At 33.2% G+C, this 72089-nt stretch overlaps 6 protein-coding genes and 1 pseudogene across 9 annotated transcripts; 3 read left to right on the top strand and 4 right to left on the bottom strand.

The window, feature by feature from the left end:
- Nucleotides 1–11643: 11643 nt before the first annotated feature.
- LOC133314062 (probable glutathione S-transferase) lies at nt 11644–13167 on the top strand. Of its 2 annotated transcripts, XM_061515499.1 has the most exons (3): nt 11644–11895; nt 11977–12034; nt 12506–13167. In XM_061515499.1, exons 1-3 carry the CDS (start codon nt 11720–11722, stop codon nt 12848–12850), a joined length of 579 nt encoding a protein of 192 aa, XP_061371483.1. In that variant the 5' UTR covers nt 11644–11719; the 3' UTR covers nt 12851–13167. The 2 variants fall into 2 exon arrangements, with proteins under 2 accessions (XP_061371483.1, XP_061371482.1); XM_061515498.1 differs by having other exon boundaries at nt 11649–12034; nt 12506–13102.
- Nucleotides 13168–25350: 12183 nt separating this feature from the next.
- On the top strand, nt 25351–26909 carry LOC133314082 (probable glutathione S-transferase). Of its 3 annotated transcripts, XM_061515525.1 has the most exons (3): nt 25351–25622; nt 25704–25761; nt 26332–26909. In XM_061515525.1, exons 1-3 carry the CDS (start codon nt 25447–25449, stop codon nt 26674–26676), a joined length of 579 nt encoding a protein of 192 aa, XP_061371509.1. In that variant the 5' UTR covers nt 25351–25446; the 3' UTR covers nt 26677–26909. The 3 variants fall into 3 exon arrangements, with proteins under 3 accessions (XP_061371509.1, XP_061371508.1, XP_061371506.1); XM_061515524.1 differs by having other exon boundaries at nt 25353–25796; nt 26349–26909; XM_061515522.1 differs by having other exon boundaries at nt 25359–25761.
- Nucleotides 26910–48647: 21738 nt separating this feature from the next.
- Nucleotides 48648–50043, bottom strand: LOC133314081 (probable glutathione S-transferase). Its single transcript, XM_061515521.1, has 2 exons — nt 49614–50043; nt 48648–49315 (listed from the first exon to the last, which is right to left on the bottom strand). Exons 1-2 carry the CDS (start codon nt 49932–49934, stop codon nt 48974–48976), a joined length of 663 nt encoding a protein of 220 aa, XP_061371505.1. The 5' UTR covers nt 49935–50043; the 3' UTR covers nt 48648–48973.
- Nucleotides 50044–50892: 849 nt separating this feature from the next.
- On the bottom strand, nt 50893–59185 carry LOC133314078 (FT-interacting protein 3-like). Its single transcript, XM_061515517.1, has 2 exons — nt 59162–59185; nt 50893–53193 (listed from the first exon to the last, which is right to left on the bottom strand). The coding sequence occupies exons 1-2, from the start codon at nt 59183–59185 to the stop codon at nt 50893–50895; spliced, it is 2325 nt and encodes a 774-aa protein (XP_061371501.1).
- LOC133314073 (probable rRNA-processing protein EBP2 homolog) lies at nt 54935–56027 on the top strand. The gene is made up of 2 exons (XM_061515513.1): nt 54935–55386; nt 55616–56027. The coding sequence occupies exons 1-2, from the start codon at nt 54935–54937 to the stop codon at nt 56025–56027; spliced, it is 864 nt and encodes a 287-aa protein (XP_061371497.1).
- A 376-nt stretch (nt 59186–59561) lies between the features above and the next one.
- Nucleotides 59562–61357, bottom strand: LOC133314094 (putative inactive cysteine synthase 2; annotated as a pseudogene).
- Nucleotides 61358–61984: 627 nt separating this feature from the next.
- Nucleotides 61985–63974, bottom strand: LOC133314061 (glutathione S-transferase 3-like). Its single transcript, XM_061515497.1, has 2 exons — nt 63545–63974; nt 61985–62568 (listed from the first exon to the last, which is right to left on the bottom strand). Exons 1-2 carry the CDS (start codon nt 63860–63862, stop codon nt 62224–62226), a joined length of 663 nt encoding a protein of 220 aa, XP_061371481.1. The 5' UTR covers nt 63863–63974; the 3' UTR covers nt 61985–62223.
- Nucleotides 63975–72089: the final 8115 nt, after the last annotated feature.

The following is a 72089-nucleotide window of genomic DNA, read 5'->3' as shown; positions in this document are numbered from 1 at the left end:
TTGATATTTTTATGGGTAAACAACTTCTCCTTTCAATGGAGAAGTTTTTTTTGTTGCAGCACTCACATCCTAAAGCATTGAAATTGTAAAGAATCTTGGGATACACTACTCCAAAAACTAACTCAAAGGGTGAGAGTGCCCAAGACCTTATAAATTCCATATTAGTTGCACATACAACTAATGTGGGACTATATATCTCAACACGCCCCCTCACACGAGAGCTTATTGGGCTTGAAGAGTGGACAATGCAACAGACACAGCCTACCTGTGCTAAGAAACGTCACAAGAGAAAGTGGGGGCGGCGAAGCTTTGATACCATGTAAAGAACCTTGGAATACACCACCCCAAAAACTAGCTCAAAGATTTAGAGTGCTCAAGACCTTATAAACTCCACATTAGTTGCACATACAACCAATGTGGGACTATATATCTCAACAGATATGTATGATATAAGTTTTGTTTTGTTTTTTTTTTTCAAAACAATCAATGGGCCCCACCAAAAAATTCTGTCAGCTGCAAAAAAGAACTTCTTCTGTCAAATGAGAAGTTGTTTCCCCTATTTTTATTATACACTAAATAAATGATATAAATCAGTGAGTTTTATAAACCGAGTTCAAGTTTCAATTTTTGAAATTTTGTGTAAACTATTTGAAGACCTATATTGTGGGAATCTTAACCATTAAGCCAGAAGTATATGTATGTCATAATACTTTTCTTATTATGTTTATTATATATTTTTATATAAATGTAACGAAAACAATTCAACCAGTGATTTATTGACCAAATACCTTGATCAAAATGATCATTGGTGTAAATTTAATAATACTGCCTGCATGTACTAGAATCTTATGTAATAAGCAATATAATAATTAAATAGTCAAAGTTGCCAATAAAAATTAAACCATCAAACATAAGTCATTGTCACAGCAAGAAGCTAATTATGAGGCCACGAGTATTGAAGCCCTTAGTCAAATACAAATCTCTACAGCCAACAATCCAAAAAGGAGTGCTTCCCATAGGGAAAAATAATAATAGAAGAAACAAAATACCTCTGCTGACTTAAGCCGTGACACATGGTGGTGACTATGATGATATCCGTTGGTTTTCGACTTGGTAGGTCTTATAACTTCTTAATTGGGAATGCTTGTCCAAAAGTTAAAAAAAAAAAAAAAAAATCACAAGAACAAGTTGCATAATTAAATGTAGAAAAAGTTTAAAAAAATGTACAAAAAATATGCTTATCCATTAATGTTAAAAAAGTTTCATGTAGAGATTAAACACAAAAAATTTCGCTTCCGGTTAACAAAATAATGTTTTGTATTTATTAATTAGAAGCTAGAACCAATAATGTCTTGTACTTATTAATTATCAAAATAAGTTTTTATACATTAGAAATTATAAACTTATTTATTTTACTGATTTAAATTCTTATAAAAATAGTATAATTAATTATTTATCTAATTAAATCAAGGAATTAATATTTCTCATATTATAAGAGATAAAATTATTTCTTACACACACATAAAAGTGTGAGGGGTTCATGTGGGCCCATGTGAGAAGAAAAAAGAGAAAAAAATAAATTTCACACACTTTTATATGTGTATAAAAGATAAAAGTATCTCCTACAATATGAAAAGTATTAATCCCTTAAATTAACAATATTTTATATATCAAAACTTATTGAAAGTTCTTAATAAATAAATTAATATTTTCTTTTTCTTTTTTATAAGATGAGCATGCAGTTCATTAGCTTTTATCTTTGCATAAATAATCCCGGCAAACTTTAAATTATTTCTAAATCAATTCTTGAAATATAAATACTACCTTATTAAATCGGGACAACAACTCATTTGTCACACATTTTCATTTTAATTATCAAAATATCACGCTTCAGAATGTCATATTTCAGGACTCGTTAGCAAAAGTGGATCATTTTTTGTCATATGTCCAATCATCGGCGAACATTCACTTGCGCAAGTGTCCACAAGTGCAGACACAAATTTTTTAGAAAAAAAAAATTTCACAGGTCACTCGTGTACCATGGTGTGAAAGTTTAAGGAAGTTATTGTGATGGGTGAGTCTAAAGACAAGGTGGAAAAACTGAATAATTAGATAGTGAAATGTATTATCTTCGCATACAATTATCCAGATATTGTGTTATGCGGATTTTTTTGAATGAGCGAATGTTTATTAGGTATAATTAATTATACTTTAGATCAAAATAATAATAAAAAATAGGGCAAGATTATTTTGATCGCTATAAGAATAAAAATCTTAATAAATAATCATTGCCAGAAATTGCAAAATAATTATTATTCTTAACTATAGGTCTCAAAATTCTGAGTATTGAGAATGGAAAAAATAACAAAAGAAGAATCACCTTTATATAAGTCTGATAGTATTTTTTTATAAACTACATGTATCCTTCATAGGAGGCAATCATGTTCGAGGGTGAGATTTTTCTCTCTCTCTCTCCCTCCCTCTCTCCCCCTCTTTCTATTTATTTAGTTTTGATTTGTAAAATTAGGGCTTTCGAACCTCTTAATTAGTTGACTCTTGATTACTATTTTTTTATGTTAAGTTGAAGTTTTATTTTCTTTTCTTATTTATATTCTTTTGTTTTTTCAATGCATTTACAACTTTCTTTAAAAAATGAGTTCTTTTGAGGTGATTCATATATAATAATTCTTAGGGGATAAGTTATTATATCTCTCCTTATTTTGCCTACCATTTTCAATACCGATAGATCTTCCACGTTGGTTTCATAGATCTTCCACGTTGTGCTTCCACACCTACAAAAATTATGGTAGTATTGTAAAAAGGAAAAAGCAAAATAAGGATTTTAATTTTTTTTGCTAAATAATTTGTAAGCAATTTACCCATTTAACACAATGGGATTTGGTGGGCTTATTAACAAAGATCGGTATCGTTAACAACAATAGACTATTGGGTTAGGTTGGGTTGAATATCTTAACTCGTTAACCCAATACAACCTGTTTAAGGGGGGTTAAAATGGATTAACTCGTGGATTAATTTTTTATATTTTTAAAAATATAAGGTAGAAAATATGTTTCATTTATCATGTCATGCTTTTGTAATATCCAAGATTTTTGTCTCAATCCTCCTCTTTAAGCGATAGAAAAGAAAACACTTAATTTAAGAAGAATATTATCTCGGTGTAAAGGAAAAATAAATATTTTCTATTTTGTTCTTTGCAAAGAGAAAAAAAGACATACTAATTTTCATTGATTGCACTTCCAAGAGATTGAGTATTAACACACATTTGCTTATAGAGATTGGAAAGTGGATTAACCCAATTAAAGAGGCGGGTTAATCCGTTTAAATAATTAAAATATAAACCTTATTTTATGTGTTCTATAATGTTATTTAATTCCAAATCACACTTTCGCTATTTTTTTCCAATCTCTATAAGCAAATGTATGCTAATACTCAATTTCTGGAAGAGCAATCAATGGACATTAGTATGTCTTTTTTCTCTTTGCAAGAACAAAATAGAAAAAAAGAGCGAAAGTGTGATTTGGAATTAAATAACATTATAAACTCATAAATAAGATTTATTTTTTGATTATTTAAAGAGATTAACCTGCCAACCCGTCCTGAAACATGACGGGTTAATATTTTCAATGCACTTCTAAGAGGCAGGCCAATTTTCCTCGCCCTATTTTTTATGGGTTGACAATTAGTCGAGGCAAGTTGACCTTTTTTGTCCCCCTTACCAATAACAAGTTTAATAGGATTATGTTATCTGACCAAATTATTTGGTTGCACATTTCAAATTTAATTATTTCTTCAATCTTTGTAGACTCATTTCACATCATTAATAATTAACGTCATGAATATTAATTACTATATAATAATTAAAATCTTAAATAATTAAGCAAGTATTATTTTAGAAAGTGGTATTAAATTTGTTTAATTAAATACTGTAAATAATTTGTATATATTTATCACGATTGTTATAATCCTTATGAATTCCAAAACAAGCCTTATCATAGTCCAAGAGTTTATCCATTCAATGCATAAAATAAGGGGCAAAAGAGCTTTCATGGCAGTGAAAGTAGATTTAAAGAAAACTATGATAGGGTTGTTAGGAATGTGACTTTCATACTCAAGAAGAGGCGAATTGAGTATTACATTTTATTTTATTTTATTTTTGCAAATGCTCCTTTTTGGTTTCCAAATTACCTTTCCATGTACACTTCAATATTTGAAAAGATTTTCATCATATTCAACCAAACCAAGATACACAATCTACCACAATAACAAAACATATACGAGTATACGCAAGATATCAAAGAAGCAATAAAGTGTTAGAAAAAAAAGAGTTTATAGTTTAGAGAATTGCAAACATAATATCTCAGTTCGGTCACTGCCATTTGTGACCTACATCTATACTAAAGTCGATTAATCAATTCTTTCACTATTCAACCTCCAAGTTTATGGGTGCTTCAAAATCTTTCAATAACCTTCAAACTTCACGGCTGTTTGGAAAGTTTATGGTCGCACTACCTTTAATCAATAAATTCAGTTAACAAAGATAAATAAGGAAACATGGCAAGGTGTTTGGATGAAACATGGCAAGGTGACTAAGAATTCCTTCGCCAATATAGTTGAAAGGGTTAAGGAAAAACTATTAGATTGGAAATCCATGAGTCTAGCTCTAGTAACTCAAATTTCTCTCTCACAGCTACCATCTTATTCTTCGAGATACAGAGTCAGAAGATATCGTCATCAATTTGCTCAGAGTTGGAAAAACTCCATAAAGGTTTCATCTATGGAGACAATTCATAATAGCAGCATCTTCAACTCATAAATTGTGAGACTTTAACTAATAAAGAAATTATCAGTTTTGAATGAAACCTTTCTTGCTAAACTAGCCTGGTAGATCTATACAAATCTAGATGGTATGTGGGTGAAAGTTCTAAGTGGAAAATATTTCTTGCAAAAGAGGGGCAGTGGTTTGTTCCAATACAAAAGCGGGGACTCCAAACTCTAGAAGCATATCTACATAACCTAGAGAAATCAGAAAATCATTTGATTCAAAAGAAATAGGTGATGGCACCTGAATTATCTTTTAGAACGTTAAATGAATCGACCAGACACACGGGCTACTAACCATATTGTATCCCCTATCTCCTAGGAGGAAGTTGGAAAGAAAGTAGGTGACTACTTGAATCCACAAAAGTGTGGGACATTGCAAATATCTCCGGCTAGTTGCCCCAATAAACCATCCAAATTGGGCGTAGCTTTTTGTCCCTCACGCAAATGATTGGGTGGATTCCAAGTGATGCCACAACCCTGGCTTTCCAAAAATCTCAGTTGAAGGACTTTATAGCATCTTGGCAAGGCATGATTCATACTCACTAAACGCTACCAATCCATGGAACAAAAGGTAGAAATGAAAAGGTCGTCAAAGTCTAAAGCTATTTTTTGGAAAGTGTTTCATTATTAAATTCCAATAAGAGGGTATTTAGCTCACCATATCACGAGGGAACCAACATATCCCTTATTCCACCAGAATGACGAGACAATCATCCATATTCAAAGAGACTTCCCTCTAGCACGTTGGACTTGGACTTATCTAACTTTAGACACCAGTATTCCAACATTCTTCACATATGAACTCATTGATTGGTTGAAGCGTGATTTGTCGATTGCAACACAAGCTACATATGCCATACTTTGGAGCACAATCTTCATAATTACCTATATGCATATTTGGCTATTGCGAAACAACTATATCTATAGGAACGTAAACACTCTATGTGACTACTCTATGCATGAAATCAAGATATGTGCATAGGAGATCCACTCTGCATATGCAAATGCTCATCAAAGTAACACTAGCCAATCCTATACAATAGTTGTTATTGTTGGGTTTTTCTCTTTCACTAAAGCCCAATAGGGTCTAAAGTGTAAGAAGAGCTCAAGAAACCTAAAGCCCATTCTGCTTAGGGTTAGGGTTTCTTGGAACCCATATATATTCTACGCTTATAGTCATCAGCCTCTCTAGTCTTTACTTGATGGTTGCAGAGGCTGACGTAAGGTCATCTCCCTGAAAGTGAGAGAGTGCCCACACACTTCATGTTTCCCCTAGAGACATAGTCTGGAAGATCTGTCACAATCTAGCTTCAAGGAGGTTGTTCGTGCTATGGCGCTGAGGTGAGCTGTTCGTGAAAAGGAATCATACAAGGAAAGACTCTACACGAGACCTGCGCACCAAGAGGTAATTGTGAAACGAGGATGATTCGGTAAGCATTCCAATGTACTAGGTCCTTAATCGCTTCCGCATAAACCTAATAGTTCCTACAGTTATCAGGCACATCTCTCCTCAAGAAATCCAGATAAAATTCAATACATATGGTGCTTAGAGAGGAACTCCAAGTGCAATTGCTTGTGGGGGCATATTCATATATTCGACAGGCAAATGGTTTATGGGTTTTTCCTATTGTATAGGGACATTTTGAAATGTTTAAAGGTGGCCTAAATGAAGGTTGGAAGAAGATTATTATATAAAGTGATTTAAGCAATATAATCACCAAGGCTGGTGAAGCAGCCTGTGACTAGAATACATGCATTGACCTCTCAGGACTGCCAAGTAAAATTTACTCACAAGTACAAAAGAACAAATTCTTACGTCGGTTGGTTGACAAATTTTTATTTGTTCCATGAACCTTTTTTTGGGCCTGTTTGAATTCCTTTTCTAAAAATAGTTTTTGGGTTTTCAGAAATAAAAAAAAAAAACAATTTTTTTTTATAAAATCTGTTTTATAAAAATAGTTATAAAAATTATAACTGTTTTTTTGTTTTTAGAATCAAATTTAGAAATCTTTTCTTATTATCCAAAAAAAAAGAATCAAATTTAGAGAACATATCGAAGTTGTTTTTGTTTTGTATTTTAAGTTTTAACTTAAAAAAAAAAAACACAAAAACATTTGTTTACAAAATAGTTTTAAGAATTAAAAAAAAAAAAACAAAACATAATCAAACAAGCTCGAGGTGATTATGCTTCCTTGTGTAATACTTAACAGGTTCTTTTGAATTATTTTCTTCGTGGGACTTAAGCCCTACACTCTTTTTTTTTTTTAAAAAAAAAAAACTTATTCTTTGTGTGATGTGATTTTTCAGAATCTTTGTAAAATAAAAAGTATCAAATTTATTTATTATTAATAATAATTTTTTAATATTTTTTCTTTTCCTTTTGGTAAGGAAATTTCAAATATTTGATATGATTTATATTCAATAAATGATATCGTGCACATAACTGCTAGATGTTAAAATTATTTATGAAATATTATGATTATTATGAAAAGAATTCGAATTATCACTAAATAGTATTAAATTTTGAATTCTTCCGATGAAATAGAAAAATATTAATTGCCAAATTATGATTTTTATAATAAATTTAATATTTTTATATTTGTATGTGTTTCAAAAATCTTGTCGGACAAATTAAAATTGATAAAATTATGTGTCCTTTTAAAGGAAGTCGTTTTAATTGAAATTACTATTTTTATTTAATATTTAAATTAAAAAAACCTTTGACTTTTATGCTCTATGATTTGTGCTTCTTTTGCTATAAAATATGATAGTTTTCACTAAAATAATACAATTTTAGGCAATGTTATCAAACCCGGCTGATTATCAAATCGGTTGAGGTATTGAGTTACTGGTTCAATTGCATGACCCGGTAAATATATATAAATCTATAATTTATATTAAAAAAATATAAATATACTTAAATACCTGTAAAAAATATACCAATTTCAAATGTTTTAATATGAAAAATAATAAATTACAATCATTGTCCAATAAAAGAGTAATCAAACATATAATATTTGTTATATTGATATTTTAGGTTCAGTAAACGATATCTCTAACTATAAATCAAATCAACATTCTCTGCATATTGCATAACCAAGATAATATCAGTATTGTAGGTACATAATCTATATAAGTTAATAAGCTACGAATCACTCAAATATTTCAAAAGAAAATAAATTATTTGTATTTGAGAGTTAAAAAAAGGAAGATATCAATTGATGAGAATAAATTAGTCTTTTTTTGTTTTACAATGGTTGAATCGACCAGGTCATTGATTTTTTACGAAAATTGACTGGGTCGCATCGAATCACACCGGTTCTATAACATTGTCGGTGCAATATGAAAATCGATCCAATTGTATGAACGGCTCATTGATTTTCGATCGACCCGGTCAGATCGATCCAATTTTTATAACATTGATTTTATGTCTTTTAAAAAAATAAATAGTAATACCATCAAAATTATTTGTGCTGTTAAATATAGCTATTTTTTTTTGTAAACGTATAGTTATTTAAAATTGATGTTTTAACCTACCAGTATAATTTAATTTTTAAAATGTTTTCCAAAATAAAAAAGGATTAAAAGAAGAAATTAGTATTTTTCATATTATAATTTTATCTCTTATATACATATAAAAATATGTAAGACTCATTTTTTCCAGTGTTTTAAAACCCCACCCCGTCCCCTGGGTTGACTCGGGTCAACCCTGACTCCTCCCCTTTGAGGGTTGGGATCACAAGTTGGACCCTATATGCATATCAACCCCTCCGACCCCCAAAACCCGGCCGGGTTTCGGTGACTCCCGGGTCAAAGGGGTCACTGCATATTTTTTTTATAAAAAAAAATCCATGAAACAAAATCATTTTATTAAAAAAAAATTAAAATGCTTGCAAACCTAAATCTAATTGCTCTCTTCTCTCCCAGCGACCTAGACGTCTTCAATCTTCACTTCGCTGCCTTGAATCTTCTAGAAAAGGTAAGATTTTTACTCATTAAAATGAAATCCTTACGGTCATCGATGGAAAACAAAAACTCAGTCTTAATTCATTTAAATTTTCCTTTGTCAGGAACGTTCTCAAAAGAGGTAGAACCGGATTAGCGTAGTGACCCCATTAGAATGAGTTTTGTACTTTGGTATCTTGATATTTTAATTAGGTTGTGTAATATTGACTTGTGGTTGTAATTGGTGAATTATGTTAAGTATATTTTGAATCTTTGATGATTGATGATTTATTTTTTAATATTTTCATATAGGATATATATATATTTATATTTTTTTAATATATAAAACCAGGTCAGCATAATGACCCCTTGATCCCCCGGTTAAACCCGTGACCCCTGACCTTGACCGAGTCGGGGCCGGGTTTTTAAACACTGATTTTTTCTTTGTTTTCTTTTTATATGACTTTACATGAACTATATATATCTTTATATATAAACAAGAGATAATTTTATCATTAGAAATTAGGGAGGAGTTATATTTACAACCCGAATAGTTTACAAACTCTTACAACCATATCTTAACCGTTGATTTCCACAAATCAACGGTTGTCATTTATTGTGAATTAATAATTAATTAATAAATTTGATTTGGGAAAATCTTAACTTTTGATTGAAGAAAATTAACGATTAAGATATGGTTATAAGAAGTTGTATGCAAAAATAGATTGTAAGTATAACCTTCCCTTAGAAATTATTAATTTCTTAAAAAAATTTAAATTTTAAATTTGGGAAGATGAGATTAACAACGCCACGTGGAATACGCCGGAGCAGCCGTCGACGACGGAGGCGTCAAGGATGTCAACGTAGAAGACAATGACGCGAGTTTTGGCATCAGGGTGGAGTGTGAAGAGGTGGGAGTGGTTGGAACCGGGGAAGACGGTGGCGTTGATGGTGGTGTGGCGTGGGTTTTCCAAGAGGGTTCAAACCAGCCACGACCCTATGAAACTGTTGGCTCCGGTGACGCACACAACCTCCTTTGTGTTTTTGTTAGCCATGGTTTTGAGTAGGGTTGGCAAAACGGGTCAACCCGGCTCGATCCGGCCTAACCCGCATGCAACCCAAAAAAAATGAGCTAGGTTAGGGTTGGCTCGAAAAAAAATGACCCGAGTCGGGTTAGGGTTGGCTCGCAGGTTGGCTCAAAAATATAGCTTGTGAGTTGGTTCAAAAATTGGCTCGCGAGTTGGCTCGCGGGTTGGCTCATTTTCAGCCTATTTAAATGAACCTGTAGTATTAATGCACCAGCTATGTGGCTTCCATCAACTTAAACGAAGGATTACAAAATGAGAAATAAAAGCAAAATATTCTAGTCTTTATTTTTTTTTCACAACAAATTTACCCCAACATATAGAAACAATCAGAACCACTTGCTACCAAGTGGGTAAGATATTTGAACCAAACAGGACCAGCACGGCCTAATAATATAAGAATGGCAGGGATGTGAGAAGATTAGAGACTTAGGTTTAGAGAAGGAAGAAAGATGATGACAGCATGTGTGAGTTTTGTCCATTTTTGTATATTATATTTTGTATTTTTTATATAAAAAAAACTCAACCTGCGAACTGGCTTATTTGACCAGCAGGTTAGCTCGTTTTTTCCGAACTGACTCGGGTTGAATTGGCTTGAATTGACAATTCATTTTTACCGACTCAACTCGACTCATTTGGCTCGATTTCCCCTAGTTTTGAGGTTAGTTCATGTTTCTCTCACAATCTTCTTGTGTTGTTTGGTGCAGTGAAAGTGAAAATAATTGGCTGATTTTTTATTTTTATTTTTTGATATCATAAATGGTTCGGTGATTTCGTATCTTTGTTAGGTACGATTAAGAACATGATGTAATCCATTACATCACATTTTTACGCTGAATTGAATAATAGATTGAAATCCAGAAGTGAGTGTTTCCCTTGGGGAAAAAGAAAAAGCAGAAAAAAAAAAATACTTGACCGACTTAAGCCACACACGGTGTGAACTAATATCCAGCGGCGGAGCTACTGTTGCTTGGGGTGAACTCGGTCTGGTTAAATTTTAATAAATTGTATTTATTATGTATAATTATATAATTAATTATAACTTGGTCTGGTTTAAAATTATAATTTAGCCTGGGTTAAAATTTAGAATTTGACCCTATCAAAAATAAAATATATTTGGTGAAAGATTTGGATAAGATGTATTAAATTATGTGTTCCATTTTTACTTATATAAAAAAATTAAATATATTTAACAAAATTATAACTCTTCTTGATATTGTTTACTTTTTGTATTTAATATAATTTAAATATATTATGATATGAACTAACTAAAATTAAAAAAAAAAATGCACATATAATTTTTTTTTTTGACCCGGGTTCCAAGTGAATTCTGACTCCAGCACTGTTGTATCTATTAGTCGAAAATATTTTTAGTACTATAACACATTAAATATAGAAAAATAACATATTTACGTTCCTTTTACAGTTTTTTTTATATCCATATTTATTTATTACCGAAAATATGCTCCTGTTAAACATTAGTTTCAACTCTGAAGGTCCTAGAACTTAGCCACGAGCATTCTTGTCCAGAAAGAAAAAAAGAAAAAGTAATTCAACTAAAAAAAGAAAAGAAGGAATTCTGAGAATATGCCACGACATTCCAGTCAACGTATATGTAGAATGGATTAATCTAGATCTATACTAGAAAATTGTGCCGGAGCAGCTGCTGAAAAGTTGCATTTATTTTGCATTGACTCGGTTACATTATTATATTTCAAAGTCAATAAAACTATTCACTCCAAAGCCACTATAAATAAACAAGCCTATACCTTTTCTTCTCATTACAATTCACTTCTTTGAGTTCTTGTCATTTCTTCATCTTTCTGTACTATATCTTAACTATAAGAATGGCGGATGAGGTGGTTCTACTAGATTTCTGGGCAAGTCCTTTTGGGATGAGGGTTAGGATTGCACTTGCTGAAAAGGGTATCAAGTATGATTACAAAGAAGAGGACTTGAGGAACAAGAGTCCTCTTCTCCTACAAATGAACCCGGTTCACAAGAAAATCCCGGTTCTCATTCACAATGGCAAGCCCATTTGTGAGTCTCTCATTGCTGTTCAGTACATTGATGAGGTCTGGAATGATAGATCTCCTTTGTTGCCTTCTGATCCTTACCAGAGAGCACATGCTAGATTCTGGGCTGATTTTGTCGACAAGAAGGTACCCTTTTGTGTTAATTTTTGAGATTGTTGCTTGTAATTTTTTGCCTTTCCTTTTATTGATATACTTTTAGTATATATTGACATACTTTGGAAAATGGACCCCATGAGGAAATATGAATAGCTACTTTTATTATACCCTTTTTTCTTTCAAGATTCTCCACCACCAATCTTTGGTCATTACTATTAGTTGAACTACTTTTCCTGTTTGAAAGTTTTGTTCTTTTGTTTTTTTAATATTCCTCTGCCTCCTTTATATATATGTAGCAAAAGATCCTGTTTATTAGAGAGTCATTAGACAGTAAGTGCCTCTTATGTCAAACAACAAAAAGCATCTGGATTATCTTTAACAACTCTTCTAGTATAGCTGTGATGGATATTAGTTAAGTATTGGTCGTTAGTGGTCCTTCCCCTTTCTCATTGTTGCATTTTATGGTCTAATTGAGTGTGTTTATTCTCAATTGTCAAATAGATATATGAAATTGGAAGGAAGCTTTGGACAACAAAAGGAGAAGAACAAGAAGCTGCCAAGAAGGACTTCATGGATGCCATTAAATTGTTGGAGGAACAGCTTGGAGACAAGGCTTATTTTGGAGGAGACAAGTTTGGTTTTGTAGATATAGCCGTTATTCCATTCTACACTTGGTTCAAAGGCTATGAAATCTTTGGCAACATTAACACAGAGAAGGAGTGCCCCAAGTTTGTTGCTTGGGCCAAGAGGTGCATGCAGAAAGAGAGTGTTTCCAAGTCTCTCCCTGAACAGGAAAAAGTCTATGATTTCATTGTGCAGATAAGAAAGAGGACAGGCATTGAGTAGATTGGAGGCATAATATTAGAGTACTTGTCTTTTGTTGTTTGTGTGCTTCTCCTTTCAAATAAAGTATTTAGTAACCGAGGTCACTTAAATGTGCCAAAACTTTAGGCTTTGTTACTTGAATATGTATGTAGGTTGTGAAATACTTAAGATGTATCTTTGATGTGTGTGTATGGGTGTGTGTTGGTCTTGTAATCGAGTCTTTTCTGCATTATTATGTAGTTTTATTATCAGTTGGTCTAATCACCAAAACTACACCTGTTGTTATGCTTGACATCATGTAACGAAAAAAATTCATACACCTTCCTTTGGCAGTTGTATTTGACAAATTCTACTCTAGATGGTTTCTCATGCTTTCTCTTTCTGTGTCTTGAGCATGCTGGCTCATAATATTATTATTGAACAAGTTAATCTCAATTTCAAGGCATAAAATAAAATTGGAAATAATGCTTAAGATATTTGTCTTATACTATAGAATTTTGTATCAATTTTTTTTTTAAATTATAAATTTCACATATTTGTGTCACTTCATGTAACATGAGATTTAATAAATCTCAATAAAAATATGGGAAAACATTTTGCATGAGAAATGAGAATTCAATTCTCAAATTCTCATTTCTCAATGTTACGACCTTTCAATTTGCGTGTAGTTTTTTTTTTTTTTTTAATAAATGTGGAACTCACCATTACTTGAGTCACAACATAAGAATTGAATTCTTATGTAACATGAAAAAATCAAACCCCTAAAAATATACTATTTTCTAAACCTCTTTTCCATATATCCTACGGAGGATTTTTTTTTTTTTTTTTTTTTTTTTTTTTTTGTCAATTTGCTCTTTTAAGGGTTGGGCGGTTATGCCCGATGGCTAAATTCCAATCCGTCTTAAATTTGATTCTTCCTCCGTCTCTACTTTTTTATTCAACATAAATTTTATTAAACTGGTGTTATTATTTTTTTTATTAGATTGAAAAATTACAGAATTAACTGTTAAATTATCATCATTATTAATAATAAATATAATATTTTGAATATATACAGATTTAAAAAAAATCAGATGTTGATAACTATTATTTGATTCAATTAATTTAAAAGCCAGTTTTCCATTTAAGGCAAAAATAATAATGCTAATTTAAAGAGGAGAAGATTACAAAAGTTTCCATAAATACAAAAAAAATTAAATTTGGAAATTTAATATATTTTAACTTTTGTGCGCATTATATAAATATTTTTTTTTCATGATAGTATTTTATCAGGGGAAGATTTTGACGAATTGCTTATTATTATTATTACTAGGGATTTGTGTTTATCATAGGGGAGATTATACTTACAACTTATTTTTGTTTACATCTTCTTACAATCATATCTTAACCGTTGATTTTCGTAAATCAACGGTTAAGATTTTTGAAAATCAAATTTATTAATTAATTATTAATTCACAAGGAAATCAACGGTTATGATATGGTTGTAAGAGTTTGTAAACTATTTGATTTGTAAATATAACCTCTCCCTTTATCATATTGTTAGAGATAATTTTATTTCAACTATAAATACAGAAGTATATTGGGCTTATATTTTTCTTTTTCTTTTTCTTCTCTTTATATGACTTCACATGAATCTCATACATTTTTATGTATGTATATGAGATAAAATTATTTTTTTATATATAACGAACATTAATCCCTTATTCATTTTATTAACATGCTCATGGGCCGGCATGAGTCTGGTTTGGCCTGCATAATTACAACTTTTGATTATGAAATGTTCGTGAAATTTGATGTGGTGATTGGCCTCAAATGTTATTAGTAAATCTAAATGAACCCGATTCACAAGAAAATGCTGGTTCTCATCCACAATGGCAAGCCCATTTGTGAATCTATCTTTGCTGTTTAGTGCATTAATGAGTTGTGGAACGACATTTGACCCTTACCAAAGAGCCCAAGTTACATTCTGGGATGTCTACGGTGAACATGACAACCTTTCTGAAATTAATTTTTTTTTTAATTTTTATTTTCGGGAACAGAAATGAATAAAAAATTTGTTTGGTAAAATCGGTTTATTTTTTGTTTCCGAAATGAACCGGTATAATTTTTGTGCTGAGGAACAGAAAAAAGAACTAAAAAATTTCTGTTTTTTTGTTTCAGGGCACAAAATGAGAAATACTTATTTCTCTCAATTACTTTCCACCACTATCATCATTGTCATCATCACCATCATCCCGACACGACCACCGCCACCATCCGCCACTGTCGTTGTACCATCAATGTCGTTGTCACGATCACCACCACCACAACGCCACTGCTACCATCACAACTACCACCACCATGATATCATCGCCGCCATCACCACCACCTCTACCCATCACCACCACCACCATAGCCATCACCACGTCATTGCTACCACCACGACGTCACCTTCACTAACCACCACTACCATCACCGCAGCCACAGCCACCACCACTGTCACCGCCATCGTAACCACCACCGTCATTGCCACCACCACTTCCAAAATCGTCACTAACCACCACTGCCATTACCACCTAGGTAGCACGGACACGCAAATATTTTGAAATTTTGCGTGTCGGACCCGTGTTCGAAGAGGACACGTTCCGACACGCTAGGACACGCGTCCGACACGCGGTCAACATTTGGGGACACGCAGTCAACTCTCCGACACATTTTTTCGACACACAGTCAACTTTTTTCGACACGCGGTCAACGCTCGGACATGCTTGGACACGCTCGGACACGTTTTTTTTTTTAAAATCTTAATTTTATTTTGTTAACTAAATATAAAAGAAATAATTTATAAATTGATTTTTTTCTATTATGAAATTTGACATGAAAAATTAACAAAGTATGAAAAATTATTTATATTTATGTTATGAAATTTAAATATTTGATTGGTTATATGACTTATTATGGCTCTTATATGTATTAAATATAAATTATATTATATATATTAAAAATTTTATTTAATATCAAAACGTGTCACAACGTGTCCAAATATGACATTTTTTAGAATTAACGTGTCGGCGTGTCGTGTCGTGTCCCATGTCTGTGTCTGTGCATCATTGATTGCCACCACTACCACCACCACCACCACCACCACTACCATAGCAGCCACTATATCACCACCGCCACTTCCACCACCGTCACTAACTACCACTACCATAGCTGCAGCCACTGCCATTATCACCACCACCACTACCATAACAACCACTACTATTACCACCACCACCACCGTCACCAACCACCACTATCACCAACCACCACCACCACCACTGCAACCAATGTCATCACCACCATCACTATCGTCACAACAGCCACCACCACTACCACCACCACTATGTCATCACCATTATCACTACCATCACCGTATCCACCGCCGTTATTAGGAATTATAAACTCATTTATTTTACTGATTTAAGTTCTTATAAAATAGTATAATTTATTATTTATCTAACTAAATTAAGGAATTAATATTTTTCATATTGTAAGAGATAAAATTATCTTCTACACATATAAAATTATGGATGTGGGTCCATGTGAGAAGAAGAAAGAGAAAAAATATAGGTCACTCACAACTTTTATATGTGTGTAGGAGATAAAATTATCTCCTACAACATGAAAAATATTAATCCCTTAAATTAATCATATTTTATATATCAAAACATATTGAAAGTCCTTAATAAAAAAATGAGTATGCAATTTTCTTTTTCTTTTTTAAAAGATGAGCATGCAGTTCATTAGCTTTTATCTTTGTATAAATAATCCCAGCAATCTTTAATTTATTTCTAAATCAATTCTTGAAATATAAATACTACCTTATTAAATCGGACAACAACTCATTTGTCACACTTTTTCATTTTAATTATCAAAATGTCAAGATTCAGAAATATTGCTTCAAAATGTCGTATTTTGGGACTCGTTAGCAAAAGTGAGTCATTTTTGCCATATGTCCAATCATCCGTGGACGTACACTTGCGCAAGTATACATAAATGCAAACACAAATTTTTAGGGGAAAAAAATTCACAAGTTATCAGTGCACCATGGGGTGAAAGTGTAATGAAGTTACTATGATGGGTGGGTCTAAAGACAAGGTGGAAAAAAAGAAAATTAGAAAGTGAAACGTATTATCTTCGTATATAATTATCAAAATATTGTGTTATGTAGATTTTTCTTGAATGGGCGGAATGTTTATTAAATATAATTAATTATACTTTATATCAAAATAATTATAAAAAATGGGACAAGATTATTTTGCATGGCTATAAGAATAGAAAACTTAACAAATAATCATTGCTTGAAATTGTGAAATTATTATTATTCTTAAGTATAGGTCTCAAAATTCTAAATATTGAGAATGGAAGAAATAACAAAAGAAGAATCACCTTTGTATAGGTCAGATAGTATTTTTTTTTATAAACTACATGTATCCTTCACGGGAGGCAATTCTGTTCGAAGGTGAAATTTCTCTCTCTCTCTCCCCGACTCTTCCCCTCTTTCTCTTTATTTAGTTTTAATTAGAGTTTTAATTTGTAAAATTAGGGCTTTCGAACCTCTTGAAAAGTTGACTCTTGATTATTATTTTTTTATATTAAGTTGAATTTTTTTTCTTTTCTTTTTTATATTCTTTTTATTTTTTAATGCATTTAAAACTTTCTCTCAACAAGGGGTTCTTTTGAGGTGATTTATATATAATAATTCTTAGATGAATAACAATATTATGTTGTGCTTTAATAAATTGAATAAAAGTAATCTTTGAATACATTGACCATGCTAATATAAAATAAAGAGCAAATCTTACACCGAATTTTATATTCGAAATTTTTACGCATCATTTGTCTATTACATGTAAGTTTGATAGACATATATCCAAATCTTACACCAAATTTTATATTCTAAGTTTTATGCATCATTTGTCTATTATGAATATTTTAAATTAAGAAAAAAAATTAATTATAAAAAAGTACATTATTAATTTAAGTTAAATGTAAAATATTGTATATAAATTATTCTAAAATATACCCAACTAATTCAAAATAATTTGAGTTTGAAATTTAAAATAAAAAAATAACGACTGTCATTATTTAAAGGAAATAGGTTAAGATATTAAGACATTATCAACAATATATATTCTGATCATAAATACCTAAATTAAGCAACAATAATTCTAAAAAATACTGGATAAACAACCAAATTAAAATAAAATGGTATATCCACAAGAGTGAACAATAGTGATCCTAAAAAATACAACTAAAATGTCTGTTAAGTTCTAAACACTCCCTTGTCTTATAGTGACTGATTTTCACACTCCTTTGTCTTCAAAATGCTATTCACACACGTTCAAAATAGTTGCTGAACATTTTGAACTGAGAACCCCAGCTTCCTTTATTGGGCTGGACTTGACTTTTAATTAAGTGGTTAAAGCCCAACTACTAAGGCCAGTGCCCTTTTTGGTGGCACCGGAAACATATGTGTTACTTTTCATTCATTTGTATAGTGATGACACGAGGGTGGCTGGAACGTGTCTGTTTCAGACATTTTACTTTGCTTTTCACTTTTCATTCATTTGTACACACACCTTAAATTTCAACAGAGTCTTATCTTTTCTACGGTTGACTGACATAGGCATTACTGTCACTACACGCACTCAATGTCTGCCATAAAGGATGCAATGACGCATTTAATGACATTTTCTCATACGCATAAGTCTTATCCTACCTATAATGGTCTCTTCCCAATTTATGCCCTTGTCCCTTTTAAATTTGATTTATATGTTATTTTTGAATTTTGGAAGGGAATATACTCCCTCACAATTTGAGAGGGAAATTATGAGATTTCAGTTGCAATTTTTTATCCTAGATTTTGTGTCGGAATTTTCGTCGCCAATATTTTTCATCGCTAGTTTCGGTCACAGATTTATGATGTTTGCGAGGGATTTAATTTTTCTTGCAAATTGCTACGAAATTGCGATCGAACTACAACAGATTCTGCAATGGCGTTGTAGGGACAGAAATTTTGCCTGTTTTCTGTTGCAATTGTCTTTCCATCGCAAATTCTGTCGCAGTTTGCAAGGGAATTTTCCCCTCGCTTTTCGCGACTTTTCTAGTAGTGTTGCTTGGGCTTTTATCCTTGGTGCATTTAATATAGAATAAAATTTATTAATGGTAATAGGCATGAAAAATTTACGTTATTGGGTCGACACGAACATGACACAAATTTGAAATCAGATGAAAATCTTTGACACGAACACGATCCACTTATTTTGCGAAATCATGACACAATACGACTAACCCACAAACTCATAATGTATCCCTTATTATGCGGATCGAAACACAATACGATATAAGCCACGAATAACATGTCAACCACTAACTGTGTTACTTAATATGTGGGTTAACAAGATACGATAAGACACGAATAATCGGTTTACAATACGATAAGATAAGATAGGAATAACCAGTTTACGACATGACACAAAAACGAATAACTTGTAAAAAAATTAGTGTGGGTCAATTTTGGGTTTGCAAGTTGACACGTGATATGACATAAATTTTTTCGAGTCAGTTTTTGCCAACCAGAACACGACACAAATTAGAAAATAAGTCAACTCGAACACGAATTTTACGTGTCGTGATAGCGGATCGTGTTGAAATTTCCACCCCTAAATAAATTTATATTTCTAAGACAAGTTTCTAAAATACATAAGAGAAAGTTTCATTGCTCAACACATATTAATAAATTAGTCATTTATTTTTTCGAAAAAGGCAAAGGACCCGTTACTGCAGTTGACAGGTCTTAGAGCTGTCACATTTGTTAGTGTGTCCAGGAGACACTTTTTCTTATGGTTGGTCCTTGATTCTTCGACACTGGTCACATGGCGAAAAGGACTCGCTTTGGCTGACAGTTGGTCTTGAAACTTGGCATTCTGGAAAAAATATTTCTAAAGCGTGGTATTTTAGAATCAAGATAAAAAAATGTGGCAAATAGGTTGTTGTCCCTATTAAGTCCTATCTGACTGCATTCTCATTCATGTCGGTTTTGTCATAGATCTTCAACTTTGTGGTTTCACAACTATAGAAATTGTGGTAGTATTGAAAAAAGCAAATGGCAAAATAAGGATTTTAATTTTTTTTGCTAATATAGTTTGTAAGCAATTTACCCATTTAATACAATGGGATTTGGTGGGCTTATTAACGAAGATCAGTATCGTTAACAAGAATAGGCTATTGGGTTGGGTTCAATATCTTAACCCGTTAACCCAATACAACTTGTTTCGTAATAAGGTGGGTTAAAGTGGATTACCTCGTGGATGAAATTTTTTATATTTTAAAAAATATAAGATAGCAAATATATTTTATTTATCATGTCATGCTTTTGTAATATCCAAGATTTTTGTCTCAATCATCCTCTTTAAACTATATAGAAGAAAACACTTAATTTAAGAAAAATATTATCTCGGTGTAAAGGAAAAATAAATGTTTTCTATTATGTTCTTGCAAAGAGAAGAAAAAAGACATACTAATGTCCATTGATTTCTCTTCGAAGAGATTGAGTACTAGCACACATTTGCTTATAGAGATTGGAAAGTGGATTAACTCATTTAAAGAGGCGGGTTAATTAGTTTAAATAATTCAAATATAAACCTTATTTTATGAGTTTTATAATGTTATTTAATTCCAAATCACACTTACGCTCTTTTTTTCCAAATCTATAAGCAAATGTATGCTAGTACCCAAGTCTCTAGAAGAGCAATCAATGGATATTAGTATGTCTTTTTTCTCTTTGCAAGAACAAAATAGATAAAAGAGCGAAAGTGTGATTTGAAATTAAATAACATTATATAACTCATAAAATAAGATTTATTTTTTAATTATTTAAACTGATTAACCCACAACCTGTCGTAAAACATGACGTGTTAATATTTTCAACGCACTTCTAAAAGGCAGGCCAATTTGCCTAGCTCTATTTTTTGTGGGTTGACAATGAGTCAAGGCGAGTTGACCTTTTTTGTCCCCTTACCAATAACAAGTTTAATAGGATTATGTAATGTGACCAAATGATTTGGTCGTACATTTCAAATTTAAATTATTTCTTCAATTTTTATAGCCTTATTTCACATAATTAATAATTAACGTCATGAATATTAATTTCTATACAATAATTAAAATCTTAAATAATTAAGCAAGTATTATTTTAGAAAGTGAAATTAAATTTGTTAAATTAAATACTGCAAATAGTTTGTATATATCTATCACGATTGTTATAATCCTTATGAATTCCAAAACAAGCCTTATCATAGTCCAAGAGTTTATCGATTCAATATATAAAATGAGGGGGAAAAGAGCTTTCACGGCAGTGAAGGTAGATTTAAAGAAAACCTATGACATAGTTGTAAGGAATGTGACTTCCATACTCAAGAAGGAGCAAATTGAGTATTACATTTTATTTTATTTTTGCAAACACCCCCTTCTTGTTTCCAAATTACCTTTTCATGTACACTTTGATATTTGAAAAGATTTTCAACACATTCAACCAAACAAGATACACAATCTACCACAATAATAAAACATATACTAGCATATACAAGATATCAAAGAAGAAATTAAAGTGCTAAAAAATAGAGTTTACAGTTTAGAGAATTGCAAACATAATATATCCTAGTTCGGTCACTGCCACTTTTGACCTACCTCTATACTGAAGTCGATCAATCACTTCTTTCACTATTCAACCTCCAAGCTTATGGATGCTTCCAAACCTTACAATAACCTTCAAACTTCACAGGTGTTTGGAAAGCTTATGGTCGAACTACCTTCAATCCAAAAATTCAGTTAGAGAAGAGAAAGAAGGAAACATGGCAAGGTGTTTTGGATGAAACATATTATGGTGACTAAGAATTCCTTCGCTAATATAGTTGAAAGGATCAAGGAAAGACTATTAGACTGGAAATCCACGAGCCTAGCTCAAGTAAGTCAAATTTCTCTCTCACAATTAGTATTAGCTACCATCTTGTTCTTAGAGATAGAGTGAGAAGATATCATCATCAATAAGTTGGAAAAACTCCATAAAGGTTTCATCTGGGGAGACAATTCATAATAACGACATCCTTAACTCATAAACTGTGAGACTTTAACTAATAAAGAAATTATTAGTTATAGATGAAATGTTTCTTACTAAACTAGCCTGCTAGATCTATACAAATCTAGATGGTATATGTGTGAAAGTTCTAAGTGGAAAATATTGCTTGCAAAAGTGGGGAACGATTTGTTTCAATACAAAAGTGGAGACTCCAAACTCTAGAAGCTTATCTATATGGCCTGAAAAAATCTAGAAAACCACTTGATTCAGAAGAAATAGGTGATGACACCTGAATTATCTTTTAACACGATAAATGAATCGACCAAACACACCGGCTACTAACCATAAGGATGTTGGAAAGAAAGTAGCTGACTACTTGAATCCACAAAGTGTGGGACATTGCAAATATCTCCTGCTAGCAGTCCCAACAAACTATCTAAATTGGGCGTAGCTTCTTGTACCTCATGAAAATTATTGTGTGGATTGCAAATGATGCCACAACCCTGGCTTTCCAAAACTCTCAGTTGAAGGGCTTTATGGCAAGGCATGATTCATATTCACTAAACGCTACCAATCCATGGAACAAAAGGTAGAAATGAAAAGTTCATCAAAGGCTAAAGCTATTTTTATGGAAATTGTTTCATCATTGAATGCCAATAGGAGAGTATCTAGCTCACCAGATCACGGGGGAACCGACATATCCCTTATTCCACCAAAATGACGAGACAATCATCCATATTCGAAGAGATTTCCCTCCAGCACATTGGACTTGGACTTATCTAACTTTAGACACCAGCATCCCAACATTCTACACATATGAACTCATTGATTGGTTGAAGCATGATTTGTCGATTACAACACAAGCTACATATACCATCCTTTGGAGAATAATCTTCATAATTAACTATTGGCATATTTGGCTATGGCAAAACAACTATATCCATAGGAATGTAAACACTCTGTGTGACTACTATATGCATGAAATTTTAAGATGTGTGCATAGGAGATCCACTCCGCATATGCAAATGCTCATCAAAGTAACATTAGCTAATCCTATACAATAGTTGTTACCAGTCACATCCCTCCTCAAGAAATCCAGATAAAACTCAATACAGATGGTGCTTTGAGAGGAAATCCAAGTGTGATTACTTGTGGGGGCATATTCATATATTTGACATGCCAATGGTTGATGGGTTTTTCCTATTGTATAGGGACATTTTGAAATGTTTAGAGGTGGCCTCAAATGAAGGTTGGAATAAGATTGTTACATAAAGTGATTCGAGCAATATATCACCAAGGCTGGTGAAGCTGCTTGTAACTAGAATGCAGGCATTGATATCTCAGGACCGCCAAGTAAAATTTATTCACACGTACAAGAGAACAAACTCTTATGTCGGTTGGTTGACAAATTTTTATTTGTTCTATGAATCTTTTTCTGGGCCTGTCTGAATTCCATTTCTAAAAATAGTTTTAGGGTTTTTAGAAAGAAAAAAAAAATTGTTTGATAAAGTTTGTTTTATAACAATAGTTCTAAAAATTATAACTATTTTTTGTTTGTTTTTAGAATCACATTTAAAGAACATATTTGAGTTGTTTTTGTTTTGTGTTTTGATTTTTAACTTTCAAAACAAAACAAAAACATAAAAATATCTATTTATAAAAAAAATAGTTTTAAGAATAAAAAAAACTAAAACAAAATCAAACAAGCCGGTAGTGATTCTGTTTCCTTATGTAATACTCAAAATGTTCTTTTGAATTAAATTCTTCGTGGGGCTTAAGCCCTACACTTTATTTTTTTTAAAAAAAAAAAAACTTATTGTTTGTGTGATGCGATTTTTTCAGAATTTTTGTAAAATAAAAAGTATCAAATTTATTTATTATCAATAATAATATTTATTTATTTTTTCTTTTCCTTTTAGTAAGGAAATTTAAAATATTTGATATGATTTATATTCAATAAATGATATCGTGCACATAACTGCTGCATGTTAAAATTATTTATGAAGGGAAAATATTTTCTCCATTTAAAGGAGAAAATTTTTCTCCTACCAAAAACACATAATATAAGTGGGGCCTACAAAATAGTGGAGAGAGAAAAATTCAAAGTAGGACTCATTTATGCTATGAGTCTTTGGTAGGAGAAACATTTTCTCCTTTAAAAGGAGAAAATATTTTCCCATTTATGAAATATTATGATTATTTGAAAAGATTTCGAATTATCACTAAATAGTATTAAATTTTTAATTCTTCCGATGAAATAGAGCAAATTTAATTGCCAAATTATTATTTTTATAATAAATTTAATATTTTTAATTTATATGTGTTTCAAAAATCTTGTCGGAGAAATTAATTAAAATTAAAAAAATTATTTATTCTTTTAAAGGAGGTTGAAACTACTATTTTTTATTTAACATTTAAATTAAAAAAAACTTTTCACTTTTATACACTATGATTTCTGCTTCTTTTATTATAAAACACGATAATTTTAACTAAAATAATACAATTCCATGTTGTTTTAAAAAATAAATACTAATATTATCAAAATTATTTGTGTTGTTAAATATAGCTATTTTTTGGGTAAACATACAGCTATTTTAAAATTGATGTTTTAACCGACTGAAATTTTTAAAATGTTTTACAAAATAGAAAAGGTTTAAAATAAGAAATTAATATTTCTCATGTAAAAAATATATTTACCTTTTATATACACATAAGAATATATAAGTTTCATTTTTTTTTCCTTTTTCTTTTTATATGACTTTTAGATGAATTCCATTTATTTTAATATATATATATAAGAAATAATTTTATATTGACACCATAAGAAATATTAATTTCTTAAAAAAAAATTAAATTTTTAATTTTTGATTTGGTGAGATTCACATCATGATGTAATCCATTACATCACATTTTTATGTTTAATTGAATAATAGATTGGAATCCAGAAGCGAGTGTTTCCCTTGGGGAAAAAGAAAAAGCAGAAAAAAAAAAATACTTGGCCGACTTAAGCCACACACGGTGTGAAGTGTGAACTCTAATATCTATTAGTAGGAAATATATTTAGTACTATAAATCACTCCGTAATTCCTTTATTAAATATAGAAAAATAACATATTTACATTACTTTTACAGTTTTTTTGTTTTATATCCATATTTATTTCTTTTGTACCGAAAATCTGCTCCTGAGAGACATGACGTTTCAACTCTGAAGGTCCTAGAACTTAGCCACGAGCATTCTTGTCCAGAAAGAAAAAAAGAAAAGGTAATTCAACTAAAAAAAGAAAAGAAGGAATTCGGAGAATACGCCACGACATTCCAGTCAACGTATATCTATACTAGAAAATTTGCATTTATTTTGCATTGATTCGGTTACGTTTTTATATTTCAAAGTCCATAAACCTATTCACTCCAAAGCCACTATAAATAAACAAGCCTATACGTTTTCTTGTCATTACAATTCACTTCTTTGAGTTCTTGTCATTTCTTCATCTTTCTGTACTATATCTTAACTATAAGAATGGCGGATGAGGTGGTTCTCCTAGATTTCTGGGCAAGTCCTTTTGGGATGAGGGTTAGGATTGCACTTGCTGAAAAGGGTATCAAGTATGATTACAAAGAAGAGGACTTGAGGAACAAGAGTCCTCTTCTCCTCCAAATGAACCCGGTTCACAAGAAAATCCCGGTTCTCATCCACAATGGCAAGCCCATTTGTGAGTCTCTCATTGCTGTTCAGTACATTGATGAGGTCTGGAATGATAGATCTCCTTTGTTGCCTTCTGACCCTTACCAGAGAGCACATGCTAGATTCTGGGCTGATTTTGTTGACAAGGAGGTACCCTTTTGCGTTAATTTTTGTGATTGTTGCTTGTAATTTTTTTGCCTTTGCTTTTATTGATATTATAAAAAATCTTTGGTCATTGCTATTAGTTGAACTACTTTTCCTGTTTGAATTTTTTTTTTTTTTTTCTTAATATTCGTCTTTGTCTACATTGACAGTGGCCAAAGTGCCACTTTTGAAAAAAAAAAACATCAAAATGCCACTTTTTTTTTTTGATAACACAAAATGTCACTTTTAGTTCTGTGTATTCTGACGCAACATATTTTTATTTTGTTATATCGTATAGCAAATTATTTACACACATATTTCGATAAGATTTTGATAAAATTACAGAGTGTAACGAAATATGTCACATGATATTTTTTAGAAAAATTAATGTTTTGGGTGTTTTTTTTATCCAATGTTGTCCAAAAGATCCTGTAAGCATTTGGATTATCTTTATCATCTCTTTTATTATAGCTGTGATAGATATTAGTTAAGTATTGGTTGCTAGTGGTCCTTCCCCTTTCTCATTCTTGCATTTTATGCTCTAATTGAGTGTGTTTATTCTCAATTGTCAAATAGATACATGTAATTGGAAGGAAGTTTTGGACAACAAAAGGAGAAGAACAAGAAGCTGCCAAGAAGGGCTTCATGGATGCCATTAAATTGTTGGAGGAACAGCTTGGAGACAAGGCTTATTTTGGAGGAGACAAGTTTGGTTTTGTGGATGTAGCAGTTATTCCATTCTACACTTGGTTCAAAGGCTATGAAATCTTTGGCAACATTGACACAGAGAAGGAGTGCCCCAAGTTTATTGCTTGGGCCAAGAGGTGCATGCAGAAAGAGAGTGTTTCCAAGTCTCTTCCTGAACAGGAAAAAGTCTATGATTTCATTGTGCAGATAAGAAAGAATATAGGCATTGAGTAGATTGGAGGCATAATAGTAGAGTACTTGTCTTTCGTTGTTTGTGTGTTTCACCTTTCAAATAAAAGTATTTAGTAACCGAGGACACTTAAATGTGCCAAACTTTATGCTTTGTTGCATGAAGATGTAGGTTGTGAAATACTTAAAATGTTTCTTTGATGTGTGTGTGTGGGTCTTGTAATCGAGTCTTTTCTGCATTATTATGTAGTTTTATTATGCCCGATGCTAAATCCCAATCCGTCTTAAATTTGATTCTTCATCCGTCTTTATTTTTTTATTCAACATAGATTTTATTAAACTGGCCTGGTGTTGTTATTTTGTTATTAAATTGAAAATTAATAATTAATTATTAAATTAAATAATTATTAACAATCATAAATAATTATCCATTGATTTTTTATAATATCTGCGAATTTAAATTTCAAATTTATGATGTAAAATGATAGTTTATTGATTGTTTTTTCTTATTTTATTTGTTTTGAAAACAATGTTTCACACGATTTTTCTCTTGAATAATATATTTTCAAAAATATTTTGTGTTGTTTCGTTATGGTGTTAAATATTATTTTATTTATTAAATTTAATTCTCATTTTAATTTAATATCGATTTTCAATTTAATGTTAATTTGTTTAATTTATTAAAATAAGTATTTTTATGTGATTAATTTTTTTGAAACTTAAATAATTAACTATTAAATTATCATAGTTATTAATAATAAATATAATATTTTGAATATATATACAGATTTCAAAAAAAATCAGATGTTGATAACTATTATTTTATTCAATTACTTTAAAAGCCAATTTTCAATTTAAGGCTATAACAATAATGCTAATTTAAAGTGGAGAAGATTAGAAAAGTTTCCATAAATAGAAAATAATTAAATTTGGAAATTTAATATATTTTAATTTTTGTGCGTGTTATATAAATATTTTTTTCATGATTATATTTTAGGAATTAATTAAAGAAATTAAATATTATAGTAATAATTTGTCAAATCATCAAACTTAAACAGAAATTATGTTGAAAATTGATATTTCATATATATTTTTTAGGGTTTGACGTTTCTCATTTTAATTAACATAAATTATCTTATTTTAAGAGAGAGATAAATACAAAAAATAAAATAATGGGGAGAAAGTGAGTAATTTTTTTAATTTAAATTTAAAATAAAAAAATATTATTTAATGACATAATTTTGTGTCATTTAAAATGACAAATATTTTTTCCTATTTTTTATTACGTCTTACATATTTTTTTTTTTGGTAAACTTACGTCTTACATTTTATTTCTCAATGAATTGAGATTACAATGTATTTAAGTCGATTTAAATATAAGGAAAGAAACTAATAATTAATTTAAAGTGATTTTATTTAATAGTTAAGATAAGTTATTTGATACTCTCCTCAAATAATAAGATTTTATTTATAATTACAATCCTGTAAATCATGATTACATATTAACGAGGTACGAATCGCACAAAGTCGTACAAAAATATAATAAATAAATTTCACATTATAATAAGAACACATAATAAATAATTTTTTAATTCACGCTAATACTCCTGTTCATACCAACTCCTATTCTCCAATTACATATTATTTTTAATATTACAAAAATTGAATTCAAAATTAAACTGATGAGACTTTTAAATTACACTTTAATAGTTTAATTGTTTACCTGGTTAAATTTAAAATAAGTATAACAAAACTGATAATGATTAAATAAAAATATAACTATTTTAGAATGAACATTTTAAGGCTTTTTGACCTTAGTAGTGTCATTTTCATATATAATGCATAACGACGCGGTACTATGGGAATCACTTTAGGACGTGACACTTTAGCAACCGCGTCCTTTGCATTTGTTCTTGACCACTGGAACGTGATACCCTGACAATCACGTCCTATTCCCAAGACGCGGTACACTCTCAGCCACATGTCAGTGGGTCCTATCCAAAAAAGAATTCAACAAGAAGCGGTAGTGTATAAGCCGCGTTCCAGGTTACAAGTCAAGTCAAAGCCAAACAGATATATATGTTTCACCTAAAATTTAGGCATATTGATATATTCATTGTAAAAGAGTACATAAAATCTAATAAATCCAATAGTACCCAATCTTATATGTAACACCCTGTTCTAGAACCGGTTTGTTAACATCGCATTATGATATTAAGCGCAGTTACAATCACATTGGCTCAATTAAAAATCCGGATAAATTTTTCTTTTTAAAACGACGCCGAATTTAAAATATCCAATTGCGTGATCATAACCATATTACCTTACGGAATCAGATAAACCAAGCTTAACATCATGTTCTTATTCCATTTTTAAACCATTAATTTACTTCTTATTTATTTCACAACTTCTACTATATTGTAGATCTCTTCGTTAGCTACGCGTGGGTTCAAACCGCGCTCAAATCGGAGCACTGTAGCCCAAGTTATGGGTTTTCTACGAAACGAGCGCGTGAATCCTGCTGATCCCGGTGCGACCGGCGCCAGATGCGGCGCGACGGGCGCCAACGAAACAGAAGCTCCCGATCGAAATGGCGCTGGAGGCGCCAAGGTTGGCGCCAGGTGCGCCAGCTGGTGATCCCGGCGCGATTTGCGCCAACTCCGGCGCGATTTGCGCTACGAAACAGAAGCTTTCGAGCAAAATGGCGCGCGGTGCGCCAAAGCTCTGAAGGTTTCACCAATTCTTAGTATTTTACCTCTAACTAGAGTTGTACTTGTCCAATTCACACAATATTGGTCTCTATGGAAAGCTAAGAAAAATATCTACAACTTCCATACATACACCACGATCCAAATCTATCATATAAATTCCTCTCCATAATTGGTTCTTAGTTCTTGCATAATACAAACACATCTAAAGGGACATACATGCCCTTTTCCTCATGGCTTGTACTAAAATTTGGGCAGCATAATCCTTGTTTTCTCAACAATTCCCAATTTAGAACTAGGTACCTAATATGATTTCTCAGCCCAACCAATTCAATAACTCAATACATAAAAGCATGCATATATTGAATTTCAAGTAGGCATCATTTACAGTACATATTCATTACAAATCATAGAACTTAGCTTACAAAACACTATGATCATTCCCTTGGCTCCCATCAACAAAAGAGATGACCAAAAGCATGAGCATAGGCTAAGTCCATTCCAATATACAAATCATAAATCTATCATTGCCTATTAATTAAAATTCTATACATGTGAGCTACAAAACAACATGTATAATCTCAAAATTGCAACACTTCATGCATATGCTAATCCAGATATGGCCACTTGCCACTGGTGGCTCCTGCAGCATCCTTACCTGAAAGGGGGTCCCCACAACACGGGGTGAGATATATGAATATATCCAGTAAACCAGGGGTCCTTGGAGCATCTCTCCACCCCACAGTTCCATATCAGTGTAATAGCAATAACAATAATAATGCAGTAAATACATATCCATGCAAAGTGCAATAACATCTCCAGGAGAAATCCCTCGAGCTCTCAAGCTGTCCTAAGGAAACTCAGATGCAAATAGTCCTACTGGCCAGCTAACTACCAAGTATGATTTATGCATCGTCATGCAACATACCACATAGGGAAACACCATCCTATGCCACACCAAGTGCATACACATACGTATAACAAAGCATTACACTATTTCATTGCATTTATATACACTATAATCACCACTACCCTTTCAGGGCTTGGTGGAACAATAAAGGGAATTACACCCAAGGTCCGAAGGCTTACCTCAAAGCTTCCGTTCAACCTTTGTTCACCACCAACGGGTTCCACAGTCAGTCAATTACAATACTTCACTTCTCAAACAAAACCTACACAAGGTTTAATGCAATGAACACATATTGCATCCAATAACATCTCATAGCTATCAACCAAGCTATACAATTCATACCAAACATAAGCATGAACTCACCTATCCAATGGAGCTAATCAAGCTCCATAGCTTGCTCCAATGGTTGATCACTCACGGTTGGTCCAAATGTCTCAATCCTAGACACCACAAGGACACAATCATCAATCGACCATGTCAAACCATTGATCATAGTTGCAAGAAAACTCTTCAACAAGCATGATAATCTTGCAATATACCAAGTATAGTCATTTAACTAACTAGGCTCATTTTTACCGATTAAATGACATTCCTAGCATTTTTCACAACATGCTCTAAGCTCCATTCTTCCTAGAACATAGCTAATTTAACAACATTTCATCAAAAACCTAAAACACTATTCATAAACCCTAACTCATGCAATTTCAAGGAATCATGAGGTTCAAGGGGTAGAATCTTACCACCAATGATTGCACAACCAAGGATTGATGGCTCCTCAAGCTTCAATGGAGGTAGAAACTCCCAAAACCCCAAAATCTCACAAAGGGCTGAATTTTTGAGAGTCAATATCTCACCACACAAAGCTCCCCACTAAGAACTAAGCTTGGATTAATGATGAGGGCGAGATTCTAAGCGATTTAGGCTTTTGAATCACTCAAAATGGTTGAGATTTGCAATCTCTAGGTTTTCCCCTCACCTTCCTCTCTTCTCCCTCTCTTCTCTTCTCCTCCTTTCTGTTGCTGTTCGACGGGTCATTGGGGGGGGGGGGGAAATGGGTTTTCTTTAGTTACTTTGGTCACTTAACATAAGTTAAGTGGTAACATGTGGGTATTAGTTCGCCTATCTATTTAACTCCAATAATTACCAAACTTCACCCAAAAGTCTGGAATATTATTCTAGGAACATTACTATTTTTATGTTTATATTTTGGGTACTTTCGCCAGTACCCATTTATACCCCTTAATTTTCACTGAGTACACTTTTTAACTTCAAAGTGACTCAGATTCATTTAATTAAGCCATATACTTACTTTTACTCACTAAAACATGCTTAATTATTTAATTACATGTAATTTGCTAATTAATTAGGTTAGGGCTATTATATTATACCCCTGTTTCGTGTTTGGTCTGCTTTCCCGATTTCCAATATGTGAAAGAAACAATTTAATCCAAAAATTTTAATGATTTATATTAAGGTAAACAAAAAAATAAATAGAATCTATGCAAAATTCATACTTCAAGCTCAAATGGCTTTTGTATGAGTGAGTGTGTAAGTGAATAATATAAACTATTATAAAGACCTTCATCTAACACCTTAAAATTATAATAATTATAATTTCATTGTTAGTAAATTTCTAAATTAATTATTCTCTGGTTTAAGAGTTAGTCTTCTAACCAGTAAAGAATAAATTGCTAGCAACTATAAAAACCATTTTATACGAAAATGACTTGTTGCTTTTATTGGATTTTTTGAACTCTTTTACCGTGAATATATCAATATGTCTAAATTTTAGGTGAAATATATATATCTGCTTGACTCCGATAACAGAAGTTGCTGTCATTCGCAGCCTGATGATATATTAAATTGGGTCTATTATATAGACCAAGATTTACAATTGGTTACATCAGGAAATCAGCTAAACTTAAGGAACAGAAAGCATAAATCAAGCTAATCTATTTACATCAGGAAATCAGCTAAACTTAAGGAACAGAAAGCATAAATCAAGCTAATCTATTTACATCAGGAAATCAGCTAAAACTAAGGAACAGAAAGCATAAATCAAGCTAATCTATTTTAATATACAAGGTAACAAACCGTGATAGTTACAATCAGGATCCTAACAAATTAATGCTACTCTAATACTCCCCCTCAAGGTGGAGCATGGAGGGAGGAGATGCCCAACTTGGAAGTCAAAAAATCGAATTGTTTGGATCCAAGTGCTTTGGTCATAATATCTGCGGGTTGAGAACTAGTGGGGATATGTTGAGTAGAAATAGTCTTGCTGAGAAGATAGTCCCGAACAAAATGGCAATCTAACTCGATATGCTTGGTACGCTCATGGAACACTGGATTAGAAGCAATATGAATAGCAGACTGACTGTCACAAAACAGTTGCATAGGGGCTGCATGAGGAATATCAAGAGAGCTGAGAAAAGACTTTAACCAAATAAGCTCAGAAGTCGCAGCTGCCATGGCACGGTATTCAGCTTCAGCAGAGGAGCGGGATATTGTGTTTTGCTTCTTGGTTTTCCAAGAAATAGGAGAATGTCCAAGAGTGACAAAATAACCAGTGACTGATTTTCGAGTCAAGGGACAACTAGCCCAATCCGAATCACAATAGGCACGAAGAAGAAGATCACTGTCAGATCGAAGAAGGAGTCCTTGGCCAGGATTGGACTTAATGTACCGAAGAACACGAATAGCCGCATCGTAATGTATCTGCATAGGATGCTGCAAAAACTGAGAAAGTGTGTGAACTGCATAACTAAGTTCTGGTCGTGTAATCGTGAGATATACAAGACGGCCAACAATACGTCTATAACGTTTAGGATCATCAAACGGAGGTCCTTCAGCAAGAGCAAGCTTGTGATTGGGATCCATAGGATAAGCAACCGGTTTACAACTTTGAAGTCCACATTCCTTAAGAATATCCAAAGCAAATTTGCGTTGAGTAAGAAACAAACCGGTCTTGCTTCGAGCAAATTCAATGCCAAGAAAATACTTGAGGGGACCAAGATCTTTGATTTTAAACCAGGTTTGTAAATGAGCTTTGACACGGTCACAGAGAGAAGGATCACTACCTGCCAACAAAATATCATCTACATAGACAAGTATAGCAACATAATGGGAACCAGTCGAGTAAGTGAACAACGTATAATCAGCACGAGACTGAACAAAGCCGAAACTGAGGAGAGAACTACGAAGCTTAGCAAACCAATTTCGTGGGGATTGCTTGAGACCATAAAGTGAACGTCGAAGCTTACAGGCGTGACCAGACTTGGTTTGGGAGAAACCGGGAGGAAAACGCATAAAGACTTCTTCATCCAAATCGCCATGGAGAAAGGCATTTTGAACATCCAGCTGAAAAATGCTCCATTTTCGAGCTACAGCTACAGATAAAAATGTACGCACACTTGTCATTTTAGCCACCGGTGCAAAAGTCTCAGTGTAATCTTCTCCTTCGATCTGATTGTTCCCAGCAATAACCAGACGCGCTTTATAGCGTTCAATGGTTCCATCAGAATTGTACTTGATGCGGTACACCCACTTACATGGAATAGCTTTCTTACCAGAAGGGAGAGGTTGAATTTGCCAAGTATGATTGGCTTCCAATGCATCAATTTCGGCTTGCATGGCTTTCTGCCAATGAGGATATTGCATAGCCTCTTTAAATGATTTGGGTTCCAGTTTACTATCCACGGCGGCAAGAAAAATCTGATGGTGCGAAGAAAATAATGCATTAGAAACATAATGATCAATGGAATATTGAATACCTGAGTCGATTGGAGAAGTGGAGAGACGAGGAAAGGGTGTAGTCATTGTGTTGCATACATAATCCTTTAAATGAGATGGGGGACGTCTGGCACGCTGTTCACGAATATCTGCCACAGATGCAGTGTTGGGTTCTGTCAACGGAACCGGTGAACCAGGGACATCCGTGGATGAAGTAATAGAACTCGGAACTGGGGAGGACGAACTCCCCCTGTCATCAAGCTCCGCTGTGGGAGTATCAATAGCAGTAACAGGTGCCACATCATAATCGGTGAAGACAGCTTGTGGTGACGGTACATGGACAGAAGGTGCAGATGAAGTTGCAGCCAATGGAAAAATAGTTTCATGAAATAAAACATCACGAGAAACAAATATTTCATGAGTGGAGATATCCATGACCTTCCATCCTTTTTTGTTGAAAGGGTAGCCAACAAACACACACTTACGGGAGCGAGGAGCGAACTTGTCATGTGGTTTGGGTAAAACAGTAGTGTAACATAAACTCCCAAAGACCCGTAAGTGATCATACTTTGGTGGAGTGCCATGCAAAACTTCATAGGGACACTGACCACCAAGGAGTGGAGTCGGTGTCCTGTTGATGAGGTGAGCAGCGGTCAAGATGCATTCTCCCCAAAGAGATATAGGTAAGTGACCATCAAAACGCAAAGCACGAGCCACGTTGAGGATGTGACGATGACGACGTTCAACGCGTCCATTTTGCTGTGGGGTGTAAGTGCATGATAATTGATGATGAATACCGTAGGATGAGAGAGCCTCTTGGACTACAGATGACAAAAATTCAGTCCCATTATCACTCTGAATTCGCTTAACAGATGCATCATATTGGGTGCGAACCAAGTGGAGAAACCGAAGTAAACATGTGGAAGTTTCAGTTTTATTGCGCATCAAAAAAATCCAAACATGTCTACTAAAATCATCGACTACAGTTAAAAAATAGCGGGCACCAGTTGTAGATGCCATATGATATGGCCCCCATATATCACAGTGAAGTAAATCAAAAGGATGTAAACAACGTTTATTATTAATAGGAAAAGGACTTCGTGGTTGTTTGGCTTTACAACAAACGTCACAAGGAGCCAAATTATTTGCATTGGAAATAAAAGGTAACAAAGATAAATAACGGGAAGATGGATGTCCTAGACGACGATGCCATAGTGCTGCAGAATCTGACGTACTGGCAACATGAGCAGAAGCTGATGATGCACACAATATATACACCCCTTCTCGTTCAACACCCGTTCCAATCGTCCTCTTCTGCTTTAGGTCCTGTATCAAACAAACAGAATTAACAAACAATGCCAAGCAAGACTGGCGCAGAAGCTGAGATACAGAAATCAAATTACAAGCCAACGAAGGGACATAAAGAACATTGGAGAGATGAAGAGAAGAGCCCAAAGTAATGCTGCCACATTGCGTAGCAATATCATGAACTCCATTCGGCAGTCCCACAGAACAAGGAGAAATAGAATGCACATTGGATAGATAGGAGAGTGTGCCTGTCATGTGTTGGGATGCACCACTGTCGATGATCCAAGATGGGTGTAAAATCTTACCCGTAAGTTTATCAACTGGAGGGGCAGAAGAGACAGCCAAGGACATGAGATGTTGTAGAACTTCTGGTGTAAAATCAGAAACCTTGAAGGTTTTAGGTGCGGAAGTCATGATGAAAAAAAAATGAAGGCTTGTTGATCGTCAAGCTCTTGATACCATAACAGAAGTTGCTGTCATTCGCAGCCTGATGATATATTAAATTGGGTCTATTATATAGACCAAGATTTACAATTGGTTACATCAGGAAATCAGCTAAACTTAAGGAACAGAAAGCATAAATCAAGCTAATCTATTTACATCAGGAAATCAGCTAAACTTAAGGAACAGAAAGCATAAATCAAGCTAATCTATTTACATCAGGAAATCAGCTAAAACTAAGGAACAGAAAGCATAAATCAAGCTAATCTATTTTAATATACAAGGTAACAAACCGTGATAGTTACAATCAGGATCCTAACAAATTAATGCTACTCTAATATCCGACTTGACTTGTAACCTGGAACGCGGCTTATACACTACCGCTTCCCGTTGAATTCTTTTTGGGATGGGACCCACTGACATGTGGCTGAGAGGGTACCGCGTCTTGGGAATAGGACGTGATTGCCAGGGTATCACGTTCCAGGTCTTGGGAATAGGACGTGATTGCCAGGGTATCACGTTCCAGTGGTCAGGAACAAATGCAAAGGACGCGGTTGCTAAATTGTCACGTCCTAAAGTGATTCTCACAGTACCGCGTCGTTATGCATTATATAGGTAATATGTTTGACCAAAAAATTATTCCGGTGAAACCTTATGAAAATGACATTACTAAGGTCAAAAAGCCAACATTTTAACTGATTACAACCCACTTTATAGTTAAATTACAACAAAAAAAATTAAAACCAAAAAGGATTGTTTTTCATATGAAGAAAAATAAAATACATTTGTTGATGAGTTAAACAGTGACACGTTGTGGGACTTTGATTTCGATTAGATTTGAACTTGGAAGGTTCTAGAACTTAGCAATTAAGATGAATATTATTAAAACCGGCTCGGTCATTGATCTGGTCGAGGTACTGGGTTACTGAGTCACTGGTTCAACCGCATGACCCGGTGATTATATGCAATTTTATAATTTATATTAAAAAATTATAAACATACTTAAATATCTAAAAAAAAAAATGATAAAAATTTCAAATATTTTAATATAAAAAATAATAAATCACATAATATTATCAAATAAAAAAATAATGATCGTGATACGGGTCTTTAGGTTCAGAAAACGAAATCTTTGACTATAAATTAATTCAAAATTTTATGCATAGTACATAATTGAGATAATATTAGTGTTGTAGGTACATAACTTATGTAAGTCAATAAGCAAAAAAATATTCAAATATGTCTATTATGATTTTTTTTGAAAAAAACAAAAATTTGGAATTCTTTTTTTGGTACCGGGTCAGGTCATTGATTTTTATGAAAACCAGCCGGGTCGTACCGGTTCTGATGCATGGCTGGTCCGTTACATTAATCGAACCGATTTACCGGTTCTCAGGTCGATCCGGCCGGATCGGTCCGATTTTAATAACTGATTAAAATTCATGTCTTGTCCATCAATTAAAAAAAGAGAACAACCTAGAATATGATGTCTTGTCCATCAAGTAAAAAATAGAAAAACATAGAATATGCCATCACACACAAAGCAGTAAAAACAAACAACAAACCTAACAAATGTAGGAAAGTAACAAAGTACCATATCCCATAGTTGTAAACCTAGATCTGGGATCTGAACTATAAGATTGCGCCGCCGAGGTTGTTGAAAAGTTGCGCTTATTCTTCATTGTTTTAGTTACAATTGCATATTTCAATCTCCATATATACTATTCATTCCGCAATCACTTTGTAAATTCACATGCCTAAGCTTTCTCTTTGTCACAAATCACTTGATTCTTCTTCTTCAAGCGATTATCCCACCCCACCCATCTTGGATTTTGGAAAGATTTTAGGCTCCATGTGAAGAGGAAGCTTTACCACAATGTTATTTCTCTTTCTAACAAGTGGAATTCGATTGAATTACTCAAAGATTGTTACTTGAGCATCTTGATCAATTATTTTTGCCGCTCGTGTCAAATCACTTTTTGTTTTTTTTCTCGCTTTCGTGTCAAATCACCCAAATATTGATCTGTCTGTGTGATTGTGGTTTATATTGTAATGTTGTCACTTATAATTCTCTAATCTATGTATTTTACATTATGAAATTTATTACTTAATATGGAAAAAGCAAAAGTTTTTTTAGTCAAACGGCAGAATCAATTGTTCAAGATGCTCAAAGTAACAATATTTGATTAATTCCCTTGAAATTCCATTTGTTTAGAAAGGGAAATAGCGGTGGGGTAGTGTTTCATCTGCACAAGGGAGTTAAATCTTGCCAAACTCCATCCTGGATGGGGTAGGACGCTTATATTCAGTTCTTCAACAATGGAAGATGAGGTGGTTCTGCTAGATTTCTGGCCAATTACTTTTGGGAAGAGGGTCAGGATTGCACTTGCTGAAAAGAGTATCTTAGTATGATTAAAAAGATGAGAACTTGAGGAACAAGAGCCCTCTGCTTCCAAATGAACCAGGCTAGATTCTGGAAGGTACACTTCTGTGTTTCATTGTTGTGGTTGTTGATTGTAATTTCTTTACCTTCGCTTTTATTGATATGATTTTAGTATATAATGATGTAATTGGGTTATTACCATGTTGCCTCCTATTATTAATTTTTATCCTTTGCACATAGTGTGCATTTGTATTGATTTTTTAAGAAAGTTTTTTTATTAGTTTCTTATTTTAAAAGTTACAGCTATTTAGATTTTTAAAAAAATATTTGATTTTTAACTTCTGTTTTTTTTTTTAAGTTAAAATTTTTAACTTTTGAAAAAAATAAATTTTTGACCTTCTTTTATGACTTATGCTTTTTTTAAAAGCTGGCATCCAAACAGACATTTTTTAAGAAGTGCATTTTTTTTCTTAAAAAAAAAAACTGAAAAAAAAAAACCATCGGGGCTCATAATATGGCATATGAAAGGAGAATGATCCACGTGAGGAAATGTGAATAGCTTCTTCTTTTTTCAAGATTCTCCGCAACCTATTTTCAGTCATTAGTTGAGTTACTTTCCCTGTTTGAAAGTTGTCTTTGGCTTTTTTATTCATTGTTCCTCTGCCTATTCTAGAAATAGGTAGCAAAAGATCCTGTTTATCAGAGATTAAACTGTAAGTTCATTCTTGCATTTTATTATTTCATTTTGAGATAAAAAATTTATGTATTAAACTATAAATAATTTGATTAGGCTGAAGAAGAGGAATGATGCGATTTTAACACGATGGGTTAGAGCCTAGAGATTTATAAAGATGGAGTTGCGCAAGAGAGGATGTATTTTTTCACGGAAAAAATAAAAATAAAAATAAAAATAAAAATAAAATAAAATAAAATGCATCTGACATCGTTATAACTTATAAAAGGCAGTAAGGCACTATATATGAACTAATAGCATGAAGTGAAGTAATTATTATTATTTTCCTGTGATTGAATAACTAACTTGATTTTCTAAAATCATGAAGTGAAGTAATACTTTTCATCAAGTACTTCAACATGGCGTCTAGAGCATTTTTTTTTTCAACTAGTCAACCTATTAAAGGTATCCATGTGAAATAGGATAGTTAATTATCTATGTAATTGAATTAATCATAATTTTGTAGAAAATGAGATGGAGTTCTCATTAGAGCCGGCAAAACCAGGTAGAGGTTGGTTGAATTTTACAACCAATTTTAAAAAATGAGGCGAGACGGGTTATTTCATTTTTTGGCAGAGAAAAACAGGTGCAGGACAGGATGAGTGTGTGTATAATATATTTGAATTGGCAGACCAAACAAGGCAAGGTTGACTCATTTTTTTACAAATTAACTGCTCACTTTACTATCTCTAATTCTCATCATCCTTCCAATGAAGTTATATACCAGCGTTAATATCTTTACTCATAATTTCAGGACCCAAATCAACTACCTAAAAAATCATAGTAGAATCTGCCTTATACTCTACCAAATCACAAAAAACAAGTAGGCTTCCTAACTAAAAACAAGTAGGCTTCCTAACTGTAAGGATAGAATTGAAATCCTAAAATTATCTATTATAATTTCATAAATCATAATAAATTATAATAACTCCTAATTGATTTGCATTATTTGATCAGACTTATAATATTATTCAATATTATAATTACAATATTTCTTGTTTGATTCTAATCATTTGGCATAATAATTTTAAGATATCTCCATGATTTTAACTCATGTTATTACCTATTAAATGAGTGAAAAAGTGAATGAGTGAGTTTTTAAAATTCGTGCTTACATGAACTTTGGAAGTAAATTAGCAAACTAATTTATTTTGCTAATTTAATTATTTATAAAAAAATATGATTAATTATTCGTCTAATTTAATTAATCATATTTGATATATCAAAAATTAATTGAAAGTTGTTTAGAATCCCAAAGTTAAATATAAAAGGTATATATAATAAGGGAATAACATCTATCCTTTTAACGGATATAAACTTATATTTTTTTAGATCCTAACCGTTGATTTTCGTCCATCAACGGTTATAATTTATTGAATTAAAATTATTAATTAATTAATAATAAATTTGACCTATTAAGTTTGGCCCAATAGATCATAACCGTTGATGGACAGAAATCAACGGTTAGGATTTAAAAGGATATAAACTTATATTCTTTAAAAGAATAGATGTTTTCCCATATAATAATAAATAAAAGGAATAAAATAAATTTTAAGCATGAAAAATTTTGCTTCTTAAATTAAATTTAAAACGTGAGATTTTTTAACATCACAGAAAATTCAATATAACAAAATAAATGAATTGTGATTTAAAAATTTCTACCACTGAGTCATGAGTATATTAAAGATAATTTTTAATTATTTCTAGAAATCTTCAAAGAAGTTGAGGGAAAATATTTTCTATCATCTAGGATCACTTTGGTGCTTCTTTTTACAATACTAATTTTTTCTTTGTTATTTTCTTTCTTTTTTATTTTTATCCTCCCATTTATATTAAAGGACCATCCAAAAATAATAGTTCTGGAACATAATAAATGCTCTCGTGCTGACACAAACTTCTGTCACAAACTTTTTTTATTTATTTATAATTACATTCCTACAAATCATGATTATACATGCATCATGCACAAATCATGCACAAAATCGTATAAAAAACATAATATATAAATTTCACATTATATGAAAACATAATAAATTATCTTTAAATTTATGTTAGTACTCTTTCTCATACCAGTACTTCCTCTCAAATTACATATTATTTTTAATATTTCAAAAATTGAATTCAAAATTAAAGTAAAGAAACTTTTAAATTATAATTTAATTGTTTACTTGATTAAATTTAAAATTGAATCATAATAAATATGATAATGTTTAAATAAAAATATAACTAATTAAGACATGACCTTTTTAACTAATTAAATTAATTTAATTTTTTAAAAAGGAGCAAAAGAATAGAAGTATAACACATTTTACAGTGTTTACAAAAAAAAAAAAGAACACATTTTACAGTTGAATTGAAAAAAAAAAGTTAAAAACCAAAAAGGAGTGCTTTTCGTATGAAGAAAAATAAAATAATATAGAAAAGTAAAATACGTTTGTTCATGTGTTAGAGTCTGTTTGATATATCTTAAGTTAAAGTTAAAAAAAAACTATAAATAAAATTAAAAAAAGTTAATTTAAAAATTACTTAAAAATTATTCATTTAATTTTTTTTTTTATAACAAAAAACTAATATAATTTAAAAAAAGTTCGTTTTAGGAACTTTTGATTTTTAACTTTTTTTCGTATTAAAAAAACTCTTTTATTATAAATTTTTTTATAAAAATCATTTGGTGTAACTTATGCTTAAAAAAAAGTAAAAACAAAAAACACTTTCTAAACATTCACTTAACCTGTGACACACGTGGGACAACTTTAATTTCCATTAGGTTTGTAGCTGGAAGGTCCTAGAACTTAACAATTAATTAAGATTCCTGTCTTGTCCATCAAGTAAAACCTAGAATATGCCATCACATAGCAGTAAAAACAAACTAACAAAACATGTGTGACAAAGTAAAAGACGTACTGTATATCCCATAGTTGTAAACCTAGATCTGTATATCTGAACTATAAGATTGCGCCGCCGAGGTCTTTGAAAAGCTGCGCTTATTCTGCATTGTTTTAGTTACAATTGCATATTTCAATCTCCATATATATTATTCATTCCACAATCAATTTGTAAATTCACATGTCTAGGCCTTCTCTTTGTCACTCCAAATCACTTTATTCTTCTTCAAGCGATTATCCCACCCCACCCATCTTGGATTTTGGTAAGATTTTAGGCTTCATGTGAAGAGGAAGCATTACAGCAATGTTACTTCTCTTTCTAACAAGTGGAATTCGATGGAATTACTCTAAGATTGTTAATTGAGCATCTTGATCAATTATTTTTGCAGTTTGTGTCAAATCACTTTTTGTTTTTTCGCTTTTTCTGTATTAGGTAATATTCTCAGGAGGGTCATCACTCAAATATTGATCTGTCTGTGTGATTGTGGTTTATATTCTAATGTTGTCACTTATAATTCTCTAATATATGTATTTAACATTCTGGGTCAATTGAAAGATTCAAATGGTTTGTTGAATGAAATTGATTACTTAATTTGGACAAAGCAAAAGTTTTTTTTAGTCAAATGGCAGAATCAATTGTTCAAGATGCTCAAACTAACAATATTTGATTAATTCCCTTGAAATTCCATTTGTTTAGAAAGGGAAATAGCAGTGGGGTAGTGTTTCATCTGCACAAGGGAGTTAAATCTTGCCAAACTCCATCCTGGATGGGGTAGGACGCTTATATTCACATCTTCAACAATGGAAGCTGAGGTGGTTTTGCTAGATTTCTGGCCTCTTATGGTATGAGGGTCAGGATTGGACTTGCTGAAAAAGGGTATCTTAGTATGATTAAAAAGATGAGAACTTGAGGAACAAGAGCCTTCTGCTTCCAAATGAACCAGGATAGATTCTGGAAGGTACCCTTCTGTGTTTCATTGCTGTGTTTGTTGCTTGTAATAGCTTTACCTTTGCTTTTATTGATATGATTGTAGTATATAATGATGTAATTGGGTTGTTATCATGTTGCCTCCTATTATTATTAGCTTTCATTACTTTCGTTTAGACCCTTTTTTTTTTTTTTTTCAAGATTCTCCACAACCTATTTTCAGTCATTAGTTGAGCTACTTTCCCTGTTTGAAAGTTGTCTTTTGCTTTTTTTATTCATTGTTCCTCTGCCTACTCTAGAAATAGGTAGCAAAAGATCCTGTTTATCAGAGATTAAACTGTAAGTGCTCTTCACTTTTCTCATTCTTGCATTTTATTATCTAATTGAGAGTGGTAATTCTATATGTCAAATAGATATATGAAATTGGAAGGAATCTTTGGACAACAAAAGGTGAAGAACATGAAGCTGCCAAGAAGGACTTCATTGATGCCATTAATTTGTTGGATTAAAGCCAAGACTTATTTTGGAGGAGACAAGTTTGGTTTTGTGGATATAGCTATTATTCATTCAATTCTACACTTTGTTTAAAGGCTATGAAACCTTTGAAAACTTGAAGACGGAGAGTGAGTACCCCAAGTTTATTGTGTGGGACAAGAGGTGTTCTTGCATAAAGAGTGTGTTTCCAAGTATTTGATGGTTTAACTTATAGTGTTCATCAACCGATCTAAACCGATTCAAACTGCAGTGACCGAACCGAAAAATCGATAACCGAATAAATCGATAATCGAAAAATCAATAACCGAAAAAAAACCACAAATTTTAATTGGATTGGATCGGTTTTCGGATGGTTGATGAAAACCGATATAAACCGATCCAATATATTAATTTTTCTCTACCTACTTGGGTTTTTTTCCAATCATAGCCCAAAATTTTTTAAACTCAAGACATGTTAACCCATCAACTATACCCAAGAAAAAACCTAATCACATCGCATCAATAAAATTTCATCTGTGTAGAGTTTTATACTATATTATCGTTTACTGAAGCTTTTGTATTTCAAAAAATAATAATTTACAAAACCAATATATACAATAATTATGGAACAAATTTTAGGATTTTCAAAAAATCAAAAACCGATCCAATCCAAACCGAAAAAATTTGGATTGGATCGGATCGGATTTGAAAAAAAATTCAAACCGAATGGATGATTAAATGATCAAACCGAAGGTATCGGATCAAATAATTTTTACTTTTAAAATCGATCCAATCCAGTCCACGAACACCCTCTTGAACTTCATCCTTTCAGCAATAATAGATAGGTTTTCAAATACTTGAGATGTATCTTTGATGTGTTTGTTGTTCTTGTAATCAAATCTTTCTGCATTATAATTATATTTTTACTCTCTGGTTGACAGTGTAAGTCATGTGAAACTAGTTTCTTGCGTAACTGTTGCTTTCTTCGTACAGTAGCAAAAACAACTTCGTACATCCGAGGAGGAGCCAAGCTAAAATTGGACCTCATTTTCGCTACAAGGTACAAGAGGAGTACATACTCTTTGCAAGAGTGGAAAAATATGGAATTGAGTGAAAATAATTATAGAAGTAATAGAATTACTTTTTCACTTATATAAAAAAAAAGAAAGAATTACTTTTTCATAAATGATGTATGAGTACTCGATATAATGAGTGTTATAAAAATTGACCTGACATAGTTGGTTGGATTGGTTGACCTATAAATTGGATTTCAGTTGGTTTAGTTTAGGTATTGGACCGATTATTTATTTGATTCGGTCTAAAATCAATAAACCAATCCTGAATTGGGTTCAACAAATGTTAAATCGACATCAGTTTTTTCAAAAAAATGATTTTGTGAAATTTTGGACAAAATGCTTGAAATATATCACCAATGAGATTTGAATCTAGATCATACGGATTATAACTTAGAAAACTTATCACTAAATTAACTTTATTTATTAGCTATAATTATTTTATATTTATATAATTATATTTTTTTACATATATTTAACTCAAGCGGTTGAATCAGCAATATAAAAAAACTCAAGTGGTCGATAACCGGTGTGTTTGATAATATTGGATAGTGGATATACATGATTTGATATTTTTTATATGGAAAAAGTGTTTGTCATTTTAAATGACATAATACTATGTCCTTTTAAGAGAGAGACATACACAGAATTTTTTTTTTATTTAAATTTTAAATTAAAAAAATCACTCACTTTCTCTCTCCCATAATTTTTATTTTTCTGTGTCTATCTCTCTTCTAAAATGACATAACTTATATCATCTTAAATGACAAACATCAAACCCTTTATATATTCTCCCTCTCTATTTTATCTCTCTTCCTTATTTTATAGTTGAAAGAATGCAAAAAATCAACAAAAATAATGTCGTTTAATATAAAATGTGATATGTTATTTAAAATGAACAAATATTTTTTTCTTCAAGAAAATATAGAAAATCTTTTAACAACCAATTAGTGTTATTACTAATCAATTTTACCGTTAGATCGATTATGTTGATCCAACGGTTATATTTATTTCCATCTTTGTATGATTATGATTCCTCATATTTAATGTTTTATATTTATTTTCACCTTTGTATGATTATGATTTTTCATATTTAATGCTTTCACATTAAATATGAGGAATCATAACCATACAAAGATGAAAATAAATATAACTGTTGGATCAACATAATCGATCTATCGGTGAAATTGATTGGTAGAAATATTGATAGTAACATTAATTGGTTGTTACAATATCCTATTCCATAACTCAATAGTAGTGATTTTGAAATAATAGTTCATTCAATTTGCTTTCTTATAGTGCTACCATGTTTTGTTGCGATTATGCCGCAACGGTTTGTTGTGATTATGTATATGAATACAACTAGGGTTTGCAGATGAAAAATCCATGACAAAACCAACAGAAATGACAATGCACTCAAATAGGGCATATTAAAGTAATACTTTTTCTGGTACTTATATTAATTGAGAAATGTTTTAACATTTGTATTACGATTATCGCAATGATGATTGTTAATTTGTTCAACCTCTAATATAGAGGGCTGATTACATGAGTTACACAATTCAAATATTAAAAACCGTTACATAATTCAAATCCTAAACTATATATACTAATTTACCCTACTATTACATAATTCAAATTCAAATACAAAAATTATCATTAATGTGATAATTGTATCAATTATCAATACTACAATAGTAACAATCATCAATACTAGCAATCATCAATATTACAATCTTAATGTTACAATCGTAACACATTAATGTTACAATCCTAACAAATTTTTTTGACATAAATATGTTCTGCTGAAAATTTTGATGGAAATGTGTTTTACTAAAAAGCTTTACAGAAATATTTTTCATCGACAAATTTTGACAAACTTTTGACAAAATTTAAATTCTCTAAAGAATTTTGATGGAAATATTTTTCGTCAAAAATTTCGATGAATATGTTTTTTTGTTAAATATTTTGACGAAATTTAGATTCTGTAAAGAATCTTGACAAAAAAAAAATTCCTCCAAAATTTTTTACAGAAATGTTTTTAGTCACAATTTTGAAGGAAATATTTTCGTCGAATATTTTTGCGAAAAATTTTGTTGAACATGTTTTCCGTAAAAAAAATTGACGTGATTGTTTTACGTCGAAACTTTTCGATGGAAATGTGTTTCGTCAAAATTTTGGATAAAAATATTTGCATCGAAAGTTTTGACAGAATTTAGATTCTTTCAACACAAGGCAGACCAAAAAAACGTGCTTGTGCAGCACAAGACAGACCAATAATAGGCTTGTGCTATATTCACGCTTCAAGGCCAAATGGCTCTTATGTGAAAAGGCATGTTGAGATATATAAAAATCATTAATGTAGTCTCACCCAACAGCTTAAGCTTTTGGGTTGAATTGGTTTTTTACGAAACTCCGACATTCTGATACTCTCTCCGACACTCCAACAAGCATCGTAGAAACTCAAAAAAAGATTCAAAAGATGCGTGGTGTTGCTTTTTTAGTTCCAACTATTAGATTCGTTGGATTATGATTATCATTTTATTGAGTTTAATATAAATATTTGGAGTATCTTATGTTTCTTTGCAAAATTGAGGGCTATTATAAGTTTAGCTTCATTTTTTTATTAAATTATTAAATATTAAATATAATATACAATACATAAAAAAATATTATTTAATAACAAAACGTGTCCTAACGTGTCGAAATCTAATATTTTTTAGAATTAGTGTCAGAGTGTCGTGTCATCGTGTCATGTTCCGTATCGGTATCGGTGCTACATAGATTTTAACCATGTTTCTGCCTGTTATTAATTCTGACCCTTTGGTTGTAATATGAAATATGTGAGATGCATATGAAAGTAAAATGTTCTCTGCGAGGAAATAGGTGTAGCTACTTTTGTTAGACCCTTTTCTTCCAAGATTTGAGAGTAGTTGAGCTACTTTCCCTGTTTGAAAGTTCTGTTCTTTTGCCTTTTTTATTGTTCCTCTGCCTACCATTTTTCAGAGACTAGACAGTAAGTAGCCCTTTCCTTTTCTCATTCTTACATTTTATAATTTAATTGAGAGGGTTAATTCTCAACTCAATCTCTAGTAGTCATAGATATATGAAATTGGAAGTAAGCTTTGGACAACAAAAGGAGAAGAACAAGTAGCTGCCGATAAGGACTTCATAGATGCCATCAATCTGTTGGAGGAACATCTAGGAGACAAGACTTATATTGGAGGAAACAAGTTTGGTTTTGTTGATGTAGCAATTGTTCCATTCTACACTTGGTTTAAAGTCTATGAAACCTTTGGCAACTTCAAGACAGAGAATGAATGCCCAAAGTTTTTTTGCTTGGGTTTAGGTGCCTACAGTCAGTCATACATTCATGTTAAAATCATCATGCACTGTTTTAACGAAGCGCTTTGTTTTTCATTATTATTATTATTATTATTATTATTTTCCTCCTCATATATTTAGCCAGTTATGTAGTCATTTGCTGGCTCAATTGAATCTTGGATGCATAATACAAGAGAAAATTGATTTCATGGCTGGCTTATATGATATTTGGGAAGCAGGAAAAGAGTTACTCTTTGAAAACCAAACACAAGAAGCAATGGTTGTGGTGGCAAAAGCCCTATAATCTTTGAAAAAGCAGAAGCTTAGGTGGAATCCAATCAGGTAGTGATACCTCCAGGCCAACAAGCAGCCTGGAACCACACTTCAATAAGTCTGAATTTGGTTTCTAATTCTCAACTCTCTATCACCTAGTCTTTGTGATATTGTTTGTAGTTCTGTATTTGGCTAACTACATTGACAAAAATGTACTTCTCTGGCGATTCAATGTTATGATTGTGATTATTTCTGTTCTTCTATCTATATCAATTATCCTTTAGTTTGAAAAAATGTCAAATTTTTTAATGAACTTCAACAATGAAACAGATATATGAGATTGCCTTGAGGTTTTGGAAAACTGAAGGAGAAGAGATGCCAAAAAAGAATTGTTGGAAGAAGAGCTGGGAGACAGGCCTTATTTTGGTGGAGACAAATTTGGCCTTGTGGATGTGGCACCTTTTCCTTTGTTCTATTGGTTTAATGCTTATAGTTTCTCTGGCAATTTCATCAATGAAGCTTAGTACCCTAATATCATTGCTTGGGCCAAGAGGTGCACTGAAAAAGTGTGTCTGTCCAAGTCTTTCCCTGAGGAGCATAGGCTCAAAACGTTCTATAGAAGAGAAAGGTCGACTCTCAGTAGATTAGAGGCTATTGTCTTATTACTTGTCAGCTCTATCTTTTGAATAATGGCATAATAAAATGGCTCTTAGGTGGTACCCTTGATTTTGCTACTTTATTTCTCTTAATGTATATTTGAAACCCGGTGCAACCTATCCTTTTATTTCGATCTAGTTGTATCTTGATGTCATATAAATCACGATATTGGTTTGAAAGTATAAGATTATATAAAACCATATTATAGGCATAACAAGAAGTATATTGGACAAGAAAGCTATGTGCACAAAGCCACAAAGGCTATGAAGTCTTCATGTTGGAAATTTACAAGTCGTGAAGCCACAACAGGAATTTGTGTGATAAAAAACACGACGCTTACAAGGCTAGAACCATGTAGTTAATTCTTGTTGTTCACAAGCCTCAGTGTCCAATGGTAATTGTTAGCACTAACCCAAACTATATGTGATCAATATGATATCATGCAAATGCACTTGTGACTCGCTTAACTGATGCAAATACGCTGTGCTTAGAAACATGCGTTTTCTATGCCCTTTAGTCCATAAATTTCTTCTTGTAATCCAAAACAGACTCATAAACCTCCTTCTCATCTGCCAGTGTTTTAGATACACTCTCCTTCTTCGTGCATCTCTGAGCCCATGAGATAAGTTTTGGACACTCTGCCTCCACTTTGAAGTTGCCAAAGGTCTCGTACGTATAAAACCAGCAATAGAAAGGGATGAGAGCAATATCAACAAACCCAAAGGTGTCACCCCCAAAATAAGGCATGTCTCCAAGAACCTCCTCCAATTGCTTTAAGCTCTCTAGGAAGCCTTTCTTTGCCACCTCTTGTTCATCTCCCTTTGAAGTCCATATTCTCCTTGAATCATGATACACCTGCGTTTGTTATCACATGAGTTGTTATTAATAACTTTCTAGGACATAGATATTGTAAAATTTTTCATTTTATCACTAAGTCCTTGAATCAACTAGGTTGTTTCAGCTTAATCAATAATTTTGAATTCAAGTCCCTAGAAATACAATTATATTAAAACTTGACACGAAGAGCTTTGCCGTCCATGTGATCCTATCCGGCTTATAAAGACTACTCAAGTTATCGATGAACCGATAGATAATATTAAAAAAAATAAAAATCCAAAAGTTTGGCAACAGAAATTGACAGTTTAACATGTACCTTGCGGTCTACAAAATCAGCCCAGAACCTGGCTTGTGCTCTTTGATAGGGATCAGTGGGAAGCAATGGAGCACTGTTCTTCCAAACCATATCAATATACTCAACAATTATGAGGGACTCACAGATGGGTCTCCCATGATGTATGAGAACTGGGATCTTCTTGTGAATTGAGTTCATTTCCAGAAGCAAAGGGCTCTTGTTGGTAAGATCTTGGTCCATGTACTCATATTCAATTCTTTTCTCTGCCAAAGCTATCATAGCTCTCATCCCAAACATACTGAACCCTGAACCCAACAAAACCACCTTGGTCTCATCCCCCATTTGACTGAGACAGCAATTGAACTCAGAAAGTGAAGTGAACAAAAGAGTATATAAAACACACTTTTGCTCTGGTCTAGTTGAAGAGAAATAATTGCTAAGGGATATTTGCGTTAATCAAGTGATGAAATATTTGAAAGAACCACACACCACACAAAGTTAAAGTTAAATAGTCACCCCGAAAAAAGTTAGACGTGTTTGGATAAACTTGAAAAATACAAGTATTTTACGATATATTTTCTTTTTTAAGGATATTTTTAAAAAACTAGCCTGTCTAACTTTTTATATGAGCACCACAATAGCTCTTCTTTTCAATTTTTTTTTTTTTTAAAATTTAACTAATTACATAAAAAAATTTAATTAAAAAGAATTAAAAAAAATAAAAAGTAATATTTGTAATGGATTTTGTTTATCAGATATGACTAGTGGCATGCAGCAAATAGACTAGTTTTAAGTTTTTTTTTTTTTTTTTTTTTTTTGAACTTTTAGAATACAATAATCCTTTACAGGGGTGGTAAAATATCATGACGCATAGGTCGAACCGTGACCGACACGTCAAAAAATGTACCGTGTGGACTTGTGGATTCGAATGATCGTATCCGAGTTTGAGTTTTGACATGAATTAGTGATGTATCGTGTTATGAGTTGATCCGACCCATATATCAACCAGATATTTTTTATAATTCATATTATAAAATTCTATTCGTATAGTGTCAATCCGTGGATATTTGGGGTTAATTTCTAGTTTTTTTGATATCTTTTATTTTTCTTAAAATATCAATTTTTTTCTTATCGTGTCGTATTGGTCAGTGACTTCCAATGGGTCATGTTCGAATTCAAATTTCAATAAAGTTCAGTATAATTGATAGATAATTGGGTCCTTCTGCATTTAAAACAAAATGCAGAAGAAACCAAACAGATTCTTAACCAAAGAAAAGCAATAAAATGAAGACAAATAAACTCATAGCATGCAATCTGATTTTGCAGGCATCCTTCTGAGGAAGTTTTGGGGAAGTGCAGGCATATCAAAGCGAAGCCTTGGAGGTCTTGACATATAAGTGACCCAAATGAACATTATATAGCGAAAAGGAATGAGATAAGTCACAATGATAGCAACCAAACAGAAAATCACAAACAAAGCTGTTGCTCTTGGATCCCTCCAACTAAGTAGGGATTGCACCCTCTCTCCTTGAGTTGCCAAGTCACCCATAACTGATATTAACCTCCCTGATATGCCTCTTAATCTATCATATCTCTTCTTCAGATTATCACCACTAACTTTAGATGGAAAGGGATCAAACTCTTCTTCAAGTTCTTCAATAGTGGCTGTATCAGCCTGAGACAATTTCATATCCATGTGGGAAGGATATCTTGGCCTTGTTCTGTAGTTCCAAATCCCAACAATGAGAAGGAATAAAAAATTTAATGGTAGAATCCATCTTGGACAGAAAATGAAAAACACTAAGATGAAGTAACTAATCATTGTAATAACTGAATTCTTCCAACCACGTATCATGTCAACTTGTTTAGCAACAAAAAATAAACCATTCAGAAGACTCATGATCCTGTAATATTGAGCTTTTCCTCTCCTTATACTCCATACATTTGCACTCACATCTAGCATATAATCCACAACCTCTTTACTAAGTGGTGGTTCAGCCCTTTTGAACCTCAATGTGGTGATTGCAGCAGCTTGGTTCCTTAAACTTTCTAGCTGAAAAATATTCAATGGGCATATATAGTGCATTCTTGGGAGCAAAGGTTGTGCGTAAGTTTGCAAAACATTCAACAAAGATGGACAAGAAAATCTCACAGCCAATTGAATTTCTCCCATCTTCTTGGCACCTTCAGCATGCAAGTTTATAAGTGGATAAGAGTGAGTGTAAATCCTATCATTTTCAAGTGTGGATAGCCGAATTCGTACCTTACCAATTCTCTTGTCCACTGCTCCTTCAGCATTTTCCCCTCCTTGTAAGTGTCCATTATCAAACACCACAATTGTAAGAACAGTGCAAGGATCAAATACTTCCCAATTATACTGCTCATTCCACTTTGGAGAAAGACTATCAACAATAGTCCTTGTCCTCACCCACTTGGAACCATACTTAGCTACACAATAAGCATCAGTGCGATTTTCCTTCTTCATTGCAGGGAGCCCCATAGCATTCAGAATGCCTAATTCCAGAAAACCAATACTGAGTTTGCACAATTCCTTAGATGCTGGCCTGAGATCACTACTGTAGTGAGTGGCCTCATCAAGAACATGATAGCCTCCATCCAAACAGATCCTCATATGAAGTCTACTAGCAAATTTAACCTCCTCTTCACCCTCACATTCCTTGGGCTTGTGAAGGTCGTACCATAAACAACTAGGTGGAGTAGCATCTATTCTCTTCTCAACATTCTTTAAAGGAATCACACAACTTCCCAAGCTTTCATGCTTGTTGGAATTCCCCTGCCCCTGCTCAATGCTCAAAAACAAGAATTCATCAAAGGGTTCTGCTACAACAAACATCAAATCCTCATTCCACATGGGGTTTGTATTAGTTCTAATGGAACGACTTCTCAAAGCCATGTTCCCTATAACAGCTTGGACAAAGATTTCTGAGTTACTACTACTCTTGTTTTTGAGCAACAAATCCTGGGCTTGAATCACATTAACTCTAAGATACCAATCTCTAGGAGAAATATATACCTTAGAACGAGTGTAAGTAATGTTTTCACCACAAGCTGCGGCAGCATCTGAATGCCAAGCATCAGGAAAAGCCTCATCTGCTTGAGTTCCAATCCAAACAGCTACCATCAACTCTCTTTGAAGAGTCATTCCTTTTTGATCCACAAGCTTGTACCATTGTGGAGCCAATGGGCTATCAGGAGGAACCCTTTTAGGAGTATCAGAAATTGTGAATATAACACGACCCATGAATTTACCAGAGTCAGCAACAACATTGTCCTTCACCACAATTTCCAAAACTGGTTCCTGAATCCTCTCCTTGGCAAAAGCAAAAACTTGGTTATTCCATTCTGGGTTTGAGGTTTTCTCCATGCACCGGGTTGTTCCCATGAAGGTTCCAACCTTCACTTCCACATAAGGGTTACAAGTATGAGTGCCTCCTCCATTTTTTGTCAAGTCTTTGGCCTTCACCACCTTCACAAACAGAAATTGCATTTGTTCAACGAGGTCAAATGTAGTGGGAAGCCCATTACCTTTGATCATTCTTCCAGCATTGATGTTTGGAGTTGTTTCCTTCAGAGTGAAATCCTCTTTTTCCTTCTTTTGGTTTGCCATTGTTTACGCTGCAAAAAGTTAACACAAAATATACAAGTCCAAGTCCAAAGTCAAATCACAGAAAAACATTGAAAAAAAATGTTGAATCAAGAAAAACTCAAGAAGAACTCAAGACTTATATTTCCCACCTTGAACTTTGAAATATGTTCCCAAAACTTCGGAAGAGAGAACTCAACTATATGAGAATGAAGGTAGAACGATTTAGTTTTGGTGAGGGAGACAAAAACACTATTGTCAGTTTTCATATATAGGAGGACATTAACTGTTTTTTTTTTTTTTTTTTTTTTAAATTATTTAAGAGACATAATCGAAAGCAATCAATGTAGTCATCATGATCAATACCGTTATTTTCGTAAGAAATGTACAATTAATTTTATTAAATTATTATGATATTTGAGGATATAACAATTTGGTTTGATTCTTTCTTTTATTATATTGTTGGTTCGAATTTTGAAAAATCGTTAAACTCGATCAGTTTTTAGTTTTAAGAGACATAACTGAAAGCAATCAATGTGGTGATCATGATTTATAACAGTATAATATGTTCCGTATCATACCGTTACTTTGGTAATAAATATACATTCATTTTTATTAAATTATTTTGATTTTTGAGGATAAGGGGTGACAATTCAAGTCAATACGACACGATACGAATACACTCAACCAATGTTATTAAAATCGGTCCGGTCATTGACCTAGTCAGTGGCGGAAGCACGTATATGCACATGTGCGCAACTACGGACATAAAATTTTCCATTTTTTTTTTTAGGTTCTTGTTTATTTTTTGATTCAATATTTATATTAAGAGTAAATACTCTTTTAAGTCCCTAACAAAAAATACAGTCCTCACTTTAATCCTTTGTAAAAAAAATTAGTCTCGAGTTCCCTGAGTAATTCAAAGAGGATCAATTTAATTAAAATCGTAGTCCCTCACAAATTCAAAAAAGATTCACATTAGTTCCTCAAAAAGACTAAAATGGGTCCACTTTGATATTCATAGTTACCAGGTGACTAATTTTTTTTTTTTATAATGGACGAAATTGGGGATCAAATTTTTTGTTAAGGACCAAAAATAATATTTATTTTTATATTAGTTAGCAACGTAGCAACGTATAGAGATGATTAAAACAACGTAGCACGCACATTGATTAGAGAGAAAACTTATTCTTCCTCCCCTATCACGTACTCATTCTTATGTTCTCTTTATCCTTTGTTTCTTTTTTCATTTTTATAAAAAAAGAAGATTGATTGCAAGTCTGACATTAGTTAATCTCTAGAGACGAGGTATATGATTTTATTTCTTGCCTTATGTATAGATAGTATTGACTTTTTTATTCACCACTATAAAATAGTAGAATGATGATGTAAGGATGTACTGGAGTGTATTCTCATAATTATTTTGGAGGATTGGTAAGATTTAGGGGGGCAAATGATTGGTTAAATTATTGTCTGAAAAAAAATAAAATTCGAAGACATGTATAATTTTTTTTTCCCGGCTGCACCACTGTTTCAAGTTATGATTCTGCTTTGGATGGAATGCCTGCTCCCCCACCTTTTTGTTGAGGAGTTTTTGTCCCTTAATTGTTTGTTAATGAAGTTCTGTTTAGCCCACAAAAGACAGAAAGAAAGTGATAGTTGTAACTTGTAAATGCTAGACTTCACTGTTTTTGGTCTAAAATGAACTCATTTTTTTTTAAATATTTGTATAGGCTGAATGGAGGCACCTTTGGTAAATGATGATACAATGGTTGACAGTGAAGCTGAAGATGTAAGAGGGGAAATGTCACCTTCTGACTCAGAATCTGAAGAAGATGTTAAATTAGCTGAACCGTCTAAGAATGCGGTATATAACAGAGATGCTCTATTAGATAAACTTGGAGACATTAGCTGGCCAGAGAATGTGCAATGGATACACAAACTCTCCGTTGATATTGATCAAGAGCAAGAAGTAGATGTCAATGATGACTTGGCGCGGGAGCTTGCGTTTTACACGCAGGCATTTGAGAAACTTCAGTCAATGGGTCTCCCTTTTCTGAAGCCTGCAGACTATTATGCAGAAATGGTGAAGACAGATAACCACATGGTAAAGGTGAAAGGTCGGCTATTAGCAGAGAAGCTGAAGATGGAAGAGGCTGAAGAGAGAAGAAAGGTCCTAAGAGATTGGAGTTGAGATATATAGTCCCACGTTGGTTGTATGTGCAACTAATGTGAGGTTTATAAGGCCTTGGACACTCCCACCCTTCGAGCTAGCTTTTGGGGTGGTGATCTCAAGGTTCTTAGCTGATGGTATCAGAGTCTCGTCGTCCCCACCTAGGCTGAGTGGAGGTTATAAGGTCTTGGGCACTCACACCCTTTGAGCTAGCTTTTGGGATAGTGTATCCTAAAGTTCTTTATAATTGGCCAAAGAGATTAAGGCCCAGAAATTGAAAGAAAGGGCTAAGCAGAAAAAGGAGGATATCGAATCTGTTAAGAAATGGAGGAAGCAGAGGCAACAAAGTGGGTTTGCTGACAGCGCCAATGATGCAGATATTGGTTTGGACTTTGAGGATGGAAAAGTATTCGAAAGGTCAAAGATGAAAAGGCCAGGAGTGTCACCAGGCGATCGGTCAGGAGGGAAGGCAAAGCAAGCCTTTGGGAAAGGAAAGAAACAGAAGAAAAGAGATGTTAAGAATTCCAAATTTGGTTTTGGAGGCAAGAAGGGATTGAAGAAGCAGAATACAGCTGACACCACTTACGATTTTAGTGGTTTCAAAAAAGGCGCTGCCGAAGGAAATAAGAAGAGAGAGGTAAAATACAATCTTCTTTGATTTGTTTTGTGAGGAAGCAATGTCATGGAATGTGCCAATGGTGGTGGTATCCTGGGAATTTTCATATAATCTCTCAGTTCTATTGACTTATGGTAACTTGATAAGCTTTATCGACCATTATCAATTCTTATATATCTACTCCAACGCTCTTTTAAATGATCTATTACTTTATGCTGTTCATCGCTAACAGGTATATGCTCTAGCTCTTTTGAGTACAAGACTGTTTAATGTAGGCATATATCTGGAGTACTCTTTTGTTAATTTATTTTATTTTTTCAATTTCTTGTACTTCTTTTATCTGAATATACTAAAATCGGTGTGCATCCATTAATGGCTGATTTCTTTCAAAGCAAGCAGCTTAGCAGTTTCTATGGCTTCTTCACTTCATATCTGGAGTTCATAAACCTTGTTGTTCTTAGCAGAATACCTTTTATTAGTAGCATACGGAGCAAACATTGTGTATATTGTATTCATGTAGAGCCTTGTAAGTCTTAGCCCGTAATAGGTAAGTTTGTATAAGACTAAGATAATGCCTAGGATTATAGCCCACAAGTAAGACCCTGATTTGTGATTCTTTGTGTACAAATGCACAAGTCTGGGAGGATTTTCTCGCAAGCCAGTGATATTTCTCCTATCTTTTTTAGAATTTGGTATCTACACACAGATGCAAGTGACAACCACACAAGTATATCTATGAAGAACTTTCTGTTGTCAAATCTATTCTCCAAATTGTGCATTACATCAAGCCTATTAATAGGCAAAACAAAAACGGAAAGTACTAATGAAAAGACTCTACTAATGAAGAGACTCATTACAAGGCTAATCAAGAGTCTCATAAACCCTCATAACATCACTAACAACTCTAAACTCATTAATGTCCATTAACACAAACCTAAAGACATGACTCTTCACCAGAAAACTCTTCACATTTCTATTTTCTATTTTCATCTCATTAAAATTTAACCCAACAAAACTCCCCCTTAAATTTTAATTCTTTTTTTTTTAATTTTCCACCAGTTGATTTTTTTTCGCGCTGTTTCCATGTTGTACCCCTTTCTTCAAATTTTTTTTTTTTGTTCGGCGGTTCCTTCATTGGTGGAAGATAGACAGTCTTGATTTTTTCTCTGTCGACCTCATCCTCCGATATATTTCCACATCCATTCTTACACGTATGATCATCACACAAGTCATCATACTGATCAGTATCTGTATCACTATAACGTCTCATTAGTTTTACAACACCTATGCCAATTTTAATACTTTCAGATTCAACATGTGCTACATTAATAGCACGTTGGGCCTCATCAACCACAATAACCCCATCACTCATTGAGGACCATTGATTCCCATCATCAAGCAAATAACTCAACGCATCATTTTCTGATTCCGCCCCACGATATTCTTTTGGTTTACACTTGAGCCAAAATGATTCCGCCATAAAAGTAACTCTAGGCTCCTCATTGCCGGGTTCCCTATCCACAATCACACCTAAATAACTCAACGCATCATTTTCTGATTCCTCCCCACGATCTTCTTTTGGTTTACGCTTGAGCCAAAATGATTCCGCCATAAAAGTAACTCTAGGCTCCTAATCGCCGGGTTCTCTATCCACAATCACACCTTCCATTTTTCCGCTCTCAGTTTCTTCATCGCCGGGTTCTTCTTCAACAAGTCCAGCTTCCACGCGCCTCATCGATAGAATCTCAGACCACCGTCCTCCAGGGAAATGGTCTCTTTTCACTGGTGTCGACATCTTCCACTTCCACCATAAATTCAATGCAGTCTCCGACTTCTGACTTCCAACCCGAACCGCGCCTATGTCGGTCTCCGACATCAACCTCATCACGCAGGGGTCGAGCTCTTCTCCAAAACATGAACTCGGTGATTTAGCTGGGATCTCCCCCATCCCGGTTATCAACACGGAACTCAGATTCGCGGTCTCCTCCAAGTCGGTCTCCATCAAGCACCTCGGCTTCTCAATCTCCTTTCCGATTTTCGACTCTGTCTCCAGACACTCAGGTTCCACGAAGTCTTCTACCTCGACAATGGACTCGTCGTTCCCGTCCTTCTCCGCTTCGATCTCGACTCTCTCGTTCTCCTCATATTCCATCTCGGCTCCTTCGTTCTCCTCCTCTTCTATCTCGGCTCCCTTGGTCGCAGTCATCTCCATCGTCTTCTTCTCCGAGTCGTCTCTTACGCGCTCCGACACGTCAATCTCCTTCGCGGATGCGTTGCCGTTGGCAACCTCGGATTCCGCCATCTCGGTCTCTTCTTCATCCGCATCATTCTCCTCATCTTCATCATCATCATTGAAGATTTCATCTTCTTCATTAATCAGATCAAAACGTCCAGGCAAGTATTTTGTTATGAAGGCCATTAGAAAATCCTTCCACATATTATTAAAGTCGCGGTAGTTCCATGTTCGGAACCATTTGATTGCGCTTCCTCTGAATCTACTCAAAGCTTCATGCCATTTGTCCTCTTCAAATTTTTTTTTCTCTCCGAAAATATTCTTTCAGACGGAGTAAGAAGACCAATGCTTCATCTTTATCTCCATAAAAGAGTGGCACTTCCATCTCGTTCTTTTCCTCCATAGCCCAAGCTCTGATACCAATTTGTTAGAATTTGGTATCTACACACAGATGCAAGTGACAACCACACAAGTATGTCTATGAAGAACTTTCTGTTGTTGTCAAATCTATTCTCCAAATTGTGCATTACATCAAGCCTATTAATAGGCAAAACAAAAAACGGAAAGTACTAATGAAAAGACTCTACTAATGAAGAGACTCATTACAAGGCTAATCAAGAGTCTCATAAACCCTCATAACATCACTAACAACTCTAAACTCATTAATGTCCACTAACACAAACCTAAAGACATGACTCTTCACCAGAAAACTCTTCACATTTCTATTTTCTATTTTCTATTTTTATCTCATTAAAATTTAACCCAACAATCTTTTGAAGTTCTAAAAGGTTTTTTTTACATTTTTAAAGAATCATAGATTCAGAATTAATGTTCCTCACTGAAATAATTGGTTATACTTGCCCCGTTGTCCAGATATGTAATGTAACCCAATTGTATAACACATGCCAAGAAGGACCAGAGTACAGAAAATGGGAAAACAAACTTTTGACGGACATGGTTGCTGCATTTGTCACATGGGCAGACATGTAACATTTAACAAAATAGTTCAATAGTCAGTGAGAAAGGGGAGAAAAAATGAAGAGCCGTATTCAGTATAATTTATTTTGTTTAGAATTTGTATATGCCATCTAAGTGAAAAACTCTTTTTTAACAATTCAACTGCGAATAATATTTAGCAGCTAGATTAGGAGTAAAGTCAGTAATCCACAAGAGGACTCAGTCCAACGTTGAAGATGAATAGCCATGTACTTTGAATATTCTTGTAGTTCAAGAAAAAGTACTAGTTTGCCTTTTATTTTCTAATTTTCTACACAAAGAAATAGCTATAGAAGACCAAAAAGAATCATGACATATACATAATAGTAAAATCACCTGGCTGTCCTCTAATCAGGACATAAACCTAGGGTGAAAAAGAGCAACAGAAACCTTAAGTTAGCTTAAATTTTAAGAAAACTTGGTTTCCCTCATTCTCTCTTTTAGCCTAGAAAGCATGCATGGTAAACATTTAAACCTTGTTCTCGGGGTTTCTCTCCTTGACCCGTTATTGTACCCCCAGTTCCTATCCCTGCAACCAAAGCATCAACTTTCACTCCCCAGTCTCTCCAAATCTCAGGGCCAGTGGTCTCATAAGGATGACCATTGTCAATGACAAAATAATAGGCTCAATTATGAAAATATGAATATAAAAGATACCTTTGGATTTGCAGAATTATCAATCTAACTCCCTGGAATCTTGGTAATTATCTCCTCGGCCTTCTGAAGCACCCCATTGGTTCCTTTGGCAGGGTCTGTCAGATACACATCAGCTCCAAGAACAATTTTTCTCTTAAGACTCACAGAAGCTGGCATAGCCACTATAACTTTATAGCCCTTCAATGCTGCTATGAATGCCAATCCAATTCCGGTGTTGCCACTTGTAGCCTCAACAACAACACTCTCCTCATCCATTATTCAAAAAGATTAAACTTGTTTAGATCATACATTCAACAATATGGAATACATAATAAGTGCCTGAAGAGCGTGCTCAACTTCAATATTTATGAGCAACTAATAATGGCAAATCCGAACAAGCATGCACATTGGCTATGATGTAATGAAATGGAATTTGAATAAGATTTGTTGAAATAAAATGTGTAAACTTTAAATGACTAACCTTTCCAGGTGTAATGAGGCCTTATGCTAAATGCTAACCTGGGTACAAAGAAGAAGATTATCATTACAAATTCTCAAGACAGCTCTAGTTTGTTAAATAAAGGAATTTCATGCTTATCTTTGATACTGGAGCAGGGTTGCAAGGAGTCTAGCTTAGCAGCTATGCGCATCCACAATGTTGTTCAGGTATGCCATTGGGGTATTGCCTATTAACTGCATAAGAAAAAGGGAAGATAACTGTTAATTTTTGTTAAAGAGACAAAAATTACTGCAAGCATGGTAGAATAGCTAAAATGCTGAAGGTAGAAATAGGATTAAAAAAGTGACTGGCAAAATATATTACCTCAATGGCGTCTTTCTTGATTGCACACTGTTGCTCAATGCTACTTACTCTTGAAGGAACTCTAGATAAGAAAATAATTGAACATTTAAGTAGGTGCAGAATAAGAATGACTAGCACTGCCGGATTGGTTCCTTATACAGTTTATAAACAAAATCTTTCATAAAACAAAGGTTTGGTTGTTGGATTCCTCTTGGATTTAAAAGTAAAGTACTTTTAGTTTCATAATCAAGGTCCACCAATTCCTCTCATAATCGTTATAAAACCATAGGAGAATAAGTTATTCAAAACAAAAATATAGAGGTTTTTTTTAACTTTTCCCTTTAATTAAACATATTTATAATTATGTATACTAATTAAGTAAATAAAATAATTGAAAATATAATTATATACTAATATATGTAAATTTATTAAGATGACACTAATTAAAAATTAGAAGTTGATGTTAATTATAGAATATATATCAATTTAGTCTCATTTTTAAATAGAGGTGGCAAAGTGGGCGGCTCGCCCTGCCCCACCCCACTCCGTCCCGCCATCAACCCGTCAAAAAATCAGTCAGCTCGCCTTACCCCGTTTTCGAAAGTGGGCTGAAAAATTCAGCCCGTCCCGCCTCGTTTGGCGGGTTGGCCCGTTAGTCCAAGCCTATTTTACACTGACCCACCTCGGTCTGTTTATGTCCGCCATCAACCCGTCAAAAAATGAGCCCGCCCCACTTCATTTAGCGGGCGGGGCGGGTTGGCCCGCAGAGCCGAGCCCGTTTTGCTGCCTCTATTTTTAAACCTCCTATAAAGGATATATAACAAGAAGATATTTTCATTTGAGACAAAACCAAAACCACATCCTGGACTCAAATGGTCAAAGTTTGGAAGTATATAAGAATATTTGCTATTATATCCAAGCATCAATGTTTAGAGCAAAATTATAATTCTCTTAAGTAGTATCTTCACACAATTGCCATATTGGATCCTTAATTTGTTTGTTTGCCTCAAGAAATCCTTTCATTTCGAAATAAGTACTTTACTCAAAGGTCACAAGTCACAACCTGATCATAGACCTTCTCATTAAAAACACTTTTGGAGATTATATGTTAAAATCTTTAACACATTGCATTGGTCATGGTTTCTGTTTGTAATTGTAGGGTTAAGCATTTGAAGACTTCTGCATTGTGGCATCAACGGTAATGTTAATTTTCTGTATTCTGTGGTGCCTCATTAGCAATTTTGACTACAAAAACTGTCTTTCCCCATAAACCAAAACTTTGACACACCCACCAAATTAACCAACGCATAAATTCCTTAAGCATGCTTAATCTTACACACGTTTTATATTTGGACAACATCAAACATCTAACATAAACTTTTTATTAATCATGAGTGCACAACTTTAACCAAACATAACAATATTCATCCCTCATCAGCTCCAAATATTGTAGACACAGTCAAGTATCTTGCAAACCGGCCATAAGTAACCCAAACCTAGCAAACATAAGATAAAATTACACAAGACCTTCAATATTGCAAATGTTTAATGGTTTGTTTCAAACAGTCCCTTTATTCCACTCCGAGTGCTTTCTGCATGGCCAAAACATGATTATACACCCTCTTTTCATCAGGAAGAGTTTTTGACACAGTCTCTCTCTGCATGCATCTCTTGACCCAAGCCATCAGATTAGGACACTCTGCTTCCATTTTGAAGTTGCCAAACGTCTCAAAAGTATAAAACCAACTATAGAAAGGGATCAGACCAAGATCAAGAAACCCAAAAGTGTCACCCCCATAAAAAGGTTTGTCACCAAGTGTCTCCTCAAGTAGCTTAAAGATTGAGATCAATTCCTTCTTCCATGCCTCATGCTCTTCCCCTTTTGAAAGCCACATTTTCCTCCAAGTGTCATATATCTGCATTGAAGATTATTGGTATTAAAATCAGAGATTAGCGTACAGAAAATCAAAACCTAATACTCTTCCCACCAAATTATAAAAATTACCAAAAATCAATGATATATTCCATTAACACTGTTTTTTTCTTTTAGATAGGTAAATATTAACAAGGATGAAGTGCACATATTTTAATCCAAAACTTGAGAATGTGTAATAGCAGAGATAAGATTACAGAGCTTCAATCTTCAAATTTTGAATTGAACCCACCAAATTTGTGTTGGGCCATTCACCAATGTCATAGTGTTACCTTTTTCACGAAATAGCAATTTAAGAAGGTCAATGATGAAGCATCTTTTACCATTCTTGGAGAATACTTTCTATAGGAATTGATATGCATAATTAAAATATTATATTTTTTTATTATTAATATCTATTGTATTAATTTTTTCTTTGTGTTAAATAAGAGGGCTATGATAGATGAGAACTAGTGAGAGGATGTATGCTGAAGTTTTGAGTATAGAAATAAACCTAACTGTTGTTATTATTGGGATAAAAAACAAATACACACAAACCCTAAGCAACCACATTTATTCATGGATTCAAGTCCAAATTACTAAATAAAATAAAATAAGATAAGGTCCACAATAATACCAGACCATTAGCTTTCTTCGCATCGTGCAAACAAGAATTGTTATTTGAATACGAAGTATTAGCTATATCCGTTTTGAAATTTCTCTTACTAAACTTTTATCTTTCCCCCAGAGATATCTTGATTTTGGGTGAAACATACTAAATTTTGATCTTTCCCCAGGGATATCTTGATTTTGGGTGAAACATGTCAATTGTGAACATATGATCTTATTTATCTTTTGTGTTATCATATCTATATTACTTTTAATGCAAGAATTAATCAAGTGATTTTTTCACGAATAGGAATAAAAGTTCTGATGAAAATTTTTTGGAAATCACATCACTAACAAACAAAAGCAGTTACCTTTTTGTCAATGTAATCAACCCAGAATCTGGCATGAGCTCTCTGGAAAGGGTCAGAGGGCATGATTGGAGCTTTGTGATTCCAAACCTCATCTATGTACTGAACAATAATAGCAGATTCACATATGGGTTTTCCATTATGAATGAGAACTGGTACTTTCTTGTGAATTGGGTTCATCTGAGAAAGAAAAGGGCTCTTTCCAATTAGAAGATTCTCTTCCTTGTACTCATACTTAACACCCTTTTCAGCCAATGCAATCCTAACCCTCATCCCAAACATGCTGGCCCATGTATCCAACAAAACAACCTCGTCACCCATTGTTGTTGCAGAGGATCACCAAAGTCAAAGTTAAGTTATGAACAAGACAGAACTGAACTCAAGATGCTCCAAGGTAACAGTCCAGTTGGTAGAGACAACCTTTTAAGGTTCTCATGTCTCACATCACACCACTTTGAAAAATGTCACTAATTCATTGGTACATCGATCAATCGTCAGCAATTAAAATTGTCTTTTTTTCTTTAATATTGTTGATGATAAGTCAATCATGGGAAATATCTATTGTGCAGCAGTTGCACAATACACTTCATGTGACTAACCAATCAAAATAGACTAAGAAGCTGTGTTGTTGGTACGGAAAAAGAAAAAAAATATTTTTTAATTCACTTGTCATTTTCTTAAATGCAGATGTATACATGATTGCCGTGTAGAAGATGATCTCCAGCGCATAGGCTGATAATCAACCTTCTTTATATTACGTCATTGTGAAGATATTTTTTGCAAATCTTATTTATCCATTTTATATAATAATTTTAAATTCCTATTTTTGTGAAATAAACGTTCTCTTTTATTTTTATGGAAGAATATTTTCTCTTGTTGCAAGAAAAATCTATTCCCCTATTGCAAATGGGTGATGACGGGCCTACGGTTTAGATTATATTAGGTTAAACTTGACTTATTATAAATAGTCAAATATAAGGTCTAGACTTTTAAAAAAATCTATTTAGAAAGAAAGTTATTGACTTTTTTATATATGTCGAGCCCATAAACCTATAGGTCGGCCTATATCATATTATTTATATTAAATAAAATTATTATTTTAATTATTGAATGTTTAATAGACTTAAACAAACTAATAGGTTTAGGTCAATTCTTTTATTTTTAAAATACAGATCATGCCAAACTTGTAATCTGGTCCTACATTAGCCAATCATAAGAGCTTTTACACAGGCTTGGCCTATTTTAGTCAAAGTCTAATCTAGTCTAACCTTTTTATACCCCTAAATGTCATCACTTCTTGTGCAACAAAAGAAGTGTAAAACCCTATTTTTATTTGAGAAAAATATTTACCTTTTTAAAGGATAGTTACTTTAGTTAAAACTGTCATTTTTTATTTAATATTTAAATTATAAAAAAACTGTCACTTTCTCAGTTGTAATTTTTGTTTCTCATAATTTTATTTTCTTTAAAAAAACAAACACTAATCCCATTTTATTTTGTGTTAAGTTTTTTTACTTTTATTTTGAGTCCCCCCAGTGGCGGAGCAACGTTGTAGCCAGCAGTTTCCTTGGTATTGGCTTATTTAGCCACGTTCATTTAACTACACTTGAAACGTAGCAAATCCTGTTTAAATTTTTTTGAAAATTAGCTATGTTTTGTTCGTAGCCACATAACTGTAGCTATTTTGGCACTAGCTGATTTTTTTGGCACTTGCTAACATGTTGCTGGCTCCGCCACTGCCCCTCTCTCTTTATAACCCCTCAATTCCTCTCCCTAAACCTTAAACGTAATGTCAACACCCCACACCTTCCATTCAGTTCCCTTTCATTTTAGGGTAATTATAGGCTTATGCCACAGGTGATTGCTTTCTCCTGATCCCCTCACATCTACCAATATGTATTTTTATTTTGTTTTTGTTTTTTTGATTTTAAAGGTTGGCTCCACTTAAATTTGTCTCAGCTGTAGACAAATTTGTTTTACTGTCGCTGAAAAAAAGTAACACCCTTCATTTTATTAATAAACTACCGCCCCCTTAATTTCCTCTCTCAAACAAGAAGTAAGACTTCCAAACTTAGTAAGACCATCCCATTTCATTTATTAATGCTAAATTGAAATTTCTAATTTATTTTATTATGTATGTCAATTATTTTGAAAAGAATAGAACTGAAGTTGAAGTGTTGGGTATAAATATATATTATTTGTTTTAAATAATATATTTGTTTTGGATGCTGGCCTATGGGTTGGTATTTATAGGCCATTTATGGGATCATTTTCATGTTTCCCAAGGTTAAATTTTTAGACCTTTGCATGTTGGAGTTACGTATCTCACGTACAATGATGAGGACACTAGGCAAAATGGTTGGCTCTTTTTCATCGATTGAGAATATTTTCCGACCTATATATAGCCTATTCACTCATTGAATGGTATCATGCATTCATTATAATGATGAGTTGTTGCTTTGTCAAAATATAAAGTCAACGTACTCATAACACCATTCCCCTTCTCTCAGTCATCCTAGAGATATACATAGTGACTCTCACATATATAGAGCTTTGTTTCATATCATTATCTCTAAGAGTAATGTACCGTTAGAATCTATAAGCCCACTATGTTCCCTTCAGGGATAAGAGTCACTGTATGAGTCATACCTCTAGCACAGGTAGATACCAAGCTAGGAAGTATTATCCCAAGTATGAATACTAACAAGCAATAATAGGGGGTACGTGTGTGTGTGACTTAAGGATTATAGGCAAAATAACGATATATAAGATGCCCCTCCTTGTCCCAGGGGGAGGTATTTATAGGGGAATGAGATATATGCTCTGCGTGGGTTGGTGTTGGGGGTCAACCCTCCTTGGGATCTGTTAGGGGTGTAGGGGCGGACCGAGGGGGGTGCTAGGGTAGGCGACCGCCCCCCTCAAAATTTGAAGAATTTTTTTAATATAAGTATAATACAAATTTTTTTATTTTTTCTCTCTATTAATGTGAAGTAGTTTTCTCCCACCGAAAATAGTTTCTAGAGTTTCTTTATACTCTAAGGTTTATTTAAGATTACATCACAGTGTTGGGAGTATCAGTGACCACCAATAGAGCTACATGGTTTCTCTTAGTTCAAATTCTTTTAGCTACATGGCTCTTGTTTGTTGACACAGACCTGGTGATAACAATTAGCATATGAAATTAACATTAAATTATGGAGAAAGATCTGTTTACAATTTTTTTTACAAATTACACTAAGTATGACCAGTCATACACTTTTGATTAAAGTATGATGGTCAGACACAATATAGTTTGTAAGAGTTTCTAAACGAAAAGTTTGTAAATATAACATTCCCCGTAAATTATATTTAAACCTCGACTTGAAACTACCAGTTTCAACTTTTATTATGCTTAGATGTTAGCACAAATCTTCACATCCATGAATAAAAATAAGAAGTCCGAGAGCTTTATGAAAGAATGAATCTTATTCTTTCGATCCCTCTCCTTTTCTGATGATTCGTGACAAAGAAGGAAGTGAGGGGCATCAAGATTTTGGTAATTGTGCTTCTTGGCAATCTGTCTCTTCTGATTTATCTTTGGCTTTTTTTTTCTTGTTGGGCTAATAGTGAGTAAATAGAAAAAGAGGTTAAGAAATGAGAGGGGTCTGCTTTGAATTATCTATTTAGATTATAGTAATTAGTATATATTTTTTGTGTAATCTAAACCTTTGCTCTCTTCTCTTTTTCTTTGTTTTCTTTGCATAAAAAATGTTCATTTTAGGGATTGAAAATGTGTATTTTTTTTCAAATTGATAGTAAGATTTTTCCGTGACATCTTCCGCCTCTCTCTGTCTCCTTCTTTCTCTTTATAATAAGTTAAAAGAGGTATTTATGAGTTATGTTCCCTGGATTGGTATTTCGGTCTCCCACATATTGTGATTGAAGAGAGGAACAAATATTTAATTTTTTCGTATTTTGACCTCTCATATATAATGTTTGAAGAGAGAAACAAATGTTTAATTTTAGCCCCCCCACAAAAAAAATTCCTTGGTCCGCCACTGTAGGGGTGGCTGACTGGTAAGTGTCAAGGACACTATGTTTTTAATGTTAAAAATAATTCAAATAATAATTAAAATAATTAAAAATATATTATTAATTAAATAAAATATTAAAAGATAGTAAATTGCCAACAAATAGATAAAATTCTAATCTTTGTTGTTGTTTCAGGTTGTTTCAGACTAGAATAACAAATTACTAACCTGATCAGGATGAGATTGCAGTTGGCATCGGCTGAATATCAAGACAAATACGAAATTAAATAAATATAAAAATATTCGATCAAGTTCGCTTTACTTATCGCTTGAGCGAGCAAGTAAGTGAGCAGCACAATTAAGCTCGCTCCATTGCTCGCTTCAGCAAGCAAGTGAGCGAAGAGGAGAAAAGTGCTCGCTGAGCAGCTCGCTTCAGCGAGCTCCTTAGCGAGCGGGCCCAAAAATTGAAGGCCCAGTTTTTAGCCTATAAATACAAAGTGACGAAGCCTTCAACAGGGACGATTCAGAAAATGAAAGAAATGTGAACTCAAAGACGAAGGCAGAAGGCATAAGCGGAGGAGAAATTCTGGAGAGGGATTCCAGAGGAGGAGAAGGAGATTGAAGCTTCATCACTGATCATCAACCAAGTTTTTTCATGAACCCCTTTTATCTTTCAACATCTTTTTATTCTGAATTTATGAACATCCTAGGCTAAATTTATTTATGTAGTTAGGATCATGGATCCAATGTGAATCCTATTTGTGGTTTAATTTAGTTTCTTTAATACATTATTTCAGTATTTGTGTTTTAACTTGCATGAATTTCTATATCCTTGTATGAATTGATCACTCTTATAGGGATATGAGGGTTAGGGCTCGCAATAGATATATTGAGATTTTAATCCTGACTGGGGTAAAATACCAATTCTTGTATGACCTAGACATAGGTTTGCTTGAGTTGTAGACTTCATAATTCATCGCGTTTAATGCTTATTCTAAGAGGGATTACTAAGACATTAGGATTCTAATTAGAGTAAAGGGTTAAAGTCACTAAGACATTAGGATTTAACCAACTAATTTTAGAAGATGAATTGTCTGAAATACCTGAGGTAAATTATTATTGAAATTAATTTAAAATACTCTAGGAAGATCTAAGGTGAAATAATTCCTATCTGCAGCTTTTTTTTTTTGATAGCAATGACACTTGAAACGATCGGTATACTTACCGTAATCGCAACACTGACACTGTTATGATAGCAGTGATACAGCCCCTGCATCGACGATGTCAACGTATAACGCTGGGGGTTACCATTTATGGCATTTGGGGTGGTCTCCCAGGGGAGTAGAATCCCAAGATGAGACATTTTGGTGTCTCACCTAGGGGGTGCAGTCGCCTTGGGGGCAAGATGGATGAGGGGTTGGTAGAGCTGACGTGGAGGAAGGAAAAAAGCTTGGGCTCAGGTTATTGAGCTGTATAGAATTGGGTCATCCGGAACAAGCGCCATCTCAACGAGATACTTTACCCATCAAGGTGTACATACCTAAGCTCATCACACTAACAGTTCATTTATGCAATCTATGGAAACGGTAAACTCTAATTTTCATTTCTTTATTTGCAAAGCTAAAACACTTACCTGAAAATCAAGATTTGACTATATCTTTTAGTGAAAATGGTTTAAACCAGGAGAACTCAACAATCCATAGCTCCTACCTCGAGCGTTACATACAAATCCTCTATAAAGATTTTTTTTCATTTGTTCATGCTCCAAGAGTTGTAGATGTTGTTTTTCAACCTACTACTCAAGTTGTTATTCTCATTGTTGGACCGATCTGTTGCTTTGGATAAAGTCACTTAGCGATGAATGATGATATACGAGGGAGATTCAGTACCTCAATCAATTAGCTCATCAGAACGCCCAACAACACCCTTTGTATGAAGTTCAACCTGAGAGTATAGGTCCCTCACAACCTCCTTACCAACAAACAGTCATAGTGAAGTGAGCAATAGTCCGTACATATTCATTTCCAAAATATATAGAGTTTGATGCATATGGATACAAATGAGGCTTTTTGACTGAAACAATGCAAAATAAAATAAATATATCGCCATTTAATTCTTTTGGCAAACTATTTATCCGTTTAATGCAAGTGAAACGCGCATAAGGAGTGTGTGCATTTAAGTCGCACATCACATTTATTGCGACTTCAGCAAGTGCATCGATCGTAAAAGTAATAAAATATACTAAGTACGAGATCGTTACCACAAGGATTAGAAATTCAATCACTAATTCACTATTTACGTTTTATTTGGACAATCAATCACGGAAGTTGTATGGAAATCAAACTTAATAACAAAGCAAGCAAGTAAACCAAATAAAGACACAAGAAAACAAAAGTTGAGTTTTTTACAATTAAGAACACATAGTTAGGGTTTAGATTTCCCCCAATTTCTCTTTTATATTATGAATTAAAACCCTTAATTAATTGCCCTTAATATATTGCCAATCGATTTTCCTAAATTAATTAAAACTCAATCCCTTGACATTCTAATTCTTTATGATCTTGAAAGAACCCTAGTTCCCCGACTATTCCTAAAAAAAATAAGCATTAAGCATAAGAATCATATGATTGCATAATTAGCCTTTGTCTATTCCTAGAATCAAAAGGATTATGATGAATTTATTATGTAAGGTTCATGTACCAACATCCTTATTGTCATACAATCACCCAAAATTATTCTACAAGGAGCAAACTCATGGAAAACATTAAAAGGAGATAAATTCATTCAATATAAATGGGAATATTACATTAAATATTCAATTCATAATCATAAAGGTTCAATTGAGTTTCATCTAGCCCTAATTACAAAGAACTCTAGCCTAGCATAATGGAATCAAAAATACAAAAAAGAAATAGTAAGGTTTCCCTAAACTCTAATGGTGTGATGACGCAATGAATCTTCAAATTTTCCAGCGTATTCTTGAATCCAACCCATCTTCGGTGCTCCAAAGCATGAAGAACACGATTCTATGACAAAAACCAGACTTCATCCATCAAGAGTTGTGTTTTTCCTCTGAAAAATCCCTTTTATAAGGTGTAGGATTCGTGCCTTAAGTTAATTCCATGTGATGGGCCTTAATTGGATTGTAACAGACTGCAGAACCTTATGAGCGTGCTAAAGTGCTCTCTTCAGGTATTAAAATTGCTTCTAGAACATGCTTGAGGACTTCTTTGATCTTCAATCTTGTGCTTTTAGTCATTTGAGTTCATCCTTTCTCCAATTTAACTCAATTTACCTTCAAAACAAGCAATGATCATTCAAGTTAGTTCATAATTCAACATTCATGCTTTTAACCAATTTACCTTAAGTTCTCATGCTTTTGACTAGATAATACATGTAATTTTAATCTTAAAACATGACAAACTAGAGGTTTATCAAACAATTTCCAGATTAGAATATTGTTTTCCCCAGCAATCAATTAAAACAAAACTATAGGAAAGGAGACGATTCATGTGCTCAATGAATTTTCAACAGAAAAATCAATCAGTATAAAAAACTACGGAGTATTTAGAGTTAATATAGAAAGATAATTAGGCACCAAATCAAGCAAGCATTTACAATCCACCAGTCATAGAATTGTAACAAGAATTCTCAAGATAAAGAATAGGGAAATTAAACCAAGACACCCCCTCACTTGAATTTTCAATTCAATCATTCTTCACTGAATCAATACTACCATAGGCTTCGTTATATTCCCACTCTCCACAGTCTCAGTGGTATAAATAGTAGATAAAAGAGGTTTTTGATTAAGGCTATAATGTGGCATGGCTCAAAGGAAAGGAAATAAATTGGGAAAAAATGGCTCTAGATTATAAGTCAGATGTAGAAGGGAATGAACATCATTGTATAAGCATATCTTTTTCTTCTCTCCCAACTCTTTCTATTTTTCACTTTTCACACATTTTATTCATGAAAGATATTATTTTTCAGTAAACAAACTCTTTTTCAATTTTTTAATGTGTTTCTTTCTTTTTCATTTTTTTCTCTTTCATTTTTCTATGTAGATATTTGTTCTTTCTTTTTCTTTTAACCACATCATGTTCCCTTGACTTTTTTTCTTTTTCCACTTTTTATCTCCTATACTTCAGTAACTCAATTATGATAATTATACTCAATTCCATACTCTAAATATGAAATCTAATCTAACTCGGGTGAGGATGTGTATGTGGAGCGGATATTCATAATTATGGATAATAAAGAACAAATAGGCCAAGACTCAAAGGGTTTAATCAAAGGAATTAACAAGGCGCATCTTTGAAGACAACAAAAGTTCAACACAATTGCAAGCCATAATAGAAGATTCTTTTGAAGCACTCAAGCATCGCCAACCAGACAATTCATACACGATGACAGCAAATAAACAACTCATGAAGGACGAAATAATACCGATTGGTTACATTGTATCCTGCCTGGAACACTGCACACTACGGGTAACCGGCCTAAGCTACCATACATCTTGGCACCCTTGCTTTGCAAAG

This window comes from Gastrolobium bilobum, unplaced genomic scaffold, assembly GCF_033153095.1.
Source record: "Gastrolobium bilobum isolate Gb01-03AN ecotype WA unplaced genomic scaffold, APGP_CSIRO_Gbil_v1 utg2368, whole genome shotgun sequence".
Classification (NCBI taxonomy): domain Eukaryota; kingdom Viridiplantae; phylum Streptophyta; class Magnoliopsida; order Fabales; family Fabaceae; genus Gastrolobium; species Gastrolobium bilobum.
This window is presented reverse-complemented; position numbering and strand designations above follow the sequence as displayed.

Coding starts and splice junctions, on each gene's coding strand:
- LOC133314062 (XM_061515498.1), top strand. CDS start 11,720: ATGGCGGATGAGGTGGTTCTACTAGATTTCTGGGCAAGTCCTTTTGGG. Junction 12,035..12,505: donor CTGATTTTGTCGACAAGAAG/GTACCCTTTTGT, acceptor ATTGTCAAATAG/ATATATGAAATTGGAAGGAA.
- LOC133314082 (XM_061515524.1), top strand. CDS start 25,447: ATGGCGGATGAGGTGGTTCTCCTAGATTTCTGGGCAAGTCCTTTTGGG. Junction 25,797..26,348: donor AATTTTTGTGATTGTTGCTT/GTAATTTTTTTG, acceptor TGTAATTGGAAG/GAAGTTTTGGACAACAAAAG.
- LOC133314081 (XM_061515521.1), bottom strand. CDS start 49,934: ATGGGGGATGAGACCAAGGTGGTTTTGTTGGGTTCAGGGTTCAGTATG. Junction 49,316..49,613: donor CTGATTTTGTAGACCGCAAG/GTACATGTTAAA, acceptor TAACAAACGCAG/GTGTATCATGATTCAAGGAG.
- LOC133314073 (XM_061515513.1), top strand. CDS start 54,935: ATGGAGGCACCTTTGGTAAATGATGATACAATGGTTGACAGTGAAGCT. Junction 55,387..55,615: donor AAGGTCCTAAGAGATTGGAG/TTGAGATATATA, acceptor AAGTTCTTTATA/ATTGGCCAAAGAGATTAAGG.
- LOC133314078 (XM_061515517.1), bottom strand. CDS start 59,185: ATGCAGCAACCATGTCCGTCAAAA. Junction 53,194..59,161: donor AGCAACCATGTCCGTCAAAA/GTTTGTTTTCCC, acceptor AAGGAAAAAGAG/GATTTCACTCTGAAGGAAAC.
- LOC133314061 (XM_061515497.1), bottom strand. CDS start 63,862: ATGGGTGACGAGGTTGTTTTGTTGGATACATGGGCCAGCATGTTTGGG. Junction 62,569..63,544: donor TTGATTACATTGACAAAAAG/GTAACTGCTTTT, acceptor TCTTCAATGCAG/ATATATGACACTTGGAGGAA.